The sequence below is a fragment of the Carassius carassius genome, chromosome 41 (assembly GCF_963082965.1).
Source record: "Carassius carassius chromosome 41, fCarCar2.1, whole genome shotgun sequence".
Lineage (NCBI taxonomy): Eukaryota > Metazoa > Chordata > Actinopteri > Cypriniformes > Cyprinidae > Carassius > Carassius carassius.
In genome coordinates this window covers 16,959,258-17,031,346 of record NC_081795.1, presented here as the reverse complement: position 1 = coordinate 17,031,346, position 72,089 = coordinate 16,959,258, and the positions used below count along the sequence as shown (strand labels likewise).

The window sequence follows — 72,089 nt, the reverse complement described above, 5'->3', positions numbered from 1 at the left end:
GCCAAATCATACATTTAAACATATATTCAACATTTATTTAGCTTATTGATCTTATAAAACACACTATTATTTTCTTTTAAAGAAGATAGTAGCAAATAAAACTGTAATTATATATAACAGGCTGTTTAAAATAAACATTTAATATACTTTTAGGTCACAATAAATATGAAAAATTATACCTTACATTTTTTAAGAGTCATAAGAGATTACTAAAATGACATTACGCAATGACGTTGAAAATATGGATGAGTGATTTATAAAATAAAAAAAGTTTAATTTGAATCATAACCAAAACCTGGCAGGTCGTCCCCGGGGTAGTCCCAATGTAAAACTGATGGGCCCACTCAGAGACGGCTTGGTGAGGAAGGAGTTAGACCAGATGATCTGAGATGTAGTCTGTTAACTCTTTTCCATATTGAATCTTAAGATCTTAAGAGTTTAAATAAGATCTTTCAAAATTAAAAGATTGTTTAGATGAAATCCTTAATGTTTTAAATAAAATATTTTACTTATTTACTTTCAATTTAACCTAAATTATGATTTTTTATTCAACAGTACCCATTTCAATTTAAGTTTAGAATTTTAAAGGAAACTTGTACTTAGTTGTATTTATTTTATTTTACTTTTTATGTTAAAAATGTTTCATAAGTTCAATAAACTTAATAAATGTTCTAAATTATTTGCTTTAGGCGGGGGGGGGGCTGGGGGGGGGGGGAGTTGTCACAGTGTCTGGTCTGTGTATCCCTAGGTGTTCACTAGAGGTCTCACTTCCCCATATCGTCACCCCACTTCAGTACTGCATGATCTCCCTGTTTGTGTGTGCGTTTCGTGACATAAGTCTCTTTTTGTAGTGTTTACATATGTGTGTGCTAGTTTATATGATTTATCAGAGCAACAATTTGTATAATGACACGAGTTTAACACTGATATAACAAAGGTAAATGTAGTTTATGAAATTTATTGAGTTCTCATAATTCAGATCACTTAAAAACAATGTTTTATTAAAAATGTTTGTATGCAGAATTTATGTGATGGATAGGTGTACAGTTTGTATAGTAAAAAATCATTATGTCTAATGGAATGTAGTAATACTCCAAATGTTTGTCACCATGAGTATGCTTTTCTAAATTAGAAATTATCAAACATGATGTTTCTGAAAATTAGAAAGTTTACTGTGATAGGTAGCTTTAGGGGATGATAGTGTATAAAATTCATTAATATAATGTAAATATAAATATGTAAGGGAAACAGGTCAATTTAGCTCAAAGAGAATCATTTAAGATTTTAAAGGGAATTTGAACAGAATCACTGTTTCACGGCTGATCACTGAGATGCCCTGCAATTCAATGAACGAGCCGTTTAACATCAAATCTGCTCTATATATTAATATCCAAAGTATAGTGAAAACACTATCAATTAGCACAGTAACAAGATCGGCAGTTGAAGACATTAACTTGTAATCACAAAACACAAGATACTTCTCTTTTCAATTTGAATAAGGCTTTATTAGATAAATCTAAGACATATAAACTAATCTAACACATAAGCACACGCGTTCGGAAGAATGAGTTTAAGAGAATGAAAATGTGAAATCCCAAGTTTACAGCAATACGTGAAATTGTATAGACATGAGCAGCCATCAATCACTTAATGCATTGAGTTCCTCAATGAGGTTAAAATTATATTAGATACACCAGTACAAATGTCTGGAGGTACTACTTGCTCTCCTGTGTAAAGTTGTCGTTGAAAGGGGGTTTCCCGATGTCGCTGATTGGCTGGAAGTTCAGTAGTCGCTGAAGTGACGTCTTGGGAAGCCCATGGTTGGGCGTTGGCTGACGATGCAGAGTTGTGTGGGCTGGTTGAAGTTGAACGGGCACTCGAGGTCAGACTCGGAGACACGGCGTTACAAAACTTAACTCACAACACGAAACTCTCAAACGAAAAGAAAAGAAGTAAAGTTTGACGAGACTAGGTGGTGTTTCTTCTCATCGTGGCTAAGTAGAAGCAAGCGTGCAGGCCGAAGCACGCTAGAACCGCGCTCAAAGCATGGCTAAAAGCTAAAGCTAGGAAGCAAAGCTACAAGCTAAAAGCTGAAAGCATACATGACTAATAGCAGAAGCAAAGCTAAAAGCTAAATTTTATGGTGTCCTGAGTATTTAAACTGGCCCGTTGGCCACACCTCAAATGTTGTCTTGACCAATCAGATATCATCTTTGCTCGGGGTATCATAAATCATATCCTATCAATTACGTGGTCCGAATTTTCCCGCTCTTGCAGGGTATTGAATTGAAACAGTCACACATTTGTACAAACATCATATGTCAACCCCAGAGGTCAAAGATTGACATCGGAATTTCACATATGCCGGTTTTCACATCTGGATATCATTAACAGGTCACTGGGTCAACACAACTTGGGTGGACGCCATGTGGGTGGGCTACGTGGGGGAGGGGAAGGTCACAAAGGTCAAACTCATCAATCATTTTGACATAAGGTGCATCAAAGGGACTACTGAGGTCTTATAAATTTAGGCAGGGGGGTTTAATGTAAGAAAAGAAAACCATGTTTTAAAATGTTTTAAGAAAACCATTGGCTCAGCCCCTGATGTTGTGAGAATCTAGTAACGCCCCTGCATGACATTAAAGCACCCACCCACTTATCTCTGATCAAACCCTTTAAAATCACTTGTGACATTGTTCAAAACAGGGTTTGGGAGTGACTGTTTATCTAAACTCTGCATCAATGGACTCAAGAACAATGTTTGTCTTATTATGGATGTTGCTGTCATCTCCCTCCTCTGGAATCAAACTAGATGGAAATGGCTATGTTGACATTATCATTGCAATCAGTTCAAGAGTACCACAGGATAACACGCTCATTGATAAAATCAAGGTGAATATGTAATCTTTTTTGTTTTGTTTTTGGTCTATTTAACACACTTTATGTGCATTAATGGTTTTAATGCCATTTGTTAAAAATGATATTTTGTTACAGATAAAAAAAATGAATGAACTGTATTTGTGAATGAGCAAATTAAAGTATAATTACTTTTTTTATAAATACATACACATTTCATTCTGACAGGACATGGTCACTGAAGGGTCGCTTTATCTTTATGAAGCATTGGATAAGAAGGTCTATTTCAAAGAAGCTACAATTCTTGTCCCACCTCAGTGGAATAGTAAGGCTTTTACCAAGGCAAGAACAGAGTCCTATGGAAAGGTACAGAGAATTATGCCATTTTATATTACCTAAAAAATATTTACCTGTTTGATCGTTTCCATCACATTTGATATTGCTGACACAATTTCTGTCAAACACAGGCCAAAATAATAATTGATAATGCTAATCCAGCATACCGCGATGAACCCTACACTAATCAGTATGGAGAATGTGGAGCTGAGGGTCAGTACATTCATTTCACCCCAAACTTCTTCCGAGACACCACACTCATTAAGCCATATGGGTCAAAAGGTGAACATCTTTTGTTGTTTAAATTAACATTTAAGGTTAATTCAGTAATCTGTTTTATTAGCAAGAATGTTTGTTTGTTTGCAGGAAGGGTCTTTGTGCATGAATGGGCTCATCTGAGATGGGGTGTGTATGATGAATACAGTGAAGAAAAGCCATTCTACTACTCTAAAGGCAATATTGAAGCTACAAGGTTATAAACCTTCAACAAAAAGAAAGCATTTGATCAAAATTTCAATGGAAATTCTCTCATCCACTGATTTCCTGCTTATCTTTAGGTGTAGCAAAAATATTGATGGTCAGCTTTCTGATATTACTACTGGATCTCCATGCCGCACTGATCCACAAACCTCACTACCGACTAAGAGTTGCAAGTTTTTTCCTAACAAAAATCAAAACACACAAAGTTCCATAATGTTCACACCTAGCCTGGATTCTGTAAGTATAGATTTTACATGTTCTAGAAAATGTCACAGTTGGTAAACCGTGATCTCTGGGTTTTGCACTTTGTGGTGAAGTCTGTGTGTTTCGCGTCTGCACTGATTACTTTGTGGGCGTCTCCATTAATTGTCATCAGCAGCAGCTGTCAATCATTACACACTCCCTATATATTGGCTTGTCTCACGTCTTGTGTTTGTGAGAACGTTGTTTCATGTCTGATCTCTGTCTCTTGCTTCTGTGTTGTTTGCGTTGGATGTCCGTGTCTTCCCCCGGAACCTCATCCACTCTCCGCACTTCCACAAAGCATCACGACTTACCTTCGGCTTGATTCCCCATCCTCTCCTGCTGCCTTCTCACCGTCACCATCCGGATTCCTCACCGCCTCACCACCGTCTTGGATTGTCCTCTTCCCAGCATCGTGTTGTACCCTTGTGTGTCTGTTTCATATTCATTAAACTGTTTAACTCGCACTTGTTTCCAGCTCCTCCTTCACCCAGTCGTCACAACTTTATAAAATAAACATTTACTATAGGTTAATTCGTCAATAAAAATGCTTTACATTATTAATCCAGTGACGTTCATACCCTCGAGTAAAATGTTTTACAAAATGTACATAAGTTGGAAAATTAAATCCTGCTTTGTAGGCGGCTGCATATATGAAAAACCCACCTAGCTGTTTTCTGTAGTATTAGGTGTCCTTAATAACATACTAAAAGTTTACCAAAGTTTGTCCACTAGAAAGGTGTAATTTTCAAGATGGGCATTGAGCCCTTAAAATATCCTTACTCCTTTATTATTTGACTTAGTCAAGTAATCTTGGTGTCTAACTTTATGTTTTCTGGGTCTGTGAATCCATTGGACTTGTCTAAATTGCACTGACATGATTACATACTTATGGAATACATGATTTTGTGAGAATACTGTAAGGTTTTATCATTGTTTGGGGTGAACCAGAGATGTAAACAATTTAGCCTATGTCATGTAACTCCTACTCAAGTACGTGTTTTTTTGCTAAAACACAGACTTTACATTCAATGTAAAAGTTATTGCACCCAAAAGTAACTTAAATTGGAGTTGTATAACTTTGATCATAAACAACCCTGAATTAGCCCGAACAGAGGCCTGTGTGTGAAACCTCTAAAATGGTCACTCATTTCAATTTTAATAAGGTAATACATATGTAATGCATCTAGATGTTTTTGAGTATAAAGGTGGCATTATACTAAACCCAACAAAACTAAATTCACAATTTTCAGTAATTCAGAAGATGGTGGGAGAGATTACTGAAATTTGATATTGCTTGACTCATTGTAATGTTGTTGGCAGCACAGTGTATACCATTTTGCTCAAACAAAAATCATCCTTGACTACTTAAAAAAAAGGTATTTATTTTTAAATTATATATATTTAAAAGTTATTTTTTTGTAATTTAATTAAAAAAAGTAAACTTTTGTATATTCTAGATTCATTGAACACAAACAGAAATATTTCAAGAGTTTTTTTTTTTTATTCTGTTTGTTACGACTTACAGCTTAGGAAAATAAAAAATCAGTATCTCAAAAAATTAGAATATTCCATTTTGAGCTTGATTAGTTTTATTAATTATGAGTATTGTCGCGGGAGGAGCACAAGACAGACACAGTGGGCGTGGCGTCAGGCTCGTCCAGCACCCCTCCTCTCACACACCCACTCCAGTCGGGAGCCTGGTGAAGGGCGGCGATTTAGGACGGGGTGCCGGTGACAATCAGGGAGGAGGCAGCTGACTCGTCACATTCCCCCTCCCAAGCGACATCCCCGTCATCAGGGCGCCGCCCACACGGGAGTGCTACCATCCTCAACCAGGCTCCAAACGGTCGGAGTGGGCGGGGATTCCTCTCCGGGCGGTCCTCCCTCTCGCAGCGCGCCGGAACAGGGACAGAGAAACCAGGTTTTAGTGACAGCCTCAACCAACCACAGGGTAAAATGACAATAACAGAAGTCACTTACCCCTTTTGTGGTTGGGAGGCTGTCCCTGGTCCCAGTCCGGGTTCTCACGAACATTTGCAAGCGAGAGGGAGTGACGTCACCAGATGTTTCCCGAATGCTCTGTCTAGGCTCCGCCTTGCCCGCATTCTCCACCACTGTCGCGGGAGGAGCACAAGACAGACACAGTGGGCGTGGCGTCAGGCCTCGAAGAGGCTTTTATTAACAGAAAATCAAATGAAACAAGGGATAAAAGGTGACCAAAGGGGAAGTGTCCAAAACAACAGGGAATCTGGTGTCCTCGTCGTGCTGCGGGGTACGTGTGGGTCAGGCAGTGTTCATGCAGGAAGGGTCCAGGTAAGGGGCGGAGTCCGGCGGCCGCACGCGCTCCCCTCCTCGGTCCGGGGCGGCGGCTTCCTCTAGCGGCCGCATCTCTCTCGTTGGCCGCAGCGCTGGTAGGGGATGGACGGCCCGGCATCCTGGCCCTTCGGCCGTGCAAACAGGTGCGGTTCCCATCCGGATCGCGGGTCCGGCAGCTCACATCTCCAGTGGCGCGGGAGTCCCTCAACGCACCCTTCCTGGACCCACGAGGACACCAGTGTGCATGCACGGGGAAGAGACCGGTCTCTCGAGGAAAGGCGCGTTGGGCTTTTAAACAGCGGCGGTGATGAGGCTCCATTTCCTTCAGGTGTGCCCCATCACACGCCGCCAGCCCTGACTCGTCCAGCGCCCCTCCTCTCACACACCCACTCCAGTCGGGAGCCTGGTGAAGGGCGGCGATTTAGGACGGGGTGCCGGTGACAATCAGGGAGGAGGCAGCTGACTCGTCACAGTATATATACTGGATACCTCCTGGACTAGTTCAGAACATGCAACCACAATTATGGGAAAGACTACTGACTTGACAGTTGTCCAGAAAACAATCATCAACACCCTCCACAAGGAGGGTAAGCCCAACCAAGTTTTGAGTGCCTAATTAAACCTACTTTGGAGATCTTGAACATTTCTGTTATGTAAATCTTTTTTTTTTTTTTGATTGATCTTTGAGAAAATATTTAATTTTTTTTAGATACTGAAGCTGTAAGTAGTAACCATCAGAACTCAAACAAAAAACTCTTTAAATATTTCAGTTTGTGTGCAATGAATCTACAATATAAAAAAGTTTGCTTTATTAGATTAAATTACAAAAAAAATAAAGAACTTTTCCATTATATTCAAATTTATTTACATGCACCTGTACTTCAGGGAAATTGTACTTATTTTTCCCATAAATATGCTTGTAACCAATTGCTTTAATATATAATTGGACTTGTAATCACTTATCTATCATGCAAATATGTTAATTAGAATATTACATGGCCAAAACATGTATCGGGCACCAATATTTCTGGTCTAGGAGGAAAACAAAGGAGTAATGGTCGTTTTAAGGACCTGGCGGCTGCCATTTTGAAAACGGGGCCTTTCTTGCAGTCAAACTTTGGTAAACTTTTAGTATGTTTTTAAGTACATTTGATACTACTGTAAACCACTGAGAAACCTTTTGTTAGAATTTCTTTGGGGTCAAGACATATTTGCAGCTGACTATTGAGCTCTTCTCACTAACAGAAGTGAATTGCCAGTCTGAGGCGGTCATGCTGACAAGTGCGTGCACACACACACACCTTTGTTTTTGTTTCCTGGGGACGTTCCATAGGCGTAATGATTTTGTACTGTAGAAACACCTACCATCACACAAAAAATTCTGCATATGTTTACATTTTCAACGTAATATTGTTGTTAAGCAATCTTAATTATGAGGACTCAAAATTTTTTAATTTCATCATAAACCAAATTTACGTTATTATATCAGTGTAATAGCCATTTCATTATACAAATTTGTGTCCTGATAAGTCATTATGAACAAGCACGCACATAAACGTTTCGAGTTATAGAGAGGCGAATCTCTATTTTAAATAATATAATATATTTGACATCATAGTAACATGTTACTGAAGCCAAATCATACATTTAAACATATATTCAACATTTATTTAGCTTATTGATCTTATAAAACACACTATTATTTTCTTTTAAAGAAGATAGTAGCAAATAAAACTGTAATTATATATAACAGGCTGTTTAAAATAAACATTTAATATACTTTTAGGTCACAATAAATATGAAAAATTATACCTTACATTTTTTAAGAGTCATAAGAGATTACTAAAATGACATTACGCAATGACGTTGAAAATATGGATGAGTGATTTATAAAATAAAAAAAGTTTAATTTGAATCATAACCAAAACCTGGCAGGTCGTCCCCGGGGTAGTCCCAATGTAAAACTGATGGGCCCACTCAGAGACGGCTTGGTGAGGAAGGAGTTAGACCAGATGATCTGAGATGTAGTCTGTTAACTCTTTTCCATATTGAATCTTAAGATCTTAAGAGTTTAAATAAGATCTTTCAAAATTAAAAGATTGTTTAGATGAAATCCTTAATGTTTTAAATAAAATATTTTACTTATTTACTTTCAATTTAACCTAAATTATGATTTTTTATTCAACAGTACCCATTTCAATTTAAGTTTAGAATTTTAAAGGAAACTTGTACTTAGTTGTATTTATTTTATTTTACTTTTTATGTTAAAAATGTTTCATAAGTTCAATAAACTTAATAAATGTTCTAAATTATTTGCTTTAGGCGGGGGGGGGGCTGGGGGGGGGGGGAGTTGTCACAGTGTCTGGTCTGTGTATCCCTAGGTGTTCACTAGAGGTCTCACTTCCCCATATCGTCACCCCACTTCAGTACTGCATGATCTCCCTGTTTGTGTGTGCGTTTCGTGACATAAGTCTCTTTTTGTAGTGTTTACATATGTGTGTGCTAGTTTATATGATTTATCAGAGCAACAATTTGTATAATGACACGAGTTTAACACTGATATAACAAAGGTAAATGTAGTTTATGAAATTTATTGAGTTCTCATAATTCAGATCACTTAAAAACAATGTTTTATTAAAAATGTTTGTATGCAGAATTTATGTGATGGATAGGTGTACAGTTTGTATAGTAAAAAATCATTATGTCTAATGGAATGTAGTAATACTCCAAATGTTTGTCACCATGAGTATGCTTTTCTAAATTAGAAATTATCAAACATGATGTTTCTGAAAATTAGAAAGTTTACTGTGATAGGTAGCTTTAGGGGATGATAGTGTATAAAATTCATTAATATAATGTAAATATAAATATGTAAGGGAAACAGGTCAATTTAGCTCAAAGAGAATCATTTAAGATTTTAAAGGGAATTTGAACAGAATCACTGTTTCACGGCTGATCACTGAGATGCCCTGCAATTCAATGAACGAGCCGTTTAACATCAAATCTGCTCTATATATTAATATCCAAAGTATAGTGAAAACACTATCAATTAGCACAGTAACAAGATCGGCAGTTGAAGACATTAACTTGTAATCACAAAACACAAGATACTTCTCTTTTCAATTTGAATAAGGCTTTATTAGATAAATCTAAGACATATAAACTAATCTAACACATAAGCACACGCGTTCGGAAGAATGAGTTTAAGAGAATGAAAATGTGAAATCCCAAGTTTACAGCAATACGTGAAATTGTATAGACATGAGCAGCCATCAATCACTTAATGCATTGAGTTCCTCAATGAGGTTAAAATTATATTAGATACACCAGTACAAATGTCTGGAGGTACTACTTGCTCTCCTGTGTAAAGTTGTCGTTGAAAGGGGGTTTCCCGATGTCGCTGATTGGCTGGAAGTTCAGTAGTCGCTGAAGTGACGTCTTGGGAAGCCCATGGTTGGGCGTTGGCTGACGATGCAGAGTTGTGTGGGCTGGTTGAAGTTGAACGGGCACTCGAGGTCAGACTCGGAGACACGGCGTTACAAAACTTAACTCACAACACGAAACTCTCAAACGAAAAGAAAAGAAGTAAAGTTTGACGAGACTAGGTGGTGTTTCTTCTCATCGTGGCTAAGTAGAAGCAAGCGTGCAGGCCGAAGCACGCTAGAACCGCGCTCAAAGCATGGCTAAAAGCTAAAGCTAGGAAGCAAAGCTACAAGCTAAAAGCTGAAAGCATACATGACTAATAGCAGAAGCAAAGCTAAAAGCTAAATTTTATGGTGTCCTGAGTATTTAAACTGGCCCGTTGGCCACACCTCAAATGTTGTCTTGACCAATCAGATATCATCTTTGCTCGGGGTATCATAAATCATATCCTATCAATTACGTGGTCCGAATTTTCCCGCTCTTGCAGGGTATTGAATTGAAACAGTCACACATTTGTACAAACATCATATGTCAACCCCAGAGGTCAAAGATTGACATCGGAATTTCACATATGCCGGTTTTCACATCTGGATATCATTAACAGGTCACTGGGTCAACACAACTTGGGTGGACGCCATGTGGGTGGGCTACGTGGGGGAGGGGAAGGTCACAAAGGTCAAACTCATCAATCATTTTGACATAAGGTGCATCAAAGGGACTACTGAGGTCTTATAAATTTAGGCAGGGGGGTTTAATGTAAGAAAAGAAAACCATGTTTTAAAATGTTTTAAGAAAACCATTGGCTCAGCCCCTGATGTTGTGAGAATCTAGTAACGCCCCTGCATGACATTAAAGCACCCACCCACTTATCTCTGATCAAACCCTTTAAAATCACTTGTGACATTGTTCAAAACAGGGTTTGGGAGTGACTGTTTATCTAAACTCTGCATCAATGGACTCAAGAACAATGTTTGTCTTATTATGGATGTTGCTGTCATCTCCCTCCTCTGGAATCAAACTAGATGGAAATGGCTATGTTGACATTATCATTGCAATCAGTTCAAGAGTACCACAGGATAACACGCTCATTGATAAAATCAAGGTGAATATGTAATCTTTTTTGTTTTGTTTTTGGTCTATTTAACACACTTTATGTGCATTAATGGTTTTAATGCCATTTGTTAAAAATGATATTTTGTTACAGATAAAAAAAATGAATGAACTGTATTTGTGAATGAGCAAATTAAAGTATAATTACTTTTTTTATAAATACATACACATTTCATTCTGACAGGACATGGTCACTGAAGGGTCGCTTTATCTTTATGAAGCATTGGATAAGAAGGTCTATTTCAAAGAAGCTACAATTCTTGTCCCACCTCAGTGGAATAGTAAGGCTTTTACCAAGGCAAGAACAGAGTCCTATGGAAAGGTACAGAGAATTATGCCATTTTATATTACCTAAAAAATATTTACCTGTTTGATCGTTTCCATCACATTTGATATTGCTGACACAATTTCTGTCAAACACAGGCCAAAATAATAATTGATAATGCTAATCCAGCATACCGCGATGAACCCTACACTAATCAGTATGGAGAATGTGGAGCTGAGGGTCAGTACATTCATTTCACCCCAAACTTCTTCCGAGACACCACACTCATTAAGCCATATGGGTCAAAAGGTGAACATCTTTTGTTGTTTAAATTAACATTTAAGGTTAATTCAGTAATCTGTTTTATTAGCAAGAATGTTTGTTTGTTTGCAGGAAGGGTCTTTGTGCATGAATGGGCTCATCTGAGATGGGGTGTGTATGATGAATACAGTGAAGAAAAGCCATTCTACTACTCTAAAGGCAATATTGAAGCTACAAGGTTATAAACCTTCAACAAAAAGAAAGCATTTGATCAAAATTTCAATGGAAATTCTCTCATCCACTGATTTCCTGCTTATCTTTAGGTGTAGCAAAAATATTGATGGTCAGCTTTCTGATATTACTACTGGATCTCCATGCCGCACTGATCCACAAACCTCACTACCGACTAAGAGTTGCAAGTTTTTTCCTAACAAAAATCAAAACACACAAAGTTCCATAATGTTCACACCTAGCCTGGATTCTGTAAGTATAGATTTTACATGTTCTAGAAAATGCAAAATTTTACTTTGATAACTCACAGTCTGTATGCAATATATAGAACTAATCCTTCAAAATAATTGGTTTTAGGTAAGCACATTTTGTCGTGAAAACGAGCACAATTATGAAGCCCCAAACCTGCAAAATAAAAAATGTGGCAACAAAGCAACATGGACTGTGATATTTGAGGATTCTGTGGATAAAGATGCACTTCGTTCTCTCAAACCACTGCAGTCTTCTCCACCAGCACCAGCTTTCAAAGTTGTGCAGCGAATGCATCGGGTCGTTTGTCTCATACTTGATGTCTCAGGAAGCATGCAAGTATGCAAAAACGTCAACTAAACTTAAAATTGAAATGCTTAATAATATAACATTCAGTGTTCTGATATGAGATTAATCATTTTGAAACCCAAGGAAGCATAAAATTGATATCACATCCATGTTCATTATTATTATTGTTGCACCCAATACTAGGGCTCTAGAATTCTTCGACTGCAACAGGCTGCCACACATTTCCTGCAGAATATTATTGAGGATCAAGCCAGTGTTGCAATGGTAACCTTTAGCACTGAAGCTTCTACTCTGAGCAGCTTGACGACTATTGACAGTGACATCACAAGAGAACGTCTCGTCACTTTGTTGCCAAAAATAGCAAGTGGATCAACAAATATATGTAAAGGCCTCAATCTAGGATTACAGGTGCCATATTATTTGCATAATATATATATATATATAATGTGTGAAATATATGCTGTTTGATACATGGCAATGTTCTGTATTTCTGTTAAATTTAAAGGTACTTAAAAAGGACAATGGGGATGTGGTAGGAGATGAAATAATTTTTCTGACAGATGGTGAAGCCACAGATGACCCTAATAGTTGTGTTCCAAATGCAATTAATAGTGGCGCCATAATACACACAATTGCTTTAGGTAATAAAGCAGATAAAGCCCTGAGGGAAATGGCATACAAAACTGGTAAGTAACAGTCACATACTGACTAATAGTGTCCCAAAAAGTAATGTAGGCCTAAGTGGACATTTAGGTCACAATTAAAATGTATTAAAATGGAGGAGGGATGAAAAACTGTCATAAGACAGAAATGAATTGGCTGTATATTTACTATCATGCTCATTAAGTTGATTATCTGAACATGCTCACCCATTGTTTTTTTTAATAATACATAATGTAAATATTTCATAAATTACAAAATTCAGTTAAAACATTTAATGGCGGACATGCATTTACATATTTCTGACGTGACGCACAAGCATTTTGCAAATCCTCACATACTTCACAGTGCACAAAATAAAATAAATTACAACCTGCAGAGATTGATTGACCAACAAACGACTCTTATGAACGTGGTTTGAACAAGCTTGCTAAATCCTTCCCTAAATGAACTTACAAAATCCAACATAGCAGCTAATGAATCAAAATGACATTTTTTGTTAGGCCTATTATACTTCTAGATGGAACTAACAAATGTGAAAGTTACAATAATAAAAAAATTATGCTAGTAAAAATTACAGAACTAACTTAAGCCATAAGGTATTAGTAACTTTTAACCAATTGATTGGATATCATTACATTTTTGAAAGTGAAAGTGACGTGACATTTAGCCAAGTATGGTGGCCCATACTCAGAATTTGTGCTCTGCATTTGACCCATCCAAACTGCACACAAACAAAGCAGTGAACACACACCCAGAGCAGTGGGCAGCCATTTATGCTGCAGCACCCGAGGAGCAGTTTGGGGTTCGATGCCTTGCTCAAGGGCACCTAAGTCTTGTTATTGCCAGCCTGAGATTTGAACCCACAGCCCTAGGGTTAGGAGTCAAACTCTCTAACCACTAGGCCATGACTTCCCCCTAAATTCCCCCTTTTTTTGGTATAAAATATATACATTTCATAAACAAGTATACAGTGTTCAAATACCTTTTGCACAAAAAATTTAGGCTATCTGAGTATGTTTAATATCCATTGTAAATTTCTCATATGTTCTATGTTGGATTTAGAGGGGAAATTTATCACAGCCAGTGATGACATTCTGTCTAATCAGCTACTGAATGGATTTTCCTCATTAACAGTACCAACAGGAGATCAAACAAAAGAACCAGTTCAGGTTTGTAAGCATTTGTTCCTTGCCCATGGTAAATTACTTTAAGAATATTATTAATATTCTAATGTTTCATTTTTTATCACACCCTTAGTTAGACAGCTTGGGAGCAAAAACATCTGATTGGTTCAATGGGACAGTACCAGTAGATCAGACTGTTGGTACCAGAACCAGCTTTACAATAACCTATGAAACAAACCTACCTAACATTTACATAATGTCACCAAGTGGGTCAATCTACACTCAAATGCATATGCGTCATGATGAATCAACAAAAACAGTTACTTTAAAAGTTCCAGGAACTGCAGAGGTATGACAACCTGCTCAAGATTTCATAAACTTTCTTAAAACGATTCATTAATTATTCATATAATATCTGTTTGGTAGACTGGGGACTGGAAATACAGTATCAAAAGTCCAAAACTTCAGTCTCTGACTGTAACAGCAACGAGTCAAGCGGCACGTGCTGATGTTCCTCCTATTATGGTCAAAGCCCGCATGGACCAGAAGTTCAATGATGGCACTAAACCCATGACAGTGTTTGCTGAGGTTAGTCAGAATTACAGGCCTGTAATAAATGCTGAAGTGTGGGCTACACTGGAGCCAGATTCAGGACCTGCTCAAACATTACAACTCCTGGACAATGGAGCAGGTAAAATTACCCAACACTCCACTTCAGATTTACACTATATACTCAAAAATGCTCAAATAAATCCATTGTTATTTTACAGGAGCAGATGCTTTCAAAGATGATGGTGTCTATTCCCGATATTTCACAAAGATGACAAATGGGAGAAGCAGCTTGAAAGTAAGAGTGAAGAATCAAGGTGGACAAGCTAGGTTTACACTCCAAAAACGGGGTGGTGCTCCATATGTACCTGGATATGTGGTAAACGGTAACTATGAGACGCTGAAGGCAAACTACTCAAACATTTACATAACCAGTTTCTGCAGATGTATTGATGTGGCTCCTCTAATTTCAGGTGTGGTGGAGCTGAACCCTTTGAAACCTCCAGTTCCGGCGGAATCATTTGTAATCGGAAGCTTCACCAGAACAGCCACCGGAGAGAGTTTTGAGGTTGTTCTTAAAAGCACAACTCCACCAAACTTCCCTCCTAACAGAATCACAGATCTGAGTTCTGAGATCCAGGAGGACACTGTGCTTCTCAGCTGGACGGCACCTGGAGAGGACCTCGACCAAGGCACAGGTAAAATATACAATTAATACAAAATAGAAGTTATTTCAAAGCTAGCTCACAAAATTATATATCTTTCATAGGCTTTATAAGGTGTTTCTTTTCTTTTAAGCTAAATCCTACAAGATCATGTGGAGCTTTGACCTTAAAACGCTTCGATTCAACTTCAGCAATGCTCATGAAGTCAACATACCTGGCATCTCACCACAGGAGGCGGGATCGGTTGAACAGCATTCATTCAATCTCAGTTTCCCAATCCAAAATGGCACCACAATCTTCTTTGCAGTTCAGTCCGTGGACAAAGAACTTGTCAAATCTGAAATCTCCAACATTGCTCAAGCTTCAAAGATCCTCCCTCACTCAGAACCAACAGAACTGTTTGAGATAGACCCGAAAATTGTGCTCATTGCTGTTGCTGTTTGTTTGGCTGCTGTGGCGATTATTGCCATTGTTGGGATAACAACATGGGCGTTGAAACCAAAAAAAACTTAAGACCACAAACCCACATTAATATCTGATTCAAAGAAGATCTTTACATTTAAAGTTACTTTACTGAGCTGACTTTATTTGTATACCTTATGCTTAGCAAAAATATAAAATGCAAAATACAGTTTGGTAAAACTAAATTTGTATTGGAATTGCTTGTATTTTCTAATGGGATATAATTAAACTTCCACTGAGTTGATGGCAGCTGTTTAGTGGTTTTATTTATTTTTATTTTTAATTTAAGCTATCATCATGTGTACTGGTAATTAATTAATTAATAAATAGAAGCTTATATAACTTGATTAAAATGTTATAATATATAAATTCTGACCGTACTTACTAAAATCTATGCACACTCTTGCATGATAAATTAATTGAATAATTGTCCTGTCCTATCCTATTTGATGAAGTAAAAATAAATAAATAAATAACAGAATGATGTGAAAGCATACATTTGCTTATCCAAACACAGTTGCTTTGCATTATACAAACTGAAAATATATAAAGTAATTAATTAATTCATGCCCACAGACATGTTAGCATATATATTATTATGATATTATTATGATATTCCCTTCTGGATTTATAGATTGTATATTATATAGAAGTTTGTACTTTAGTTCCTTTACTGTGTGTGTCTGACATAATAGTTATAAGGCGTGTATGCATTCTTATCTGTTTTTGAACTTTTCTCAACCATGAAAAGTTTCACCATCTTCCACTTGACAAGTCATGTTTGTTGTCGTTAAGAGTTGCTCAATGAATTTGTAAGATTCCGTTAGATGGTTCAACCGTGTAATGCAGGTTTAAACATATCACTTGCTTTGTCAATGCCATGTTTGAGGATCATTATGGAAATTTCTGTGCATGTCTTTATGGGTGGGCTGACTCTGGCATTTTGTTATTTCAGGGCCATTTGGGTTCAGTCATTGCATGATAGTATGAGGACTTTAGATTAGATTAGATAAGATTCAACTTTATTGTCATTGCACATGTAAGGTACAAGGCAACGGAATGCAGTTAGCATCTAACTAGAAGTGCAATAAGCAGTAAGTATAGGATATACAGTGGCTACAATATGTAAAAAATGTACAATAAATATACAGATAAGGCAGTACTATAGGCATAATTTACAGATTTTTAAATACTATCAGCATGATATACAGATATGTGTACATCTGTATACAGATAGATTGTGTAAAATGTGTGTACACTATAAGCAGAAACTATCAACATAATTTATGGTGTCATTAGATCTCATTATATGATCATTCACTTTTATTGCGCTTTCTGCCAGTAATTATATTATATGGCAACTGTTCCGTCATGTCTAGATTTCAACCATAAAGTTATTAGACACAATAAACCCCACAGTAAGTAGTATAACACAAGTTATGCAATGAAAACATGATGTGGACAATGTGTGCCATTTGCATTAAGTGCATAATACTGAAAAGGATAGCATAAATAACTATTATTTTATCGGTTCCAAATGTTGAAATAAATTCAATGAAACTGTAAAAACATGTTCAATGAATATTACATTTTAAATTACATTTATTTTATGTATTGTTTTAAAATGCAAAAGTGACTTTTAGGGCATTGCTTAAAACTCAAATACAAGTTGTACTGCAATATGGATAAGTATTGTCAAGATACAGCCTTTAACATTAAACATTAAAAATCTTACCACGCTAAATTAAATGAAATATTATAACAATTAAAAATTCCTGTTTTCAATTTCAATGCACTTTCAAATGTATTTTATTTCTGTGATACAAAGCTAAATTTTCAACATCATATCTCCAGTCTTCAGTGCCACATGATCATGATCAGAAATCATTCTAATACGCAGAGTAACATTTCATAGTATTATCAATGCTGTAAAGAGTTGTGGCGCTTAATATTTTTGTGGAAATAGTGATAGACTTTCAGAATTCTAAAAAGGAATTCAAAACTCAGGATTCTTTGATAAATAGAAAGTTCAAAAGAAGATCAATCAAAAAAAAAAGTATTTTTGTAATATAATACTTAATAACTACTTAATAATAACTTTTGGTCAATTTCTTGTGTCACTGCAAAATAAAAGAATTAAGCTTTTAAATCTTACAAAAACTGAGTTGCTTTTGTCGGTTGATGAATTGCAGTATATTACACCACAGTTAATACAAACTCATGCCTGATGATGTTGAGCCATAATTACTCAATAATTTGTGAGAAACTTTGCAACAGGGAAAATATGATAAGGACCTCAATTGCCACACTTCAGTCTTTTTTTGTATGTGTCAATCACTAAAGTAAGAAAAAAAGTAAGAAAGAAAGAAAGAAAGAAAAGAAACAAAGAAAGAAAGAAAGAAAGCATTAAGCTGGGACTCCAGAAATAAAGCACACAAACACAGCATTCAGAATATGAGCCTTTGACTTTCACGGTCGCCGTGATTTTGCCAAGACATTCCTGGATCAACATCTTTTGTAAATATAAACTAAGCCCAATACTTACCACTAAACCTAACCCTTCTCATAATTTATTTCTAAAATCTGTGGGAAATGATAGCTGATTAACAAGAGTGTAGAAGAACCTAACCCTGCTTGTAAGCCTAAAACAGATATTTACGGAAAAGTTACATCTCTATTCTGATTGATTGATTGATTGATTGGTTGATTGATTGGTTGATTGATTGATTGATTGATTGGAATGTTGTTCCAGGATCAACAAGGATATTCATCCAGGAACATGTTGTACTTTTTTAAATGATATCCAAATACTGGAAAATAATACAGCACATTGTTAATTCTATTTAATCAGTAAGACACAAAACTGACACAAGCAATTGTTTCCTCAATTTATAAAACCTTTTTAACAAAAGTCTTCACAACAGCAGGTACATTTTAGCAGCTATGAATAAGTTTCCCTCACAACAATTTTAAAAAGTAACAAAGTAAAGACGTGCAAAATTAAGTGGAGGAGACAGTTTAACACAATATTTAATTTAGTGTTGTATTGTCAATTGGTCTAGAATTCTTCAGATTTCCACTTATTGCAAGGCAAATAGACTACATGACTATGCGCATAGCCCTCAGAAAACTGCCTAAAGAGGAACTCTGATCTTCTGTCACTGAAACTATGCACAAAATGAATCTGCAGGATTTCAGAAAAGCCCTCAGACAAACTGGGAGCCACAAACAATTTCCTATAGATAAGAAAGACCAAAAGAAACCAAACAACTTATGTGAATTAGCCAATAAAGATGGTGATTTCAGAGAAAACTATCTGGTTCATCAAAAAAGCTTAGCTTGTTGTGTTGACTCGCCTGTAGCTGTGAATCACCATATCATTCACAGGAACATGCTTGGTGGCAGAAGGGTCCATCTCACTAAACTAAAACCAGCAAAAACTAGATCAGATCAATCAGTAACTGTGTATTTTTGGTGTTAAAAATAACCCAGAATACAGGTTTTCCATTCCATTTTCCAGCCTTTCATCATGATATCATTACATAGTGTTTCATATTTCATTTAAATAGTTCATACTGTAAAATAACTGCAGTAAAAACCCAAATACCCTGTTGTTATGCTTTGCTTGTTCCAGACTTGCTGTGAAGTTGAAACACCTGCAGGGAACTCGTTTACTAGCGTTTTACTAACTAACTTTACGAACTAACTGCGCCTTACTGTTAATTTTAGGAAATATATGTTAAATAACACCTAATTTTTGTTATTTTACACCTCATCATTAAATAACACCTAATTTTAGTTTTTTGTTAAGTTGGTTTTAGATAGGACAGTTGACATTAGTGTTGTATGAAGTGAATTCAATGGTATCAAACTAAACTGTATTGAACTGTATTCAAAATTAAAACTAAAACAGAAATTTGACAGTTAAAATATTTCTGTTTCAGGAGAAATGGGAAGCCGCTTCCGGCGCTGGATGCTCAGCCTTGAGGGCCAAATCGGGGATCCAGTCCACCTTTGTGACAGGGCTGGCGTCTTTAACTTTCAGTACCAAGAGGAGGCAGCCTGCATGCTTGAATTCATCCAGAGGTAAGATATTGTCTGCTAACACCTGCATTTTTTTCTGGCCTAGCTGTGGCTCAAGCATGGTTTCAACAGGTCTGGTGATGGGATTTAGCAATTAACTTTGATTTAGAAAGTTTTAGTGCATCTTACAATATTCACAGAGGCAAGAAGATGCATGTTGAGGACAGTTCATGTACATTTGTTTTCTTTGTTGTGCTGTGTGAATAACTAGATTTTTAACCAGTGTATAATTTTTCAGACGCTTTGTGGGTATAAACCCAGAAAATGGGACAAAGGCTGCAAAGTGGGAAAAAAGAAGAACTGTCAATTAACATGTAGCCAGCCTCTTGTGCAAGCTCATGGACTTTCAGAGGGATTTCATTTGAAAATGGTGAGTAGGATGTATACAGGTGCTGGTCATATAATTAGAATATCATTAAAAAGTAGATTTATTTCACTAATTCCATTCAAAACTTGTAAATTATATTCATTCATCACACACAGACTGATATATTTCAAATTGTATTTATTTTAATTTTGATGATTATAACTGGCAACTAAGGAAAATCCCGAATACAGTATCTCAGAAAATTTGAATATTACTTAAGACCAACACAAAGAAAGGATTTTTAGAAATCTTGCCCAACTGAAAAGTATGAACATTAAAAGTATGACCATGTACAGCACTCAGTACTTAGTCGGGACTCCTTTTGCCTGAATTACTGCAGCAATGTGGCGTGGCAGGGAGTCGATCAGTCTGTGGCACTGCTCAGGTGTTATGAGAGCCCAGGTTGCTCTGATAGTGGCCTTCAGCTCTTCTGCATTCTTGGGTCTGACATATCGCATCTTCCTCTTCACAATACCCCATAGATTTTCTATGGGGTTAAGGTCAGGTGAGTTTGCTGGCCAATTAAGAACAGGGATACCATGGCCCTTAAATAAACCACGTACTGGTAGCTTTGGCACTGTGTGCTGGGGCCAAGTCCTGTTGGAAAATGAAATCTGTATATCCATAAAGTTGGTCAGCAGCAGGAAGCATGAAGTGCTCTAAAACTTCCTGTTATACGACTGCATTGACCTTGGACCTCAGAAAAAACAGTGGACCAACACCAGCAGATGACATGGCACCCCAAACCATCACTGACTGTGGAAACTTTACACTGGACCTCGAGCAACGTGGATTGTGTGCCTCTCCTCTCATCCTCCAGACTCTGGGACCCTGATATCCAAAGGAAATGCAAAATTTACTTTCATCAGAGAACATAACTTTGGACCACTCAGCAGCAGTCCAGTCCTTTTTTTGTTTTAGCCCAGGCAAGACGCTACTGAAGCCGTCTGTTGTTAAGAGTGTCTTGACACAAGGAATGTGACAGCTGAAACCCATGTCTTATATACGTCTGTGTGTATTGGTTCTTGAAGCACTGACTCCAGCTGCAGTCCACTCTTTGTGAATCTCCCCCACATTTTTGAATGGGTTTTGTTTCACAATCCTATCCAGGGTCCGGTTATCCCTATTGCTTGCACACTTTTTTTCTACCACATCTTTTCCTTCCCTTCGCCTCTCTATTAATGTGCTTGGACACAGAGCTCTGTGAACAGCCAGCCTCTTTTGCAATGACCTTTTGTGTTTTATCCTCGTTGTGCAAGGTGTCAATGGTCGTCTTTTGGACAACTGTCAAGTCAGCAGTCTTCCCCATGATTGTGTAGCCTACGGAAGTAGACTGAGAAACCATTTAAAGGCCTTTGCAGGTGTTTTGAGTTAATTAACTGATTACAGCGTGGCACCAGGTGTCTGATATATTGAACCTTTTCACAATATTCTAATTTTCTGAGATACTGGATTTGGAATTTTCCTTAGTTGTTAGTCATAATCATCAAAATTAAAATAAATAAACATTTGAAATATACCAGTCTGTGTGTAAAGAATGTATATAATATACAAGTTTCACTTTTTGTATGGAATTAGTGAAATCAACTTTTTGATGATATTCTAATTATATGACCATTGTTCAAACAGCAATGACTCAGGAGAATTTATTCTCAACTGCCTTTCAAAGTAAGAATGCTGAACTCCTCTTTCATGCTCTTTTGCCATTCTTATTTTGTTCTTTCAATGAATTGTACTCATCACACTTTCTATTATTTTATGTTATTCTGTCTGTTTTGTGCTCTGTTTCTAAAATTAGCTTTTGTTAGGTCAAGCCATGTGATATAATTTTGGATTAAAAATGTGAAATTATTGAACTCATCTCGCGCTCTCTCTCTCTCTCTCTCTCTCTCTCTCTCTCTCTCTCTCTCTCTCATATACAGACCCAAGACTTTGCAAAGGATCCTCATTGTGTGCTTTGAGAAAATGGTTAGTTGTCTAAGCAGTGACAGTGTTTTTGTTTATTGCTCTTTATTGATGAATAGTTCCATTAAGTGTTATGTATTGGTTTGAATGTATTCATACATGTTGAATTTTAGTGTTTAAGGTAACACTAAGTGTTGAGGTTCAGCATTTTGTTATAATGAACAATTTATTTGGGTTTAAAAATGTATTTGCTACTTTTTAAGCCATGAACATGAGAAAATGAGATTTGTTTGTAATTAATTTGAGCCTATGTCTAACAATGTGTAGCTCTCATGAAATCCAAAATGAGCCAATATTGGGCATGACATTTCAAAATGTCTCACTTTCAACATTTTATATGTTATCTATATTCTATTGTGAATAAAATATAAGTTTATGAGATTTGCAAATTATTCCATTCCTTTTTTACTCACAATTTTTTACAGTGTCCCAACTTCGGGTTTGTAAATCAATATTGAAAACGGTTGCGCTGCTTAATATTTTTGCTGAGACCATTACATTTTTTTTTGGATTCTTTGTGGAACCGGTTTTCAAATGAACAGCATATCTTTGAAACAGTACAGACCAAAAGTTTGGAAATATTACTATTTTTAATGTTTTTGAAAGAAGTTTCTTCTGTTCATCAAGCCTGCATTTATTTGATCAAAAATACAGAAAAACAGTAATATTGTGAAATATTATTTAAACTTAAAATAATAGTTTTCTTTTTGAATATACTTTAACAAAATAATTTATTCCTGTGATGCAAAGCTGAATTTTCAGCATCATTACTCCAGCCTTCAGTGTCACATGTAACATCAGTCTATCACATGATCATTTAGAAATCATTCTAATATTCTGATTTATTATGAGTGTTGGAAACAGTTCTGCTGTCTAATTTGACTGATAATTTGATGAATAAAAGGTTAAAAAGAACTGCATTTATTCAAAATGAAAAAAAAAAATTATAATAATATATATTCTAATAATATATTTTTTTACTATCACTTTTTATCAATTTAACACATCCTTGCTGAATAAAAGTATTGATTTTATTTAAAAAAAAAGAAAGAAAAAAATTACTGACCAGTAGTGTATATTGTTATTTCAAAATATTTATATTTTAAAAACATTGCTTAAAAACATTTTCTTTTTTTTTTTTTTTTACTTTTTATTCATCAAAGTATCCTAAAAAAGTATCACATGTTCTGAAAAAATATTAAGCAGCAGAACTGTTTCCAACTTTGATAATGAATAATCATATTAGAATAATTTCTAAAGGATCATGTGATAATGATCCTAAAAATTCAGCTTTGCATCACAGAAATAAATGATAATTTAAAGTATAATAAATTTAAAAACAATTATTTTAAATTGTAATAATATATCACAACATTACATTTTTTTCTGTATTTTTGATCAAATAAGTGCAGGCTTGATGAGCAAAAGAAACTTCTTTCAAAAACATTAAAAATAGTAATGTTTCCAAACTTTTGGTCTGTACTGTATATGAAAAAAGAAATAAAATCCCAAAAGATACATTTTTTACAGGGTCAAATTCTGGCAGTGAGTTTCCATCCCAAGAAGTATTCCTGTGGTGTATGAAACTTAAGACCAATTTTGAGGGCAAACTGGAGAAAGGAAGAAGAACCCTGTAAAACTTTATACTAAAATAGCAAGAAAACACTGTCCCGCCCCCTTGTGGCCAAAACAGAGCAAAGCTATTGCACTTTATTCACACAAACACAAATTAATATAAAACAAGTACGTTTTAAATCACAGCAAGTCATTCTGGATAATGTGTAATGAAGACTGCAGTTAATTTCATTACCAGTCCATCACTGCAGGAGAAATCTTTATTTTTTATTTTTTTTTTTTCTGGTGCCCAGTTCGCAGGACGTCCTGTTAGTACATGCAAGGAAAAACATGACTGGGCATAGAAACCTGGTATGCGCTGTAAACAAATAGTACAATTGTTATCAAAACAAAGTGTTTAACTAAATCTTCTTTTAATTTCAAGTAATGTAGAACATATATTTTAAGTTTATCTTTTGATGTCAGATCAAAAATATTCTTCTGTTATATTAATATATTATTATTTATAAACAATTATTATTTATATATATATATATATCTAGCTTGAAGATTCAGAGCTACTCAACAGATCATGAATCTTTAAAAAGATAAATAAAACTGCCAAAATAATACTTTTCAGTATCAAAACATTCATGTATCAAGAATGCTAATCACAAACACTGAGCCTTGAAAGAACTTGATAGAGCTCACCTCCTACATATAAAGCTCTGTGACACATCTACAGTCACTCCACCATTTGCCTGCAAAAACACTCCAGTGTCTTTATATATACAGGTTTCTCTAACCAAACCAGACGCTTTTTCTACATAATGTAAACAAATCATACGACTCAAAATGCAAAGACACAAATATGACCAAGACTTGTGCTACAAAAGCAAAAATAACTACTAACATTTCAACTAGAAAAACAGTAAAATGTATTGATGCTGCAAATTCAGTTCAACATAAAACAAAGGAATAGTGGATTAAACAGCACCATGTATAATTTCTTCAACAGACTGGCTTGTCTTGGCTGAATCTCTGAGAAGAGAATCCTAAGCAAAAGTGAAACATCACATGAGACACAACAAATAGCTGCACTGTATAACAAGTCTTGCCACAGTGAACAACAGAAGGCTACCGATTTGGTGTCATCGTCTGGGCTGTGAGGTCGTTTGGTCGCTTAAGAGTCAAGCAATGTTATTTTAGTAGTTATTTTTTGAATGCTATATTGTTATACATTTTTTAAGTATTTATAAACATTTTGAATTCAATCTTTTCATTTTTTAGGTTTCGGGTGAAGTAAACATCAGACATGCTTTGCCATAAGCTGCAACTGTAGGAACTATACTAACTATGGTGATGTAGATCTTCTTCTGAGATGGTATTTCTTGAAGCATCCACTTTGTAGGAACCCTTCGGCATCGTCAGCAGGGATCTCAGGGTTTCAAGTGTTTCGACCCCTAACCTGAACACCTCGCCTGAGTGGAGCAGTAAAGACTGACTAGCCTTCACCTGCAGAAGGGTTCCAACTGTGGTTTCTCTTCAGCCACAGCCATCTTGAGCTGGACTCGGCTGCTGCAGCTATATCCCTGTTGGCTTTCTTCAGCTGTTTAGACTCCAGGCCCTTTTTTCAGTTGGTAGGACGTGGCTAACCTATCTTCCCAGGGCAGGAAATAGTTTTCGTGCTACTGGATAGCAGGACCATATCTGGTCGAAAGTAGGTCGCTGCCACGTTCTTTGGGAAGACAAGCTTCCTCTTCAGGTCCACTCTCCACTCCCAGTCGGAGGCTCGTTGCAAGGAAGGGGGTGGGTTCTTGGCCATCGTGCCACTCTTATGAGCCTTGTCTCCTTCCCTCACAAAGGTCATGGTTTCGGGCGGATGGGCCTGCTTGTTATTGGCTTTGACTCACTGCTGTTTCACCCATTTGGCGATTTACGTGAGGACCTTGTCGTGCCTCCATCTGTACCGCCCTTCTGCCAATGCCTTTTGACAACCAGTCAGGATGTGGTCCAGTGCACAGGAGCCTGCTCCACATTGGTTGCATGATGGGACTTCCTCTCCGCTTCAGATCTTTATGTTTCTTGGTGCTGGCAACAGATCAGTCACGGAGCGCAGGAGAAAGCTCAACTTCCCTTGGTCGATCTTCCACAGTTCCTTCCACAATAGGTGGTCGCTCCTTTGCCTGGTCCCACTGCGTCCATCAACCCTGAGAGGCAAGTCTGATTGTTTTCACCTGATGCTCATCCTCTGCTGCCTCACGGACTCTTTGCACCACAAGACCTCCTCTGGCTCTGGCATCAGCCTTGCTCCACCTCTTCCTCCTATATTTTCCAAGGCACAGACATCCCTGGCATACCACACCCATGATTTCCTGGTGTTTCCAGTGGGATTATGCTTCCTTCACGGCTTGCTGGGGCTTCCACTTTCTACCGCATTTGATGGTCTTGCTTGCGTATCTTACTTTCCCATCTTTAAATGAGAGGAGCGTACTGACTGCCCTTGCCTTGGTGGCTTTAAACTCCTCAACCAGCGATGAAACTGGCAGGGGAAGCTTGGAGGTCTTGCTGTACAGGTTGATTGTGCTAAATGATGGGGGCACTCCCAGCCATTTCTGCCAAAAGAGTCTTTCCATTCCTTCCACCTGAGACACGGGAAAGTCATAAAGTTGGAAGGGCCATTGGAGCCGGGGTGTGATATTGAAAGCACCAGACTTTGAACCTCCTGAGCAGCTGGCTGTGCTTGATTGTCTTGAGGCAGGTGTTCAGCTGGGCCTTGATATTATTGAGATTGCCGCTGTCCTTTAGGAAGCTGTCATACTGCTTTCCGAGGCATCAGATCCTTTGATCTTGGATTGTTGGGATCTTAGAACCTTGGATGTTGATGTATCAAATAACTATTACTTTTTCCCCTTTATTTCAATAAAACATGCTGCTCCTCATTATTTTAAAGGAAAGACTCAACAAGAAACTTTTATTTATTACCAGCCAGTGATGATTCTGAAAGGACATACCTGTAATGTGTTGCTACAGTAACAAACACAATTTCATTTTATTGCAGTTATTAAGATTGTGGTTATTTCAGCAAACAGTTTCATAAATTTTAACAGTGTCAAGTTAAACATTTATATATCATTCAATTGTTCTATTTAGAGATCAGTGATGCGTATACGCATTTTAGACACTTTTTTATGTTTTTACTCATTCCATGTAATAAATGCATATCCTTGAGTAAGTCACGTTTTAAGCATTTTCCTCACATAGAAAACCATTGGCCTAAAAGGAAAATGCTTAATTGGCGTTATGTATTAAAAAGTGTTTTAAAAAGACCAAACTTAGTAAACATTTTTATTAAAGCATTCTATTTAAAGACAAGCAGGTGATACGAGGAAAATGATTAGCACGTAATTAAACGCAATGCATTCATATTCTGGGCTCATATCTGCTTGTCTATGACTAGAATGCTTTATTAACAATTTGTTTACTGTTTGGTCTTTTTTAAAACACAGTTTTAATGCATATAGTCACATACTTTCACGTTAAGCATTTTAGAATGTCCCAATGTCTCATTTGTAAATTTGACTGGTCCAGAAGATTAAACTTGCAGCAGCTAACATCTTGTGATTCAATAAAACAGACATAGTGAGTCAAGTTAACAATAAACAACTGTGCATTATAATGAAGGCTTTGCAAAACTGGACAGCATTTTTAGCTTTTTAAGCAACATACTCCGTCCTACATCAACAATGCACACATTTCCTATCATGTATGCCTATGAAAGACGATCGAACCAATCAGAGTAGGAATGATGTAGGTAATCAGATGCGGGCCCACCTCGATCTGCAGGCTGCAGCTGGGTGTACTTAGGTACAGTGTGCCACCAGTTATCAGACATCCAGAGGCACCACATCCCAAACACTGACCGTCCAGGTAAGAAGGGTTGTGCCCGAGCTGTGGAAACAAAAGACGGTTTGTACTCACTTATGCTTTTGTATATTAATGTATTAGAAAATAATTTCAAAATGTTGTTGTTAATAAAATTTCATCTCCCAGTAAACTGTACAGTTTACTAAGAGATTCAATTTTATTAACTATGTTTTGCAATTCTTTTCTGAAACTTTTGTTGTTTTTCGGTACACATACAGTTTGAGCTAATTATGAATATTAAATATTATTAATATGCCGAATTATGAATAGCTGAACTCAGTGGGTAACTTTGCTTTGAATGGTTGTGGGGCCACTGCAATTCGTATTTTTTTTTTTATAACATAATTTACATGGGGACTGGGTTAAGAGTTGGAAAAACATAATTTTCGCATTTCAAAAATACATACAGCTGGGAATTCAGAACTTCAGACGCATTCTTCCCACTGGTCACTCTCTTGAGGCTAACTTTCTCAGTTGGTCGCATGAGTTTTTTTTTTTTTTTTTTTTCTACAACACGTGATTAAATGCATGCTGATGAACTTCTATCATTGTTTATAGTTATATGGAAAAGAAATTGGTTAACATTCAACAGGTTCTTTTTCATCAGTAGTATTATTTGGGATATTATAAGACCGGCTTCGGATGCTTTCACTTTCGATTTCGCGATCCTTATAGGTTATACAATGAAAGATAATTGTCTGTTTTGTTTACATTTGTACACCTTTCACATTTTAAGACTAAAAAAGGATGGATTCATTGTTATTTTTACAAACTATTTGACAAACTAGCTTACAAGACGTGTATTAACAAAAACGATAAGATGAGGCATGGCATATATGCCTACACTACAGGCTACGTAGCCCAATGACTAATAAATGACAGAACGTTTAGCAAGCAAACACTGAGGAATCAAATAAAAAAATAGATAAATAAATAAATAAAAGAGAGCAAAACAAATAGAAAAGTAAAACTAAACTTGCTGCCGGTGACAGCTCTTGCATGCATTTTAATAAAATGCTATAATGACATTACGAAAAGTGCGACAGCTGAAAATAACGTCGTTATTGCACTGCACGAGTTATGCACGCAGAAGGAGTCAAATGTTTTGTTGTTGTTGTTGTAGTAGTTTTTACCACCCTAATTATGAAGAATGATTTGTTGATCTTGTTTTCCATGTGATACATTATGGGGCGCCGTTTGTAAAGCGGCTCATGCTGAAAATAACAGCAACATTTTGTCACATTTAGCTTCAAACAATGTTTAAAAAACGTGAATTTTTGACGGTCACTTTTTTAAAAAAAAATTTAGCTGGATTTTTCGTAATTTTGTTTATGGGTATAAAATGAGATTATGCTTTAATATTTGTTGTTGAATGTGTGGGTGGCGCTGAAACGCCCCTTTCAACTCTTCTGTATTCTGCGAGCTCAGTTCATCTTCAACAGCAGAGAAGTGGCTGACAGCAGAGATTATCCTGCCGATTCTTTGCTAGTGGTGCTTGCAAGATAAAATAATAATAATAATAATAAATAATATTATATTTTCAGGCTGCTGCATGTTATTGCATGCTAAAAGCCTTAGTCCCGCTCCACGCTTGGTGGTTGAAGAAATTTCCATTCAGGGTGGACCACCTCTGTATCAAAACTGTGGCCCCCTGGAAGACCACTCACCTGCTTCATACAGGAGTGAGGATGGGCGTGGCCTCCAGAAGGAAAGTGATCGCAACAGGCGCGTCCAACTCCAGGTGAGGCATAATGTTGGAGGGCAGTCCGGCATTAGTCTCCCGGACAGAGCCCTGGGCCAGTCATGAGCCAGGGCATTTCAATGTATTGAGAAAAATTTGGGGCAATGAGAGCTGTCTTCTGAGGCAAAGAGGTTGACTTCTGCCTTCCCAAAGACCGCCCAAATTCGGTTTACCATCAGAGGATACTTTGAGGTACTTTATATTTGGACAGCATGCCTGCTCCAAGGTTCAGCTTGCCAGGCACAAGAACTGCCCTTAGTGAGAGGAGTTCCTTCTGTGCCCAAAGAAGTAGGTGACAAACCAAGCTGTATAAGGTGTAAGACATGAAGCCGCCGTGGTGATTGATATATGACACCACTGTATGTGTTTCCTCCAATGCCCCGATTCCTCAAGTCTTCAGGCGAGTCAGGGATACCAAATGCTTCCTCCTCTTAGTAGCTCTGCTCTGCAGGAACCAGGTTTGATTTCCAGAGTAGGGCTGGGACAACGCGTCGAGGTCATCGATGACGTCGACGCAAAAAATACGTTGACGCAAAATATGCGCATCGATTCGTCGACCTGTTTTTATTTCTCTAAAAAACGTTTGCAAAACGTTTACCTTATGTGCGCTGAATATACGCGATGGCCGGATCAACATTCTGGCCAACGTTATATAACCAATCCAGGGGTTTTTCTGCATTGATCTTTCTTTTTTTGGTGGCTGTCAAAGCCTTATTTGATCGGTGAGTGACAGTGACAGGGCGCGTACGAGAGAGAGCCCCGGCTGCGCGCGCACGCACAGTCTTCAAACAACACGAGCGCTTCTTGCTCTCTCCCTCCCTTGTGCATATTAACCAAAATCATTAGACACGATAGAAAAAGGGCGGAACGCCAAAGTTTCACGTGGAGCATTTGGATTTTTTTTTCTTCTCCATGACAGGCGCAGCTGGCTCCCACTGTTAATTTTTTTTTTTTTTGTAAAAGCACTCTCTGTATTAGCTTAAAGCCCTCAAGTTTACATTTACATACTGTATTCTTTCAATTGCTCTAAACAAGTATTTTGGGTGACCTTTTTTATTGAATAGCCTACTAGACATCAAGTTGTTGTTATTTTCATCTGAAAGAACTTCTTTTTTCAGTAAGCTAGGCCCTATGTGTTCAGTAAGCTTTTTTCAGTAAGCTATGTGTTTTCAAGGTTTCAAGGTTTTATTGAATGCTATCTCTATACAAGTGCAAAGTAATGCATTCTTAGTCAGTCTTTTATTTTGTAATTTTAAGAGCAATAAACATATATTGCAATGTTAAGGAATTGATGTTTTTTTCATTCAGATATGTAAATCAACATGTATAAATTGTTAGTAGTCAATTAATGGGGAGTTAATCGAAATCAAATCGGTCTGAAAAATTAATCGTTAGATTAATCGATGCATCGAAAAAATAATCGCTAGATTAATCGTTTAAAAAATAATTGTTTATCCCAGCCCTATTCCAGAGCTGATGCAGCTCATAACGATGGCCCCGTGGCCCATCCCGTTGAGGAGGGACCTTTAACGGGTGAAAGGCATCAGAAATTTGGCATCCCTGCCCAGAGCTGTGGAGCCTTCAAGTCTGGTGCCTTGACGGGAGTCTGATAGGCTCCCAGCAAGAGTAAGTAACGCCATTATGATTCATGAGAGAAATCATTGAAAGTCAAATAATAATGTTAATTTAAAAATATATTTTATTTCAGAGTTTCAAATAACTGTACAGAACTATGCATTAAAAATTTTAAAATGTATTTTGTAAAATGTGAAACCATTTTTTTATGATAACTATAACTGGATATTCACACATAATCAAGCATGTACATCAAGCAGTCTGTACTGCAAAGAGAACTATATAATTTAATTTAGTTAATTTAATTTAATTAGAATAATTTAATTAAAACATTTTGAATGCTGTAGAGGGAGGGGTCAACTGTGGTTTTTGGATGAGCAAACAAAATGAAAAAGGTGTATTTATGGTCATGCTCGTTGGGTGTGCTCCTTCTAGGTGAGCCATACTCAGTGGTGGGAAGGTTACTTTGGAAATGTAATATGTTACAGATTACAAGTTACCCTATTTAAAATGTAATAGTAGTGTAACTTTTTTAACTTTATTAAAGTAATGTAACTAATTACTTTTGATTACTTTTTGATTACTTTTTTCAAAATTTCTAATTAATGTTTATTTTCAACTGTTAATCATTTTCAAACATTTACATCATGCAGGTGCTCTTCTCTGTCAGACTTTCAAAATCCTCCATCACTTGAATTAAGATTATCAAATCTGAACACATCACCACAAAATCAGACTTTAGTACTGCCTTTTACATTGAGATTGATCTGAAGTTCAACACAGGTTTAAAATCATAAGAAATTGTTAACTGCATAACTACATGAAACACTGCATCTAACAATGTTTTGGGAAAAAAATGTTAATTAAAAAATAATAATAAATAAAAGCATATACATAAACTTAAATACGGTTGTCTTAAAAGCATGGGTCCTATTCTGTGTACTAAACTCCTGAAACATTGGTGTAGATTTGAAACATTGGTGTCTCTTTGTATATGATATGAAGATAGTTTTCTCAAAACAAGTAAAATGCTCATGAAGTGACTCAGAGCAGTTCTAGAGATTATGTTTATGTGTTCATGTACTCATATATTAAGGCGGCAAAGGGCTGAAAACACTGCGAGCTTCAGTAGGCCTATGTGTAGTAAATGAAACGGAATGTCTTTGTCATCAATTTTAAATAGGGGCGGACTGGGAAAAAAAATTCAGACGAGGAAATCTCAAACTCATAAAAATTCCGAAACATGTACAGTACAACCCTATTTTTTGTTACACACGTAGTCATAATTTGCAAAGGATATGAAGTTGAAATTGAGATGTGAATTGTTTCAGGCTTTTGTATACCGTGTTAAATGGTATAATTAATGAAAAATTAATTTATTTATTTTTCTTTCATTTTCTTTTTTTGTGTAGGACTGAAAACCATATAATCTAAATAAATTTATAATTTTACTTCATACACTCTAGACTTAATAATCAACCATGGCACGTAAACAGGACTACTGTACTATCATGAATGGACTGCAGGAGCTTGATTTCCAAGGGAACGCAGTGCCCAGTGATCTTGTACTAATAGGTGAAAGTGCCTTTCCACTTGTCATAAATCCAAGAGGTCAGGTCCTGATGGCTGCATCTCATTATGGTCAGGGACGTGTGGTGGTGTTGGGACATGAGGGATACCTAACACGCTTCCCTGCCCTGATAAAGAATGCCATAATGTGGTTAATGCCAGGTACTGGTGATGCTGGCATTGTAGGGATTCAGAAGAAATTACGTTCAGTAGCTGAAAACTTGAACAATTCCCCTATCAAGACAGAGCTAGGTGACTTTCGGAATGGATTAGCTATATATATCACAGATGCATACAGTGTTGAGAGCTGTGCAAAGGATCTGATTGCTTTCATCAAAGCTGGGGGTGGCTTGATCATTGCTGGTCAGGCCTGGCATTGGGCTGCAACCCACCTGCAAGAAAACACTATAAAGAACTTCCCAGGAAACAAGGTTTGCAGTGTTGCAGGAATTTACTTCTCTGAACACTGTGGAGAAGTTGGCATCTGTCCTGTTCCAAGAAACATCCCTTCTAATTGGATTGCTGTATCGTAAGTTCAGAAGACATTCTTAATTTTTACCCATTCTTTAAGAAACATACATTTCAACAACTGTTTTAAATTTTTACTTTTCAGTATGCGCAAGGACTTTAAAGATGACCTAAAGATCCTGCTAGAAGGTGTGTCTGAGTTCGACGTCCAAGGTGGGGCTCAAGCATCTGAGGTGTTGGTGCACGGACCATTAGCATTTCCCATTGCAGTCACTCCAGATGGAAAAACATTAATTGCTGGTGCCTATTATGGGCAAGGTCGAGTAATTCTGGTTTCACATGAAGGCTACATGGGCCGGGACTCTTTGTCCTCTTTCCTGATCAATGCTATCAAGTGGCTTGACGAGGGTCGCAAGGGTGTTATTGGCATCCTACCCAGTCTGCAGGCAGCCCATACAGTACTGAGCAAATCTGGTTTAGATTGTCAGTTGACTGGTTTCAGAGAAGATCTAAGCGTCTATGTTTGCACTTCATACAGTGATGCCCAGTGTGCAGAGATCCAAGATTTTGTTGCTGAAGGCGGAGGTCTTATGATTGGGGGTCATGCCTGGTATTGGGCTCAGACCAACTGTGGCTGCAATGTGATGACCGATTATGCAGGAAATCGCATTCTTAATAAGATGGGTCTTTGTCTCTTGGACAGTACTTTGGGCGGGGGGTTATATAAAGCCCCAGAAATAGAGAATAGGTGTAAAGAGGTGTACCACTTTCGTAGCATGCTACATCGCTTTGCTGAGCATGTAAGACGGGGGCATGAACTGACGAATCATGAACAGAGCTGTTTGAAACATCTGGGCAATGACTGTGCCAGTTACCTTCGCATGAGATCTCATGACAGTGCTGCCTATACTTCAATGGTAGCACTTCTTAGTGACATAGTGAAGAAGGTAGGTGTTCCACAAGTGTGTAGTAACTGCCCTGTTCAGAGTGAAAAAGACCGCCTGATGCTCCACGTTGGGACTGAGGTATACAAAGTGTCTCCCGATCCTGATGCCCTTATTCCATACATCATTAAGGACAGACCTAACTTGCCAACTGTGTCTAATGCAAGAATTCGGATCAGTGCCAACACTGCAGGTATAAAGGTTTTCCCGCCAAATGTTATTTCTTGTTTAAGTTTTAAAAAACTTAAATACAATAAAAATGCATTTGTTTGTTTCAGCTCATGAAGAATGGATAAGCACAGGCTTATATCTTTCTCCTGGTATGAAGACTTGCATAGCAGTACCTCCAGAGATTGTTGGGAAAAATTGGCAGGTGATGAATAAAGTCTATACATGTATCCAATCAAGGAATAGTTGCTGCATGAACTATACTTCTCATGATAGACACAGCCTTGTTGTTCATAGCCTTGGAGACCATGTTATTAACATGAGGGCGTAACACTATGCAGGTGCAGCTTGGTTGCCAAACGGATAACATTGATAGATTAGATGTTCTTTGGACACAAAGATGGTCCAAGTCTGCAATCTATGGGGAGGGCTCATCTACCTAATAGCACCTCCTCAAAGCAAAGTGGATGGGGTGGAAATTGTTGTGCATGTCTCAGTACAGGCTCCATATTTTAAGTCTGGTAAGAATTCTGTATGAGCATCACAGTGAGGTTTCACATTTAATGTGTATGGTAAAACGTTGCAGTGCTAACATGTTTTGTCCCTCAGGAGAGACCAGTGTAGCTGACTGGGTGAACAGGATCCGTCAGGCACCTGCCCCCTGGGCGGAGCTTGAATTTGAGAACATCATCATAACTTTAGAATCAGAATATATAAGGAATCTGGACTGCCCTGATAAAGTGGCTAAACTTTGGGATACCATAATGAGAAGCATTGCTGACCTGGCAGCAAAGCCTGGCAAGTTTCCCCGTAAGGAGCGGTTTGTTGCAGATGTTCAGATCTCAAACGGTTGGTGGTACTATTAAACACTCACAGTATCTTTGTTAGTAGATATAAAGAACCATCACAATTACAACAGAATCATGCTATTAATATTAATTACACTCACACTGTGCTGGTGATAACACTGTTCCCCTTTTCCCCTTGCAGGTTTCATGCATGCTGGATATCCCATCATGATGCACTCTACCTCTGCCCCAGAACTAGTAAATGTACAGGAAGCTTATAAAAGTGGATTGTGGGGACCCATTCACGAGCTGGGTCATAACCAGCAGTGTGGAGTTTGGGAGTTCCCTCCACACACCACTGAGTGCACTTGTAACCTATGGTCAGTGTACGTACACGAGGAAGTGCTGGCTTTGAATAGGTCTAATGCTCATCCAGCCATGACTCTAGAAAACCGCCAGGCTCGTACCACAATGTATTGCAGTGGCGGTAAGGATTTAAACAGCTGGAGTATGTGGACGGCACTTGAGACTTACATGCAGGTGCGAACAGACTGCATATAATTTAATGGATAGTTTAATCAATTAAATGCATTATTTGTAAGCCTTGGGGATAATAATTATATATATATATATATATATATATATATATATATATATATATATACATTTTTTTTATCTCATCTTCCATCATCACATCTAATGTTTTTCAGCTTCAGGAAAAATTTGGCTGGGATGCTTTCAAGAAAGTTTTTACTGCCTACCATGATATGAATGGAGTGCCAAGCGATAATGCAGGCAAGATGAATCTATATGCTGAGACCTTCTCCAAAGTAGTCAACCTGAATCTTTGCCCCTTCTTCAAAGCGTGGGGTTGGCCCATCCAGACCAGCACACAAGAGAAAATCTCTCATCTCCCTGAGTGGAGTGACCATCCTATGGTCCAGTATGCATAATAACATCTCACCTGTTAAAATGTTTTCATGTTACTAATGAGTAAGATTATATATGCTTATGTCATTTGAAATTTCTTTTGTTCTCATTTTGCTTAAGTAGTTGAGCAATTGATTCTTAGCAATGTAATGCATAGAATGTGGCTTAAATTTTTAAATATTCAGATTTAAAGCGCTTGTGCTGCATAGATCATTTTATAGTGTTTGTGTAGCAGCTGTCCGACTTAAAGGATTTGTTATTGTTGGGTATAGTCTAAGTGGACTAAGGTGAAGCACAACCAGAAAATGCATGTTTAAATCACAGCATATACTCTACATAAATACTAAACACTACATGTATTACTGTATGAAGTGCACTTCAAAAAGTCAGTTTAACTGTATGGCATGGTGTTTTATGGTTTTATGGTGTTGGTGTATCTACTTTTCTTATCCAAGAGAATAAATCACACTTACGACTTACATTGCATTCAGTCTAACAATTTCTCCTAGCATGTGTTCCCTGGGATTCGAACCCCAAACCTTGCACTTGCTAATGCAATGCTCTACCACAAAGGTGCATAATGTTGATGTACTTTGAAAATACGGACCTGTAAAATAAGACTGTAACGATATCAACCTTCATATTCATCCGGAAGAAGGAGGCGGGAACCGGCGGACAATCAAAAACATTTTAATAACAAAATAAACACAAAACAGAAAATAAAAACCAAAACACAACTAAAAGCCCAGGCCTGGTCCTCTCTCGTCCTTCACTGTCGTCGCTCCAGTTTTATATCCTTCCATCTCCTCCATGGGCCTCGAGACCGGTGGGACGAACAGGTGTAGTTCATCTCCAATCACTCCCCCGGCCTCGCTCCCATGTCCCTCGGCCCCGCCCCACTCGTCACATACCCCCATCGCCCCTCGCAGGCCGGGGGGTACTCCCGAGACTGCGCTCTACTCCCCCCCCCCCCCTCCCTCCGGGGGGGCCGCTCACGGGGACCTGCGGGAACCTGGGGGTAGGACAGGCGAGGCGAGAGAAAAGGAGATGGAAGGAGGAGCGACAGAGACGAGAGAGGGGAGAGAGGAAAAAAAAAAAAAAAATTCCGGTTCCTAGACGCACCGCTGCTCGGCCCTCCACCAGCTGGGTGATCTCCTCCGCGGTGCCTGGCGGTGGCACTGGACGGCCCTCGGCGGACGGCACGACACTCCTCCGCCGCCCGGTGGACGGCGACGGCTCCTCCGGTTTTGGGCAGCCGGCAGGAGTCCCCCGTTCCCTGCTCCTCCCCGTTCCGGCGGAGGCAGCAGGCTCCGGCCACCTGGCGAACGGCGCCGACTCCTCCGCTCCCTCACGGACGGCAGCCGTCTCTCCACATCGTGGGCGGCCGGTAGCGAGCTCGCCCGTCCCCGGCAACTCGCTCCAGTCCACCGCCTCGAGCGTCCATGGCGGCACACTCCTCGCCAGCTCGATGGCACCGCGGATTCACCACAGCGGCGAGGGATCTTCAGCAGCGCGTCCCTCCTTCTCCCGGGCTTCGGCACCACTGTAACGATAAAACCTTCATATTCATCCGGAAGAAGGAGGCGGGAACCGGCGGACAATCAAAAACATTTTAATAACGAAATAAACACAACACAGCGCACCAGCCCCTCACGGACGACTGGTGCGCATAAAATAAAAACCAAAACACAACTAAAAGCCCAGGCCTGGTCCTCTCTCGTCCTTCACTGTCGTCGCTCCAGTTTTATATCCTTCCATCTCCTCCATGGGCCTCGAGACCGGTGGGACGAACAGGTGTAGTTCATCTCCAATCACTCCCCCGGCCTCGCTCCCATGTCCCTCGGCCCCGCCCCACTCGTCACAAAGACATGTTGCTGATGCTCAACACATTTTTTTATAAATTCAAGGGAAACACTTCATAATAACTTTCATTAATAAATCATTAACAAACATTTTATCATTTTTTATGTATCATTATTTAATATATATTCACATAGCTAGAAACATGAGATAATGTGCGTGTTAATGTTTACTAAACTTATTAAACATTACATAATGATCAACAGTTTAATTCATGTAAATAAAATTTTTTATGATCATGCACGTCTTGAAATTAAAAATGGTTTTAACAGATGTAATACAATAATTAAAAGCTTTTGTTAATGTACAACACTTTTGCTGTTATCGTGGTGTGATGGGGTAAGGTTAGGGTTGTGTGGTATGGGTAAGTTTAAGGGTTGGTTAAGGGGTCAAAAGTGTTTTTTTTTTTTTTTTTTTTTTGGAAAATGTATTTGTTTTCTCCTACTTATGTATACTAATATAAGAGTCGAGGCAATAAAAACAGGTTTTGCACCCAACTTGCAATGTGTGTTACGTCTTTAAAGGGTTAGCTCACACAAATATTAAAATTATGTCATTAATAACTCACCCTCATGTAGTTCCAAACCCGTGAGACCTCCGTTTATCTTTGGAACAAAGTTTAAGATATTTTAGATTTAGTCCGGGAGCTTTCTCTCGACTCGAGAATGAGTCAGTCTTTCGTTCGTTATTTGGCTCGGCTCGGTGTTCATCTTCAGTTCTCTCTTCACATCAGTTCAGTCAGTGTACTGTTTGAGTAAATGAATTACCCCAGGATATTGGTTTATTTTAACTCAGAGGGAGTGTCAGCCACATTAAAAAAGTTGACAGCTTAAGTCATTTGTGGATTAATGCTTATTGGAGATGCGAACCGTTTCAAATGATTCAGTTCGATTTGGTGAATTGGTTCAAAAAGATCCAGTTACATCGAATGATACGTAGGATGGACACGGAGAAGAAAATAATGCTGAATAAAGTGTCGTTTTTGCTATTTTTGGACCAAAATGTATTTTTGATGCTTCAAAAAATTCTAACTGACCCTCTGATGTCACATGGAGTGACAGAAAGCTCTCGGACTAAATCTAAAATATCTTAAACTGTGTTCCGAAGAGGAGGTCTTACGGGTTTGGAATGAAATTAGGGTGAGTCATTAATGACATAATTTTCATTTTTTCGGTGAACAAACCCTTTAAATTTGAAACATTCAGATTAAGACTTAAAACACAAGTTAAGCACAACCAGAAAATGCATGTTTAAATCACAGCACATACTATACATAAATACTAAAAACTACTTATATTACTGTATGAAGTGCACTTCAAAAAGTCAATTTAACTGTGTGGCATGGTGTTTTATATTGGTGTATCTCCTTTTCTTATCCAAGAGAATAAATCATATATATCATATTATTTTCTAAGACTCTGGATGGTGCATAATGTTGATGTGCTTTGGAAATGTGGAATTAAGACCTGTTGCTGATGCTCAACAAATTTATTAAATTCAAGGGTAACACTTCATAAAAACTCACATTAAGAAAGCATTAACAAACATTATATTATTTTTATGTATCATTAGTTAACATGTATTCACTTAGCTAGCAACATGAGATAATGTGCTTGTTAACGTTTACTAAACTTATTAAACATTACCTAATGATCAACAGATAATTAATGTAAATTAAAAATGTTATGATCTACACTTTTTTGACAAATGTAATACAATAATTAAAAGCTTTTATTAATCTGCAACACTTTTGCTGTTATCGTGGTGTGATACAAGGTTAGGGTTGTGTGGTATGTATAGGTTTAAGGGTTAGTTAAGAATCATTTACACAAACTTAACTAAAAATAACATTTACACAGATGTTGTTACAGCAGCAAAAAGTCCAGTGCCATAAAAGTACTGCATGATTAGTAATCATTTATAAACAATTTACAGATGATGAATAGTTGCCACTTTAGATTGGCTATTGCAAAAACATGAACAAATAATTAATAAATGATTTAAAATCTACATGTAATTTCAAAAGAAATTAAACAATTATTACAAGCTTATTTGTTAATGTAGCCTACTTTTGAATGCTGGCACAAATGTAGTAAAAACATTTGCTTAATCGGTCATTTTAAGCTCTTTACTGTTCACTGAACTATTCATGTTAACATTTTTCGTTAACTCATAATCAAAACATATAAAGGTAATATATTTGGTCTTCGTTTGTTGTGTAGACTTCTACTGTTTTCACATCTAAACAAATCATTATTAATTATTTGTTCTTGTATGTTTTTCAGTTCCCAATCTAAAGTGGAAACTATTCATCTTTTGTAAAAGTTTTCTAATCTTTAGTACATTTATAAGGAGTCATCTCGATGGCAAAAAGCTTCCCAGATGTCCTAAATTCACCCTATTTACACATCATATTTATTACTCATTTGTTCATATTCTTGCAGTACTCAATCTAAAGTGTTAACTATTCATATTTTGTAAATGTTTATAAAAGTTTATTAATCATTAATCACCTAAAAGCAGTCATCTCAATGGCAAAGTGTGTCCCAAATGTCCTGAATTCACCCCATTTATATGAACTGAAAGTTAAATAACATTTGTAAGCATTTTAACTTACATTAAATGATCTTTTTAGCATTACATATTATGAAAGTTAATATAAAGTGTTACCAGTTGAAGTGAATGTGTTGGCCTAACCTTTGCATTGGCCGCTAAACAGTTCATTCACCGGTGCATCAGAGAATTGCTGAAAGAAGTCAACCATCTCATCTAAGGTGTGTTCAATTACCACATTCTACTAGGAAGCAGTTATGAAAAGAAAGTAAACATTAGAAATAATTTCACTCTTGAGGAAATTAATTTTCAATGTTTATTATCACTAAGTGTCCACAACTTTAAACTCTGGCAACAAAAGTAATAATGTGGAATGTTATCTGATCTTTCTGAAACTAAGACCTCAGTCACTAAAAAGTTCAACAGGACCGAAGGCATAATAAAATGCTTAATTTTACCTGCATGATGTCCATTGGGGTTCAAGTGTCCCCGGTCAAATCCTGAGTATGTGTAGTCTTCTTTCAGAGCCTGTTTTTCTCCTAAATAGATATCTGGGTTCTGCTGCAACAGCTTATAACCATCTTCCATTTCTTCAGACCATGAGGGATTCACCAACTAGCAAAACGTCACCATTAAGGTTTAATCCAGAGGCATCAGCATTACAATAACATAACTAAGAGTAATTAACAAACACAAGCCCTTTCATTTGAACAATATTGGAACGAGAGGCCTTTTTTGACTCCAGTGAGTGTTTCAGGGTAAAATGTATTATATATTATTGTCTTATATATATATATATATATATATATATATATATATATATATATATATATATATATATATTCACTAGTTTCCAACAGTCTTTTGTCAGTTTTCAGCCAAATTTACATTAAAACACAAATAAAATAGCTAAAAAAAGATCATATAAAAATATTGCTTTCTACATAAATATCCATCATTTATGAAAACGAAGTTATCAGTTCAAATACAATAGCAGAAACAGAAAATAGAAATGTTTTTTTTTTTTTTTTATTCATAGTCAATTTATGGTTTTATTGCGGTGAGAAACCAAATGGATGTTTAACAGGAACTAAAAGCTTTCATCATGATATCATGGGTTTCATATTTCATTTACATATAGCATACTGTAAAATAACTGCAGTACAAACCCAAATACCCTGTTGTTATGCTTTGCTTGTTCCAGACTTGCTGTGAAGTTGAAACACCTGCAGGGAACTCCAGCGCTTTGACTGACATCTATATATCTGTGGAAAAAATCATTAATGCTGCCATTGCAGATTTGAAATAAGCATTTGTTTTGGAAATAAAGATAGGCACCTTTTCCTAGACTCTGGGTCAGTCAGCCTTCCTTTAGAGCGCGTTCACAGGCTGAAACACACTGCTGCCAGGAGCCAAGTATGTCCTAGAGTTCATATTGTTGTTTTTTTTCTTTTTAAATATATATTAAACTGTAATTTATTCCAGTGACAGCAAAGCTGAATTTCAGCATCATTACTACAGTTTTCAGTGATCCATCAGAAATCGTTCTAATATGCTGATCTCCTGCTCAAGAAACACCTTATAAATAAATTAATATTGAAAACGGTTGCACTGGTTAATATTTTTGTGGAGACCATGACATTTTTTTTTGCATTCTTTGTGGAACAGGTAGTTCAAAAGAACAGCATTTCTTTGAAAAATATATTTTTGGTCATATTATAAAAGTGACATGACATACTGTACAGCCAATTATGGTGACCCATACTCAGAATTCGTGCTCTGCATTTTAACCCATCCAAAGTGCACACACACAGCAATGAACACACACACACACCGTTAACACACACCCGGAACAGTGGGCAGCCATTTATACTGCGGCACTGACATGTTCATTGACACAGATATTTATTTTTGAGAGATGAACTAAGGATTTTGAGCAAGAGATTGGCTTTTGCAGGTAATCCATTGTGTTTTGCTCTTTGTACGAGTTGTTTTGAGAAATGCACTTACTGTTTTGCAAATCTCAAGGATGATTCGAGAACTGTACCAAAGCGACTGAGAAAAACTGTAAAAGTATTATATATATATCGCGCTCCTTGTGGACAAAACAGAGTAAAGCTATTGCACTTTATTCACACAAATACAAATTAATATAAAACAAGTAACTCTTAACTCACAGAAAGTCATTCTGTATAATGTGTAATGAAGACTGAAGTTAATTTCATTACCAGTCCATCACTGCAGGAGAAATCTTTCTTCTTTTTTCCTGGTGCCCAGTTCCTGGTGTAAACAAATAGTACAATTGTTATCAAAATAAAGTGTTTGATGTGTATATTTTTTATTATTTCATGTGATATAGAACATATATTTTAAGTTTATCTTTTGATGTCAACAGATCAATAATATTCTTCTGTTATATTATTATTTATAAATAATCATTTAATTCCTTTATATTTAGCTTGAAGATTTAGAACTACTCAACAGATCATGAATCTTTAAAAAGATAAATAAAACACTGCCAAAATAATACTTTTCAGTATCAAAACAATCATGTCTCAAGAATGCTAATCACATACACTATGCCTTGAAAGAATTTGACTGAGCTCACGGAAGCTCTGTGTGGAGACGAACCCCGTGGCACCCTCACCTGAATATTGACACACGCATCCACCCACTCATTTATACTGACTACACTACATTACCCATAAGCCCCGTCCTTGGACTCTGATCACCGTCACAGGTCCAATCCATCAGGACTGGTGAATATAAACGGGACTATCACATCAGTTCAACGCGAAGTCTTGATTTGCTGTGTCTGTCATTTCTGAGCGTTATTACCCGGTTTTGTTTTCCTGTTGCTGATCTTGCCTGTTATCCATTACGTACCTCTGCGTCCTACCTACCTACCCTTGCTTGTTTATTGGACATTGATTCTCTGCCTGTGATCCTGACATTCTGTCTGTTCCATCTCTACGTCTCTGCTCTTCCTGCATTGTTGAAACTGCTGTTACTGACCATTGCCTGTACGACTATGAGTTTCTGAATAAAGCCTCCACATGGATCCCATGTCAAGTTCTGGGTCATTACAGAAGACTTTGCCGACATAAGATCCAGCAGCTTATGAAAGTCTTCATACTACCATGGCGGCCCAAGCAAGTTAGATCGCTGCCAACCAATTTCAGCTGAATTGACTGACGTCTATCACAGAGGAACTCGTCAAAGCAGTTCAAAGCCTTCACACAGCTCCCACTGCCACACCAACGCCCACTGGGTCCGCCATTACCCGCCGTCGCATGTTAATCCCCGTCTCGCTTTCCCGGAGAAATTCAACGGTGACGCCAGCAAATGTAAGGGGTTTCTACTACAATGCTCTTTGGTTGTTGAACAGCAGCCCACGCTGTATACTACTGATACTGGGAAGATCGCTTTTGTTTGTTCTCTTCTGACTGAGAAAGCACTGGAATGGATTACTGCTGTATGACGCTCCGATGGATCTGCATTTTCTTCCTTTCATGATTTCCTACAACAGTTCAGAACCGTATTCGATCATCCTAATGAGGGAAAAGGAGCAGGAGATCGTTTACTGGAATTATCTCAAGGCAGAATGACGGCGGGTGATTATGCTCTACAATTTCGTATGCTGGCAGCACAGACCAACTGGGTGAATGACACGTTAAAGGTACTCTTTCGCAAGGGTCTGAATTATGATCTTCAAACTGAGCTGGCCTGCAGAGACGAGGGCAGAGATCTTAATAGCTTCATTGAGCTCACCATTTCCATTGACAATCTGCAATGTGCCCGACGACCCAGGTCAATTCTAAATTCTCCCCACATCTCACACTCCCGTGATTCTGGGTTTACCCTGGTTACGTCTGCATGATCCACAAATTTCCTGGAGAGAGGGCCAAATTGTGAAATGGAGCAATCGTTGTCAACAGAACTGTCTTTCTCTGGTCAATCCCATTCCTGTCTGTTCCGTGTCACTCTCTCCAGCACGAGAATCCATTTCTGACCTTCCAGAGGAGTATGCTGATCTTACAGAGGCATTCAGTAAGGAACAGGCCAACACCTTACCTCCCCACCGTAAATATGACTGTGCCATGGATCTTCTGCCAGGGCATTCTCCTCCAAAGGGCTGCATCTTCCCATTGTCTCAACCTGAATCCGAAGCCATGAAGGATTACATCAATGAAGAACTCCAGAAGGGTTTCATTAGACCGTCTACATCCCCTGCTTCATCTGGGTTCTTTTTTGTGAAGAAGAAGGATGGTGGTCTCCGCCCTTGCATTGACTATCGTGGATTAAACGAGATAACTGTTAAGTTCAGATATCGACTCCCGTTGGTTCCTTCAGCTTTTGAACAGCTTCGCACTGCCCAGTACTACACCAAGCTGGATTTGAGGTGTGCATACAATCTCATTCGCATTAGAGAAGGAGATGAATGGAAGACGGCCTTCTCCACAACCACTGGGCACTACGAATATCTCGTTATGCCGTACGGACTGGTCAATAGTCCATCTGTGTTCCAGTCATTTATAAACAAGGTCTTCAGGGACATGCTGAACAAATCTGTGATTGTTTATATTGATGATATTCTGATCTACTCCAACACACTTCTAGAACATGTACAACACGTCAGATCAGTTCTTCAACGTCTCATCAAGTACCAATTATACGCCAAGGCTGAGAAATGCGAGTTCCACACGACCTCCACCACATTTTTGGGGTACATAATCAGTCCCGGAGGGGTGGCCATGGACGAGAGGAAGGTCAACGCCGTTCTTAACTGGCCTGAACCCATAACCCTCAAAGAATTACAACGATTTCTAGGATTCGCTAACTTCTACAGAAGATTCATCAGAAACTTCAGTATTGTTGTCGCCCCACTTACTTCAATGGTCAAAAGAGGAACTCATCGACTACAATGGTCCGAACCCACTCATGAAGCATTTCAAACATTGAAACAACGATTCAGCAACGCACCCATCCTCTGCCACCTTGACCCCTCATTACCTTTTGTTGTAGAGGTTGACGCTTCCAACACTGGTATCGGAGCTATCCTGTCCCAACGTCCAGACCCAGCCGCTAAGCTTCATCCCTGTGCCTTTTATTCAAGAAAGCTCAACTCAGTGGAGCGCAATTACATTGTAGGGGAACCGGGAACTCCTTGCCATGAAGGCAGCCTTCGAGGAGTGGAGGCACTGGCTAGAGGAATCCACTCATCCGTTTACAGTACTGACAGACCATAAGAACTTGGAATATTTATGCACCGCCAAACGCCTTAACCCTCGCCAAGCTAGATGGTCCTTGTTCTTTACCCGATTCGACTTCTCGGTGACTTATCGACCCGGTTCCAAGAACACCAAGGCAGATGCCCTTTCACGTCAGTTCGAGGAGGAAGATATCTCTATAGATCCAGAACCCATTCTACCTTTTCATGTAGTCGTTGCCCCCATTCAATGGGACATTATGACCCTGCTTCAGCAGTACAGGGAGCAAAACAAAACCCCAGTAGCCTGTCCAGCCAACAGAATCTTCGTCCCTGAACATCTTCGTGATCAAGTCATCAGTCAAGTCAAGTTTATATGACTTACCCGAGGACATCGTGTCAGACCGAGGACCTCAATTCACCTCTCAATTATGGTCAGCCTTCTTCAAAGCCCTGAACGTCAATGTCAGCCTCACCTCTGGTTATCATCCCCAAGCCAACGGACAAGTGGAGAGACTTAACCAAGAATTGAACTGCTTCCTCAGAACCTACTGTAATCAGAATCAGAACGATTGCGCTCGATACTTATTATGGGCAGAATATGCTCAGAACTCCCTTCTCAAACCCTCAACTGGTCTAACTCCTTTTAAATGTGTCCTGGGGTTCCAACCGCCAATGTTCCCATGGTCAGGGGATCCAACGGACGTTCCGGCCGTGAACGATTGGATGACTCGCAGTGAGGAGGTTTGGAATCGGGCTTATGTTCACCTTCAACATGCTGTGCGAAGGCAAAAGGAGCAAACGGAACGCAGAAGGCGCCCAGGTCCCAACTACCAGCCGGGTCAATGGGTGTGGCTGTCGACACGGGATCTCCGTCTCCGACTTCCATGCCGCAAACTGAGTCCAAGGTACATGGGTCCATTCCCAATCACCAGACAATTAACCCTAGTTTCCTTCCGTTTAGCACTTCCTAACACATACCGTATTTCTCCTACTTTTCATGTGTCCTTGCTCAAGTCCGCTGCTGGTCCCAGAGACGAGGGGGAGGGGAGGTCCCGTGAACAGGCCCCTCAACCCATCACCATTGAGGGAGAGGAGGCTTACCAAGTCCAGGAATTACTCGATTCCAGACGTCGGGGAAGAATCCTGCAGTATCTGGTCGACTGGGAGGGGTACGGTCCAGAGGAACGCTCTTGGGTAAATTCTGAGGATATTCTAGATCCCAATCTCATCGATGGGTTAGGGTACACATCCCGGGTACACATTTACATCCCGAAAGACCGGCCCCTCGACCCTGTGGTAGACCCCGACGCCGTTTGCCTCCTCGCGCCAGGAGTCGCTCGTGGGGGGGGGGGGGGTGGTGGAGGGATGGGTTCTGTCACGGAGACGAACCCAGTGATTCCCTCTGCTGGGGAATTCCCTCTGCAGAGGGCACCCTCACCTGAATATTGACACACACGCATCCACCCACTCATTTATACTGACTACACTACATTACCCATAAGCCCCGTCCTTGGACTCTGATCACTGTCACAGGTGCAATCCATCAGGGCTGGTGAATATAAACGGGACTATCACATCAGTTCAACGCGAAGTCTTGATTTGCTGTGTCTGTCATTTCTGAGCGTTATTACCCGGTTTTGTTTTCCTGTTGCTGATCTTGCCTGTTATCCATTACGTACCTCTGCGTCCTACCTACCGACCCTTGCTTGTTTATTGGACATTGATTCTCTGCCTGTGATCCTGACATTCTGTCTGTTCCATCTCTACGTCTCTGCTCTTCCTGCATTGTTGAAACTGCTGTTACTGACCATTGCCTGTACGACTACGAGTTTCTGAATAAAGCCTGCACATGGATCCCATGTCAAGTTCTGGGTCATTACACTGTGACACATCTACAGTCACTCCACCATTCACCTGCAAAAACACTCCAGTGTCTTAATATACACAGGCTACTTGTCAGGGACCAGGCAATCCACAACAATCATGCTCCCCTGAGTATTAATCACCCTCACCTGGTCATCATCAGCGATCTCATCAAGGCACTATAAAACACTCACCTCAGCCCCAGTTCACCGTCAATCCACCAACAGGAATATACCTCATGTTTCCGTCCCCTGCTTGCCTCGCATCCCGTGGATTCCAAGACGTAACGTATACGTACTTTTGAAACACTAACCTTTGTGTCATTGTTCTGCTGCCTCCAGGATTCCCGAGCCATCCCTGTTACCTGATTTCCCAATGATCTCCTGTGTTCCCGTCAAGCTCGCTGGACAGTTGCCTCTCTTTCTTAGTGAACCGTGATTGTGTGGCATTGACCTCTCTTCTATGGACATACTCGCCTGCATTCAGCCCCTCACTGAGTGATCTGCACAGTATCCGCACCTGAAATCACCTTCTACTCACCGTGCACTTGATCTTGTGAAAAACAAATGTTGTTGAATTCACTTACCTCTGCCTCCAGTGACTATCCTGACACTACTCTAACAGAACCGGACGTTTTTTCTACATAATGTAAACAAATCATATGACTCAATGCAATCCCTTTAATAGCCAAATCCTAGCACAATAGTGATTCACCTTCTCACATAGATGTTCCCACATCCCAATAACAGGCTTTCTGTAAATACCAGGGTCTGTGGAAGCAAACACCTAGAAAAAAAAAAGACATATTCATATATGTTTGAGAAATTATGTCTACACACAATTGCATTGCTGTTTTAAAGTTTTAGGTCTGTAAAACGTTTACTACATTCAAATATAAAATAAATGCATCCTTGGTCATCATAAAATACTTCCTTCAAAAGAGTTTTAAAAATATATATATATTTTTTTAACCCCAAACTTGGCCTAAATGGCACTGTATGTAAAAAAGCCAATGTGTCATTTACCTGGATGGGCAACTGCAGTGTCTGTAGAATATCCTCAACTTTTGACTTGAACACTTCCGGTCTTGAGTTTGCCTGAAGAAATACCCATCTGATTAGTGAAAAACACCAACTAAAAAGACACAAATATGACCAAGACTTGTGCTACAAAAGCAAAAAAAAAAAAAACTACCAACATTTAAAACGAAAAACAGTAATATGTATTGATGCTGCTAATTAAGTTCAACATAAAACAAAGGTATAGTGGAATAAGCAGCACCTTGTATCATTACTTCAACAGACTGGCTTGTTTTGGCTGAATTTCTGGAAAGAGAATCCTAAGCAAAAGTGAAACATCACATGAGACACAACAAATAGCTGCACTGTATAACAAGTTCTTCAACCAGACTCACTTCCAGTCATCTGGACTAGTGGGAAATACTTTCCCAGACTGTAGTGATAATGCAGCCATCAACGTCAAACCCATTGATCTGAATAAGACATTGAAACACAAAACATCTTAGAAGCATAATGGTTTTCCTGAATAATCACTAAAAACATGCAATAAGAAAGTCCATGTCTTACTTTGGAGCTATCTGGAAGCCCTGCCGCAGTGAACAGCAGAAGACTGCTGATTTGTTGCCAGTGACTCTGAGAGCAAGTGGAAGACGGAGCAGTGGTTTTGACTAACGGTGAGTGCATCTTATCACTCTTTTTCTGTGTGAGTGTTTGTAACTGCTTAAGCTTTTCCTCAGCTGAGGACATCATCATCACCTCCATGCCCTCGTTTTGAGGGCTGTAAATCTTTGTGAATTAATGAATCTTTTAATTTTTTAGGTTCTGAGTGAAATATACATCAGAGATGCTTTGCCACAAGCTGCAACTGTAGGAACTATACTAACTATGGTGATGTAGATCTTCTTCCGAGATGTTATTTCTTGGAGCATCTACGTTGTTGGAACCCTTCTGCATCGTCAGCAGGGATCTCAGGCTCTCTAGTGTTTCGCCCCTTAACCTGAACACCTCACCTGAGTGGGGCAGTGAAGACTGACTAGCCTTTACCTGTAGAAGAGTTCCAACTGTGGGTTCTCTTTAGCCACATCCATCTTGAGCTGGACTCAGCTGCTGCTATATCCCTGGTGGCTTTCTTCAGCTGTTTAGACTTCAGGCCCACCCTCTGGAGGAAATAGCGCACTTATTCTGCTGGGAACCCACAGCAGCAAACTTAGATAGGGTAGATGGTTGCATGCCATCACTTCATAAAAGCTTCGTAGACCAGGTCCTGATATTTAGCTTTTTTCAGTTGGTAGGACGTGGCTCTTCCCAGGGCACTGGGAGCTCAGCAACTATGATGGTTTTCATGCTCCTGGATAGCAGGAGCATATCTGGTGGAGGGATGTCTTGTGGTAGTGACCAAGCTTCCTCGTCAGTTCTGTATAGGATGATTATTTTTATTTTACCTTAAAAATACATTGACTTAATTTGATTTAAAAATCACCTTCTGTAGCACAATGAAAAAAAGTGTTTCATTCATCAAATTAAACAAATTGTAGGGTAATGATTCACATCTATATTTTTTAACTTGAGACAAAAGTTATTTATTTTTCATTGGCTTAAGTAAATAAATATGTGAATCATTACCCTATTTTTTTTTTAAATTGCATGAATGAAACACTTTGCATCTTTGTTTTATTCTCACCAACATTTTGATTTTAACATTTTGGAATAATGTATTTATATAGCATACTTATTTAGTTTTACTGGTAAATAGGGGTGCTCCAATAACGATCAGCCGATCGCTATGCGCATCGCGTCAGTAAAGCCGGTTCTCTGATCAGCGGTAAATTCCAAGCTGCACAAATCCACGTTCATTTTCAGCGTTTATTTGCGCATATTCTCAGTTAACAACGGCTCTGTGTAGTAACAGCTGCTCTATGTGAAATCACGCACCTGAGGGAATTTACCGCTGATTAGAGAACCGGCTTTACTGACGAGATGCGCATTAACGATCGGCCGATCATGATCGGAGCACCCCTACTAGTAAAGACCTTTTGTTTTTTGTTTTTAAGCCAAATTTTAAAACTAAAATACTGAATGCTGATTAAGAAACATCTTATGGAATGTGTGTTGATTGTGGTGTTTGGATTGTAGAACTATGCAGTTGTTGCCTTTAATTTCACATGGTTACAGTTAATCTGTAAAAGCCAACAGAGTAGTTAAGCATTATTTTGATTATAGCTACGCTATAAGGTTTTATTATTACGATATCGGGCTTTTATTTTGATAACCAAAGAAACCGGAAGTATGGTGACGGAAATGAACCTGGCAAACGGCGAAAAGACGAAAGGAAAGTCAGAAAAAGTTCACAGTTAGAAACAGTTAAAACTACAAGGTTTAGCTTCAGTCAATTGGGTAACAAGGTTTGTAGAGAAATATATTTGAGCTATTTGAAATGTTTATCATAAAATGTATAACTTGGTAATGCTATCGGATTAAAACTAATGTAATGAGCTGTGTAACGTTCGAAATGTGATGGTAATGCATGGTTTATTTGTTTTTACTTGACTCTTACGTTGGTTAATGGCAAGGACGGCAATAAAAGTCACTTAACCATCAGTTCTGGCCTACTCAATATTGATTGGATGCTACAGTAAAAGCTTGACTGCCGCCACACGCTGCACAACGGGGCAACAAGATCCATCGGCAATTTCCGCGAAGTCCAGCAGAGGGCAGAAGTTGGTCAGAAAATAAAACAGTTCAACGAAAGGTGTTCAAAATGGAAGAATCACAGGCTGCTTCAGTAAGTCAAATGGACATAAATGAACAGATCACAAATTTACAACAAGAAATTCAAGATTTAAAAGACTCACTTATAGACGAAAGTGAGGATAGACAAAACATGAAAGATTCAATTCGATTCCAAGATGTTCTGAAAGAGTTAAAGTGCCAACAGAAAGGATGATAACATTCCAAAAGGAAGAAATGAGTAAAAGGGAAAAAAGACTAACAACTCTTTATGAAAAATGGAAAATACAGGTACGCGAAACAAGAGAAAGGTTAAAGTTAGATATCACAGACAAGGAGATGTCAGAACTCGCAGACATAATAGAGAAAGGGAGAGATGATGTATTGAAGTTATATTCAGAAATAAGAAACCAAATGGCATCATCAACTGACATAAAGAGAAAGATTGATGCATGCGATGCAATAACAATAACATGCGATGCAATAACAATACATTATTGCAATAACCAATAATTCTGGAAAGATTAAGTGGTATTGATGAGGATTTTGATGCAGAGCGCGAAAGAACTCGTTTACGTGGACTTTTAGAGCATGAGTATGCCCAGTCCATATACGGCTCAACCGCAGCTTCAAATCGCAGCCAACGGTCCTCAGCTTCACAGCTCACAACAAAACGGGCCGACGCATCAGCAGAGCTAGCTGCAAAAGAAGCTGAATATGAGATCGTACTAGAGGAACAAAGTCAACAGGAAAGAATAAAAGCTCTAGATGAGGAGCACAAGAAACAAATGGCAGCTCAAACATCAGAGTTGGAACGTTTGAAAGCACAGAGGGCAGTGAAAGCAGCTCGAGCCAGGTTTGAAGCATATGACAGAGAGTTATCACAGGTGGATGATGTACAGTCAATTAAAAGTGAACAGGTGAGCCCATATTTCACACCCACACCAGCGCTCTCTTTCATTCCTGTGCAAACAGCTTCCCCTAGTGTCACTCAACTAGCTCAAGCAGTGCAGGATAGCATTAAACTGAACAGACTTCCCACGCCAGAACCAACAGTGTTTAGTGGCGACCCTATAAGCTTCATTGAATGGAAGTCCACGTTCATATCACTGATTGAAAAAATGGCATCTCAGCAGCAGACAAATTGTACTATTTGAAAAGATACGTAACAGGCCCAGCTCGAAAATGCCTTGAAGGGACTTTCTTTAAAAATGATGAGGAAGCATACAAGGACGCTTGGGACAAACTAATCCTAAGGTACGGCCAGCCTTTCGTGATTCAGAAGGCATTTAGAGAAAGGCTATCAAATTGGCCTAAAGTGCAGTCTAGAGATGCTGATGACTGGATAAAAGCGAGATGGAACAGACAGGTAATGAAGACTTTAATGGAGGGCGGTGAGTTTCCAAGTTTTATTGCTTTTGCCTCCTTCCTCTCATTAGAAGTTGAAGTCCCCTGCAACCCAGTCACCTCCATTCAGGCACTTCGCTGCACTGAAACAAACAGCGACAGAAGGAACACAAAGGAAATCAAAAGAAACAAGGCAAGTGTATATAACACAAACACCACTGAACAAAGTGATAAAAGGACAATAACAAAAACACTCAATGGCTCTCCATGCACAATGTGCCAAGGCACCCATCAACTTCACAAGTGCCCTGACCTCTTGAAAATGTCTCTAGAATACAGAAAGAAGCATGTGAAAGACAATAGACTTTGTTATGGCTGTCTAAAACCAGGACACAGTGCTAAGGACTGCAAACGCCGCCTCACTTGTGAGACTTGCGCAAAGCGACACCCGACATGTCTTCACGATGAAAACTACAGGAATGGTCTGCAAAGAGAAACACATGTGAGCACAAACAATGCAGCTCAAGGTAGCTCACCTGAAACAGCAACAGCCATGTCACTCAATGTTGCCAGATCTGAACAGTCAGTCAGCACCTCGATGATAGTTCCAGTGTGGCTGTCCACTACCACTAACCCACTCAAGGAAAAACTGGTCTATGCCTTATTAGACACACAGAGCGACACTGTATTCATTGATCAGGATGTCACACATGAGCTTCAGGCAGATGTTTGTCCAGTAAAGTTGAAACTAACTACTATGATGGGTAGAAATGCAGTTGTAAGCAGTGGAAAGGTGTCTGATCTCTAAGTGAGAGGTTATAACTCAGCCACAGTCATAAAGCTCCCCACCGCATACACAAAGGATTACATACCTGCTAACAGAGAACACATACCTACATGTGAAACAGCCAAACAATGGAGTCACTTGCTACCAATTGTAGACGATGTCCCTCCACTCCTCAGTTGTGAAGTAAGTCTCCTCATAGGTTATACATGTCCTAGAGCTCTCGCACCCAAACAAGTAATCTTAGGCAAAGAAAATGAGCCCTATGCCATTCACACTGATTTGGAATTGAGCATAGTTGGCAACTCGACACCATACAACGAAACCGATTCAGCGAGCAGTCTCTGTCACCGAATCATTGTTAAAGAAATCCCTCCCTCCTGTTTGCCAATCTCATGCACTCTTTTTCAAAACTCTATTTCACACTGTGATGCGCTTTCAAAATGCTAAACACAGGTGGGTGAAAGTTAAACACAACTACAACACCGTTATAATGGTTTATACACAACGACTCAAAAGTGTTCACACTTATTTCAAATATAGCCTAATACATAGGCCCTAATACAAGTCAGTTCAGAGTGTGTGTATGCAGTGGCGGCTCCAGAGATTTTCTGTTGCAGGTGCTATGGGGATGCTCAACACTTAAGAGAAGGTGCTTTGAATTTTGGGGCGTTTCATTACGGAGGTTGCATCTGACCACCTTTTGGATATATATACACATGCGTATACGCCAGGATTAACTTTGTTCCGAGTATAGTTTATATAGGCTATATATATTATATATAAACTTATATATATACTTATATATATATATATATATATATATATATATATATATATATATATAAAAAAATAACAGATATTTCTTGGGGGTGCTGGGCAGGTGCTATGGTTATTATAGGGGAGCTACAGCACCACCTAGCCCCCCCTGGTGCCGCCACTGTGTGTATGATCTGAAAGAATTGCTTGATTAAAAATAGTTTGGAGGCAATTGTTTGATTTTTACAAAAGGTTCAGTGAATGTGGTTAGAAAATGTGGTTTTGTGTTTCAGGTTTTTAGAAAGTGACTGATGGATTCATTGAATTGGTTTTGATTCATGTGGTGGCTGAATTGTTTCAGATTCTAACTCTCGTTATTAAGTCCAAAAGTCAAACTGTATTGAAAAAAATATTCATGTAATATTTAAATATTCAGTGGCAGTCTATAGCTCTTCCAAATTATTTTAAAAGGGGAAGGTAATATGTAATATTAATAATAGTTTTACACAAAATAATTCAATTACAATTTCGATATTTGATTATTTTATTTATTGCAATATTGTGCAGCACTTACAATATATTGATCGATAAGGATGATTGGATGAGGGATGGACGTATGGATATCTATCTATGCACAAACAATATCAAACTATACAGACAAAAATTACTGAATTATGTGTGTTACACACAAGTGTTACAAGTAACCCGCATATGGGTTAAGTTGTAACATTTGCACTTCTGTCACTTTCCGTGCAACTGTAGGCTATGCTAATGGTTAGGTCCTAGAAAAAACTTTAAGTATTCATTTGTTGCAGAGGTTTGTATGTTGCTTGTGTAAAAAAAGAAAATTAATCGAGCTAAAAAACCAATAATTGTTCGGTTGTGCCCCGCTCTCCCTAAACAAAATCTAATGACATTGAATAAGCTTGGTTGGGATAGCCAACAACAACTAGGCTATGAGGAAAATAATTCGTAAAGCATGACAAAACAAACATAACACAGTCTGTAACACAAACACAAAAAACATAACTTAAAAATGCTGCTTCTCTGTGTAGAACACAGTCTGTCTGTCTCTCGTTTCTTCTCCTCATTGCCACAGTCAAGCTATGAGAAAGAGAGCTGCGCGAGCGACTCCAGAGTAAACAAGAGAAACAGAAAGAAACATAAGACAAGGACTATAACCACCGGCCACAATATATCATAGCCTATTACAAGAATATCATTGTATGGGTCTAAAGACAAAACCTCAATAGCTTAATATATGACATAACAAAAATGACATTTGGTACAGTCTACATGAATGATCAGATGCCCACTCATACAATTCCGGTAGTTCTAGTGTTAAAGTGCACTGTAAACCCTAATGTTGTCTTGACTTAAAAAATCAAGTAATGTTGACTAAACATTACTTAAAATTTTGCGTTTTTGCTCTGCCACTTAAAAATATGAGTTAATTTAACTAATTTACCTTCAAAATGCATAAACTTAAGATTTCAAGTGTTGTGAGCTCAAAATCATGAGTAATCCTTTGGAAAAACTCAACGTCACTCTGTTCTTCCTTTAATGTGATTGGCCATGGGAGGAATTCTGCCTAGCAACAAGAGAACAAAAGCACTGATTGGTGGATTACAAAATTCGTCCTTTTGGTCTGTTTGGTTTGCTGAACTACATTTCAAGATGACGTTTTTTTTTTAGTGTATTATGTTAGGTGAGTAAAGTTATGTAGATATAAAGTTGTTTTGCATGATTTCTACTAGTGAAATATGTTATCCTTGTGGTACGTGATTTTGATATGGTATGATTATTGAAACGACAACTTATAGTATTTGATGAAGTGGCCCAATCGTTTTCCTTTGAGAGAAAGAACATGGCAGCTAACGTTACTGCTTAACTCGTTAAACCAATACACTGGAAACCCTAATAAGTTGACTGAACTAAATTGATTGAGTAAACTCGTTGCCTCAATTTAATTGAGTAATGGAGTCTCCCAAAACTTACATATTTAAGTTTATTTAACTTGACGCTTTTGTAGAAAACCCTAATAAGTTGACTGAACTAAATTGATTGAGTAAACTCGTTGCCTCAATTTAATTGAGTAATGGAGTTTCCCAAAACTTACATATTTAAGTTTATTTAACTTGACGGTTTTGTAGATTGTACTTAAATCACTCAGTTCACCAAACTTGGTGCTTATTTAATGTACTTAAACGAATATGTTCACTTAACTTGGTATTCATTTCAAGTGTACTTATATATTTAAGTTAACTCAACATGTAAATTTAACAGAAAATTATGTTCTTATTTTTGACCGCACACTTTTTGCACACTGAAGTAAAACAAATAACAGCATATTTAAACTTTGACCTTTTGACAAAATGTCACAATATTTATGAAAATACAGTAAACCCTATACTGCACTGTAAAAAAAAAAGTTGTGTCAACTTAAAAAAATAAGGCAACTTATCGCTAGCGCTTTTTTGAGTAAACTTAACAAAAAATTACTATGTTTGCGTATTTTAACATCAACCTAATCCATTGGGCAAAGTTACGTCCAGTGGACATCTTTTTATGTCTTTGCAGACGTTGAAAAGATGTCCACTGAGGAGGCAGAATGTTTTATGATGTCTTTTTTAAAATGTTTTTTATGTCTTCTGTACGTCCGATATAGACGTTCACAGATCCTCCTTACAAGGTTTTCTGTGACTTTATTTCTGTCAGACATCTAGAGAAGCTCTTATTGAGAATTAACAGAGGTTTAAATGTTGATACTTTATACATTTGAAGTCACCATTGTGGTGGAAAGTGTTTGGTTTAGTTGGGATCTTGGTCCAGTTACTTCTTGTGTAAGCTTGTCTTTTGCTGCTGTAACAGTGTATTTTAAAACACTGTTTTTGTGGCGAAGAAAGACAAACTTAAATGAGCTCAGGTGTCATCAGCTCTTTATTGGTGTTAGCTTGTCTCTTGCTGCTGTAACTTGTGTGTTGTAAAACACTGTTATTGTCGCAATGAGAGTTAAGATCAGACATGCACATCTTGCTTGTAATGGTGACAAGTTAAAATAAAATGTATTGCTGCAACTGTGGATTCACTTTTATGGATAGTAACCTAGTAGATAAAATAATGTACTTACTTTTTGAAAACAGATGACATCGTCACAAACAGACATCAAGATTTTGGATCTGCATCACATCAATGGTAACAATCAGAACAAAAAAGGCTGTAAAATAAGGATGAGTTTGTGCTATGGAGCTCTTTTGTTTGTCACCGTTGTTGTGATGCATATGCTAAATCTAGAAGTCTGTGTGTGTGAGTACTTGATTCTTTTACTCAAAATATTTCAAATGCATTCATTTTGTCCATCTTCAAAATAAGTATTTTGCTCTTGGTGCCTGTTAAAAATATCAAACAAAACTTATTTTATGATCTCAAATACGTATTATGTGATGACTTTCTCATCAACAAAAAACATCTGATAACACCTGAGCTCATTTAAATTTGTCTTTTTTCACCACAAAAACAGCGTTTTAAAATACACCAACCCAGCAGCAACTGGACCAAGATCCCAACTAAACCAAACACTTTCCACCACAATGGTGACTTCAAATGAATCAAGTATCAACATTTAAAACCTCTGAGTGATTTAGGTAGAGTCTACAAAAGCGTCAAGTTAAATAAACTTAAATATGTAAGTTTTGGGAGACTCCATTACTCAATTAAATTGAGGCAACGAGTTTACTCAATCAATTTAGTTCAGTCAACTTAGTAGGGTTTTCAGTGTGGCAAGTTCTATAAATTTCCAAACATCTTTTCATACATATTTTAAATATATTTATATATTCCCAGGGAGCACATGTTAGGTAAAAAATGTACTGTAAGTCGCTTCGGATAAAAGCGTCTGCTAAATGCATAATTATTAATTAAGTATATATATCTTGTGATGTAGAAAAAATTCTAGGCAGCAGATGTATATAAGTGGTCAATTAAGTTCAGAAATTGGTATATACAAAAGTAAATATTTGCTGCATGTATGTATTGGCTATGTAATTCTTTGGGGTGATCGTGAAAATGGTCATGACTTTCATGGCTTGAACTGTCTAACTGTCTAAATAGGCCCATTTAAAATATGCTGTAATTATTATATGTAGGCCTAGTTGTAGCCTATATTCTGAAAAATTATAACTAAAATTATCTTGTCCTGTGTAGTAGCCTATTAATAATATATTAATATTAATTAATATATTATTACTTTTGGTCCCATATTCATGATTTCAAATTTTAATATCCATTGTAAAATGACATAGGCTGAAGTTCTGTCTCATTTCAATCATTAAAAATTCAAGTCACTTGTTTTATATTATTATTATTATTAAGCATGTGTGTATGTGAGTTTTGTTATATAACTTTGTAATATATGTATCTTCGAAAAACACTTCAAAACAATGCATCTCAAATCTCAGATTCTTCTCAAGTTCTCAGATTCTCTCTAACAAATAATGCATAGTGAATTATAAACATATTCTTTAGAATTATGCTACAGTATAAGTGTACATGTAAATACTGTTTAGAGAAATTAGTAAATATATTACACAATTTCTATTGTGATTGTGAAAATAGTCATGACTTTTAGGGCTTTGAACAGTTATTTAACTGTCTAAATAGGCCAATTTAAAAATGCTATTTACAAGCTAATGTAGGTTCTCTCTGTTTGAGCAAGAGCAGCACCAAACCAGTAGGCGGTGCTAATGTCCCAAAAATGAAGGTACGTGTTAACCATAGACTGTATAAAAACATGGACGTAGTGTCCGTGACGTTACCCGTAGTCTCCTGAAGTGTGTTTTTGAAGCCTAAAGTGTGTAGAGCGGGCCGTCGCCATCTTGGCAGCGCGTCACCACGCAACTCTGCCGGACAATCAAAAATGGGCAAAAAGGCAGGAGCTAGTTGCTAAAGCCACACCCACCTAGCAAGACGGCAGTGTCAGCAGCGGCAATCCACCTGTCACTCAAGTGGCTATGCCCTTAATTATGCAGAACTTTAAGTCTTAATATAATTTAAACGGATGAGTTATAAAAAAATTCACCCCCCTCACAGTTGTCATGAAGGGCAAAATTAGCTATTTAGACCAAAATCATTTTTTGAACCAGGCTGTAAACATGTTTTTTCCTGCTGTAAAGTTGGGCATTTTAACATGGGGAGTCTATGGGACTTACTCCCTTTTGCAGCCAGCCTCAAGCGGCCAGTCGATGAATTGCAGTTTTAGTCACTTCCTTATTGGCCTCACGAGAGAGAGCGGGAGGTTGGCGCTTGGTGTTAACACGCAAATTACGTGTTAATAGGCAAATTACGTGTTAACGCGTAAATGACGTGTTAATGCTTAACCCTCTCAGGCTCAAATTAAGTTTTAGTAACTTAGTAACTTTAGTAACCTTTAGTAAAGTTTTTAGTACTCCAGATACATAAAATATGTATCTGGAGTAATAAGGTTTTTAGTTTTTAACTGTTGCAAATCAGCAACGCCTGCCTTGAAAGGGTTAAATTGCGTCTTAACACATAAATACGTGTTAACACGACAGTTTCACATGTTTTGGCCCTTTTGGCCTTCCATAGGTGTTCGCTGTGTTTTCCCCCACGCCAACTCTGCCAAACTATGACTAGATGCCGACTGTATGTACGTGTGCCTATGAAAGACGATCGAACCAATCAAAGTACCGGGTATGTGTCGCCCCGCCCCAGATGCGGCCACCTCGATCTGCAGGCTTCAGTCGGATGTACTTGGTACAGTGTGAGTGTGCAACCAGTTATCAGACATCCAGAGGCACCACGTCCCAAACACTGACCGTCCAGGTAAGAAGGGTTGTGCACGAGCTGTGGAAACACAGGACGCTTTGTACTCACTTGCTTTTGTATACTTATGTAGCCTATTTAAGGGAAGTCGTGGCCTAATGGTTAGAGAGTCAGACTCCCAATCGAAAGGTTGTGAGTTCGAGTCCCGGGCCGGCAGGAATTGTGGGTGGGGGATGCATGTACAGCTCTCTCTCCACCTTCAATACCACGATTTAGGTGCCCTTGAGCAAGGCATCGAACCCCCAACTGCTCCCTGGGCGCTGCAGCATAAATGGCTGCCCACTGCTCCGGGTGTGTGCTCACAGTGTGTGTGTGTGTATTCACTGCTCTGTGTGTGTGCATTTCGGATGGGTTAAATGCAGAGCACAAATTCTGAGTATGGGTCACCATACTTGGCTGAATGTCACTTCACTTTCTTTTCTTTCTTTTCACTATTAGAAGATAACTTCAAAACGTTGTTGTTAAGAATTGTTTCTCACAGTAAACTGTAATTTTAATTGTAAAATAAACTGTAAATTTGTTTCAGTTCACCGAGAGAGACAATTTTGTTAATCTTATTGGTTATCACTAAACCCGTTCTTTTTCATCAGTGGTATTATTTGGGATTTTAATTTTGTGAACGGGAAGTCCTCTTTTTCTATATTATAATCCCGACTTCGGATGCTTTCACTTTCGATTTCGCGATCTTTTTATGTTTTACAATAAAAGATAATTGTCTGTTTTTCATACATACAGCTTTCACATTTTAAGACTAAAAAATGCACAACAATAAAATGGTAAGATTCAATGACAAAATAGCTTACAAAACGTTTATTAACAAAAACGGTAAGATAGCGTTGGCACGCTGTATATACGCTATATAGCCTAATGACTAATAAATTACAGAACGTTTAGCAAGCAAACACTGACGAATCAAAAAATAAATAAAAATAGAGCCTCCATAGTATAACGTGATGTAAACAGCAAAGATTTCAAAATGAAATCAAAACAAAAAGTAAAGTAAAAAATAAACTTGCTGTCGGTGACAAATCTTATGCCCTCCCTCCCCACCCACGATAATACCAACATGTTCACCACTCTGGTTTAAGAAATGGTGTTTTACTTTACTTTAGCATGAAAACCTTCAATATTCGCGTCATTTTTGCTGAGCGCATCTTCGCGTCCTTTGCTGAAGCCGCAAGTTCAAACCAGGCTCTACATTCGAAGCCCTGCGCAGTTCAAACGAGTTGTGCTTTGATGTTTCACATATACAACAGAAATGGCAGCTTTCATGCATTGAACAACGCGGAGGTCGCGATAGTGTGACCGCTCACACACTTAATAGTAGCCATGGTGCGATTTGCCGGGGGGTGCGTGGGATTTCCCCCTTTCTGGTCAATGTATCCCTGCCTCTGCTGAATTATTTTTATCCCCGGTGGGGATAAATTTATCCCCCCCTCAAAGTGATGAGTGCCACTAGACGGGTCACAAAACTTATCACGGATCCGTGGTTTGATTAAAGTCAATTTTATTTTAAAATGCGCTACTTTGGCTGGCTCTGATATAGCTGCTGCGCGCAGCCTCTCTGTATTCACCACTGCAGACTTGCTCAATGACCCGCCCACAGCGCTATCTGATTCGTTACGCCTCACCAGTAATGACTCAACCAATAAAAACTTCAGAATCAGCTGTGGGGCGGAGTTGTCATTGAAGTACAAATAATAATTATCAAAAGGTAAATATTTATTAAAAACAAGAGAAAAGTCAAAAAGTAACATGCATGTAAGAAATGCTGAAAAGTATGGTTCATAAATAAAGCATTGAACATTTGTTGAATATAACTTTTAAGATCAAATTGGACTTTGTTAAATTGTGTATATTGTATAAAAATATACGAAAACAGTATTATACAATAAATGTACAATTAGTTAAGTTCTTTACCAACTATTCTATCATGACAGTGCACAAATAAACCACAACATTAACATTGATATTATAACATTTAACATACATGTGTGTGTGAAAGAATGTGAGCAATGAGCATGTGTATGAATGACAGCGTGCAAACTCCATTTCTACTAAACAACACAGAACAAGTATTTAACATTGTTTTTACAAATTAAACACTTACAGTTTGTTTCATATTCCATGAATACAGATCATGCATCAATGTTAACTTTCATGATCTCTTTAGCATATTTGATGTAGTCATGAAGAAGCCCCATCAGCACATGTGACTTTTCCATCATCCAGGGCAGCGTCCTCCTTTAAAACCACTGCTGCATCAGTTTAGGGGAAAGACGATTCTCCTCTCTGACCAGCATTCATCCCAGTCACCGACTGTTCTTCATCAGTGGCCTATAAAGAGAAACACATTTGAAAAAAGAAAACATTTACTTAAACTATCCATTTTCAGGTAGAGGTGTATTCACATCCGTAAGGATAGGTAAATAATCTGTTTTAAAGTTTCAACACTTTGTGAGGTTGTTTAATGTCTCTGTCTACCACAGTGCTCTAGAAGGCTATACTGGCAGCACTAGTGTGAGGGCACGTAATATTGTTTGAATAAATATATTGCTTTCTGAAAGCTACATTACTGAAACATTAAAACAGACATGACATTCACATACCTCACAAATGTTCATTGTACGTGGAGGGCTGCTCTTCAAACGGTTAGTTCACCAAATAATGAAAATGGTCGTAATTTACTCTCCCTCATGTTGTTCCAGACTCATACAAACTCTGCTCATTTTTGAAACACAAATAAATATATTTAATATTCTCTTAATTTTTGTCCTCCATTGCTAGTCTGGGACACCAATATTTTATTTTGAACATACATGTTTGCTATCATATAATTTAAGATTTATTCATATATTGATAAAATGTAAAATGTATTTGTGTTGTAAAGACAGACATAAGTCTTATAGGTTTGGAATGACAAGAGGGCAAGTAAATGATTTTTTTTTGTGTGAACTATTCCTTTAAGAGGGAAGATCAAGAATGAGGACTCTCCAAAACAGACAGCTCCAAAGCTGATTTGAGTTCTGCAATGAAAAACACAGACATCGATGGTTTTAATGAAATGAGCACGTAATCACATTGTTGTTGCATCAAAATGTGAAGCAAACAGGCAGGAGACAGGCTGAACAGAAACATTTATTTTCTAAAAATAACTTACATAAATCTCAAAAGAATGATGCTCTCCCATGTCTCTGGCTTTCAACATCTACAAAAACAGAAAAACAAACATTATTTTACTCTTAGGTAAAAAACAACAACTGATAACCGATAACATGAAATTATGAAGTTTACTTGCCTTAAACTATCTTTTCTTGTTTTCTGAAGAAGCTGAGAAAACCACCTCCTCCTCACACAAATAGACTTCTGTGTCCTGAACTCCAAAGTTAGTTTGATTTCTGCAAAGAAAAAAGGGACATCAATGGTTTTAATAAAATATGAACATATTGTTACGACCCCTCTAAGATTTGTCTAGGAGCAAGAGGAGTAACACTAAAGAAAATATAGCAAAATCTGTAAGAATGATCGGAGGCGGCAAGAAACCATGCAAAAGACAAGAACTGCCAATGAAAAAATGATTTATTGTACAAAAAGGAAAAGAGACCATTAAACTATAAAGTAGATTTACAAAAGGATTAATTATTAAAGCCACAACCAATATATACAAATTTACAATAAATAAATAAAAAGAAAAATGACCACGAGGAGAAAAAAAAACCTACTAAACAAATCAACCCGAAAGAAAGGGGACTCTAGTGACGCCAAAAGAAAGAAAGAAACAAAACAAAACCAATCCTACCTGGTTTAACCCTCTAACCTAACTAAAGGAAAGAAAAGAAAACAATCAAATTTTCAGCGCCAAGCGCCGTATACTTCCCTCCTCTCGACTAACAAAACAAAACATACAGTGGGTGGCGTTCACCTCTTACCTGGGGTTTCTATACACGGAGTTACCTAAATGTTGCACAATGGAAGTCGTACGACATCTTCCCTATCCTCCTTCCTCTTGGTAAAGAGTAAACATCAGAGAGCGTAAGCTCAGCAAAGATCAAAACCCAACGCCATCCAAGTGAAAGAAAATAAACGAACCAAAATAGTAAATCAACATTATGACCAAAACAACAGATGTTGGCATAAACAAATGACAGACAAAGCGAGGCAAAACAAAACAAAACAAACCGAGTAACAATGACAGCAAAAATCAAAACAACCGAGCCTCCTTTCATTCCTTTCCAGCTTCCTTTTATCTGCCAGCGGGAACATCACTGGCAGCGGATAGGTCGACGTCACATCTCTTGATGATGATTGACAGCCTCGTGAGCCAATCGGCAGTCAAGGAATGACGGCCTAAGAAATCGACAGAGAGAGAGAGAGAGAGAGAGAGAGAGAGAGAGAGAGAGAAAAAGCGCAGGAGAGAAAACAAACACAGGCACTCCCACAAAACACCTATGAATGTAACACTCCCACCCTTAAGAACAAACTCGTTTTGAAAAAAAAAACAACTAGACCCTCGAGAGAGCATCAGCTAAAACATTCTCCGAACCCTTCTTATGTCGGATATCGAGGTTGTAGTTCTGGACAACAAGAGCCCAACGCATCAACCGCTGATTGTGATTATACATTCGGGTTAAAAACACGAGAGGATTGTGATCTGTATATACCACAATCGGAAGACTACTAGAACCAAGATAAACCTCAAAGTGTTGTAATGAGAGTAACAAAGCAAGAGCTTCTTTTTCAATAGTTGAATAATTTAGCTGATGTTTGTTAAACTTGTGAGAGTAATAACTAATAGGATGTTCTATTCCATTGGCATCCTCTTGAATAAGAACACCCCCAGCACCCACGGCGCTTGCATCAACCTCCAATTTAAAATTCTGAGCAAAGTCAGGTGCCCTTAAAACAGGTGCATTGCACATCAGAGTTTTGACTGAATCAAAAGCATGTTGACTCTCAGCTGACCACCCATAAGACTTAGCTGGACTCAGCAGTGAAGTAAGGGGACTCACAACGGTCGAGAAATTCTTACAAAAGCTACGATAATAGCCTGCCATTCCCAAGAACCTCCTCAACTCTCTGCGGGTGGTAGGAATTGGGAATTCGGCTATGGCAGTTACCTTGGCCTCTACTGGTCGTACTTGGCCTTGACCCACCTCCTTACCAAGGTAAGTGACAGTTCCTTTGCCAAATTCACATTTTGCTAAATTAAGTGTCAAATTTGCTTTAGCAAGTCGCTCAAACACTGTTCCCAACAGGCTAATGTGTTCTGTCCAACTCAACGAATACAACACCAGATAATCGAGATACGCGTTGCAATTTGGTACATCATGTAAAACGATATTAACGAGGCGCTGGAAAGTTGCTGGGGCATTTCTAAGCCCGAAAGCCATTGCCCTATATTGGAGGAAATTATCTGAATTTACAAAGGCTGAAATCTCTGAAGCTCTTGAGGTGAGTGGAACTTGCCAATATCCTTTTAGCATATCCAGCTTTGTAACAAAACGTGCAGAACCGATGTTATCTATACAATCCTCCATCCGAGGTAACGGGTAACTGTCTGGCACAGTCACAGCATTTACCTTACGGTAATCTGTGCAAAATCTAAATGAGCCATCGGGTTTGGGAACAAGTAGGCATGGAGAACTCCACGGACTACAACTGGACTTGGCCAAACCATTTTCCAACAGATACTCCACCTCTTGACTCATAAAAGATCTCTTCATTGAGTTTACATGGTAAGCATGTTGCTTGATAGGACGAGCTCCGTTCACATCAATATCATGTTTCAGTACATTGGTTTGTGTAGGAACATCACCAAACAGACATTTAAAATCAAAAAGTGTCTTTACAACGTCTATTCTCTGATCCACCGTCAAATGATTAAGATACGAGTGAAGATCTTCTAAAATCTCAGAATTTGCCAACCTTACACCCTGCTGCAAAGCATGGCGAAGCACCACACCATCCGTGTCCACCTCCAAGATACCAGGAGATGACTTCAGATCCACGGCTATCGCAACAGAAGAGACAGCGGGCCCTGCCGTCTGTTCCACAACACTCGCCGTTGACGACTCTCTAGTATGATAAGCTTTTAACATGTTTAGATGGCAAACACAGGTTTTTTCGTTTTCGATCAGGTGTACACAACATATAATCAGTTTCACTCATTCTCTTTTTCACAACATAGAGACCAAAGAAACGAGCAGATAAAGATGATCCGGGGACAGGTAACAACACAAGCACTTCATCATCAGGTTGGAAAGATCGCGCTACGGATTGTTTATCATATGTACACTTCATATCTTTCTGAGCATTTGCAAGCCCTTCTCTAGCTAGTGACCAAGCAGTATGAAGGCAACCTCGAAACTGGCTCACATAATCCAGTACATTAGTGTCTGTATTCGAATTAGATGCTAAAATTCGTTCTTTAAGAACTTTCAACGGGCCTCTAACTTGGTGTCCGAACACAAGTTCGGCTGGACTAAAACCAAGAGATTCTTGAATGGTCTCTCTAACAGCAAACAGAACTAAGGGAACTCCCTCATCCCAATCGTTAGCAGTGTGATAGCAATATTTCTTAAGCATCGACTTAAGGGTTTGGTGAAACCGCTCAAGTGCGCCCTGGCTCTGCGGATGGTACGCACTTGAGACTCGATGGGAAATTGCTAGTGATTCAAGTACTTGTTTAAAAAGTTTAGATAAAAAATTCGTACCTTGATCGGTTTGCACTACTTTTGGAAGTCCAAACGTGGAGAAGAATTTCACCAATGCCTTGCTGACTACAGGCGCAGTGATTTTTTCTTAAGGGAATCGCCTCTGGAAATCTGGTGGCCACACACATGATAGTTAATAAAAACTGGTTACCAGATTTAGTCTTAGGTAATGGACCGACACAGTCAACCAGCACGTGTTCGAACGGGTCTCCAATCGCGGGTATAGGAATCAAAGGAGCAGGTGGAATGCTCTGATTTGGCTTCCCAACAATCTGACAGGTATGGCAAGTATGACAGTAATGAGCAACATCTTTCTTTAAACCTGGCCAAAAGAAATGACTCAAAATCCTGTTGTATGTCTTGGTAACACCTAAATGACCAGCAAGTTGGTGATCATGAGCTAAAAACAAGACATGTTGACGATAGGAAAACGGGACCACAATTTGATAAACCACATTCCAATCTAAATTCTCGTCAGCCTGAGAACACCACTTCCTCATCAGTAAGTCTTTGTTAATGAAGTAAGCAAATTTCTTATCCTTAACGACATCAGAAGAAACAGCAGAATTAAAAGCAGTGGCAAGTGTTTTATCCTCTTTCTGTGCAGCAATAATTTTCTCACGTGACACAGGTAATGTAAGTAACTCTGCATCAGACTCAACTACACCTTTGTTTTCTATTTTTGAACTGTTTTTCTGTTCAAGATTCACATCCAATAATGCGTCACCAGACAACAGTGGGAACATAAATGAGTTAGACAGATCAACTACATCACCTACTCTGCGCGACTGGGCGCGTGTGACAGCGCAGGCTGGAAAAACATCAACGTAAGCTTCAGACAATCCTTCTAACTCACTGAACGCATTCGGTTCCTCAACGACTTCAATAACAGGCATTACCTTCCCACCTGCCAGGTCATTTCCAAGGATAAAATCAACACCCTTCACAGGGAGTGAAGGACACACTGCAACTCTAACAAAACCAGTACACAATTCACTCTGTAAGTGCACATGGTGCAGCGGAAATTTCACACAACCCATTTCGATTCCCTGCACGATCACACTAGAACCACAGAAGGTATTGTCAGACAACTGTATCTTACCTGCCAAAATAAAAGACTGCATGGCACCAGTATCCCTGAGTATTCTTATTTCTTCCTGGTCCTCCGTTTTTCCAGACAGAGATATTAACCCTTTTGACACAAAGGGCCGATAACTCTCATCAATTCTCTCCTCAGTATTCACAGTAGCCGCCGATTTAAAAGCCTTCACAAACCCCACGCCCTTTGGTTGTGGCTGCTGCTTGCGCTTCAACGCCAAACAATCAGCAATCACATGCCCTTTCTTGTGGCAGTAAAAACATTCACGCTCTTCTTTATTACGAGGTGGGCTAAATCTTGAACGTGACATTTGAGGTTGCGAGCTGTCAATCTGTAACTTTTCAGGACGTGCAGAGGCAAATACATTCTTGTGGGTTAAAACAAACTCATCTGAGAGTACAGCTGCGTGTGATAGGGTAGTTACCTTCTGTTCATTAAGATACACTACAATGCGGTCAGATAAACATCCTTTAAACTCCTCTAGCAACATCAACTCCCTTAAAGAGTCAAGATCACTCACTTTACTGGCGGTACACCATTTATCAAACAACACTCCTTTCTCCCTAGCAAATTCCACAAATGTTTGTGTAGGACTCTTTCTGTGTTTTCTGAACCGTTGCCTATAAGCCTCCGGAACCAACTCATATGCTCGCAGAATAGCAGACTTCACAGACTCATATTTCAGACTCTCTTCTAGTAATAACGTAGCACAAACCTCTTGCGCTTTCCCAAATAATCTACATTGCAAAAGCAAAGACCAAACCTCCCAAGGCCAATGAAGAGAAGTTGCGATGCGTTCAAACGCACTAAAGTAAGAATCTATTTCTGTTTCTCTAAATTGAGGAACGAGTGCAATGTGTTTACTCACGTCAAAGGCATATGGGGTTAAACCAACGTGCGGCGGCGGAGAAACTGGAGCGATGTTCAACTGTCCAGCTGAGCTAGCAGCAACTTTTGATGCACCCAGCTCAAGCTCCCTCAGTTTCACCTGCTTCTCTGCCTCGATTTCCAACTTACGCAACTCCAACTGCAAGTTCAGGTCAGCTTGGCGCGCCTGGGCTCTCTCTTGCGCTTCATAATGCAATCGGGCAAGGCGGACCTTCAGTCGCGTACCTTCCCGTGAACCAACAGAACTGGGTGAAAACGGCTCAAACGGTGGTAAGCCGGCCTTGGCTTCGGCCTCCGCCTCCGCGTCAGCAACAGCTCCGCCACTCCGCTTGTCCTTCTCCCCAGACCAGAATTGCGCCCGAGCCGCATCATCCACGTTAGCCTGCCTGCCTGTGTCAACACCCCCTATGTTTGACGTAGGCAACACCTGCAACTCATTCAAATGCAAGATCAAAATTCGTTTTATTTCTTTTTTTAGAGACTGTTTACTTACCACAATCTGAAAATGGTCTGCGATCTGCAACAAATCCTGCTTCCTACACAAATTAATCTGCTCTACAGATGGACTGACAACAAAATCTTGCAAATTAAACATTTCCATAATGAATAACAAACCGATAAGCATTACACTACCACACTGCATGAGTAAATCCTATACTGTCATAATACACCAAACAACGCAATTTCTTTCTTGCCACCAACACATCCACAAAATTGCCATATCCAATTTTTTTTTTTAAGGATCAATTTAATCCCGGACGAGCCCCCATTTAATGTTACGACCCCTCTAAGATTTGTCTAGGAGCAAGAGGAGTAACACTAAAGAAAATATAGCAAAATCTGTAAGAATGATCGGAGGCGGCAAGAAACCATGCAAAAGACAAGAACTGCCAATGAAAAAATTATTTATTGTACAAAAAAGAAAAGAGACCATTAAACTATAAAGTAGATTTACAAAAGGATTAATTATTAAAGCCACAACCAATATATACAAATTTACAAAAATAAATAAATAAATAAATAAAAAGAAAAATGACCACGAGGAGAAAAAAAAACTACTAAACAAATCAACCCGAAAGAAAGGGGACTCTAGTGACGCCAAAAGAAAGAAAGAAACAAAACAAAACCAATCCTACCTGGTTTAACCCTCTAACCTAACTAAAGGAAAGAAAAGAAAACAATCAAATTTTCAGCGCCCAGCGCCGTATACTTCCCTCCTCTCGACTAACAAAACAAAACATACAGTGGGTGGCGTTCACCTCTTACCTGGGGTTTCTATACACGGAGTTACCTAAATGTTGCACAATGGAAGTCGTACGACATCTTCCCTATCCTCCTTCCTCTTGGTAAAGAGTAAACATCAGAGAGCGTAAGCTCAGCAAAGATCAAAACCCAACGCCATCCAAGTGAAAGAAAATAAACGAACCAAAATAGTAAATCAACATTATGACCAAAACAACAGATGTTGGCATAAACAAATGACAGACAAAGCGAGGCAAAACAAAACGAAACAAACCGAGTAACAATGACAGCAAAAATCAAAACAACCGAGCCTCCTTTCATTCCTTTCCAGCTTCCTTTTATCTGCCAGCGGGAACATCACTGGCAGCGGATAGGTCGACGTCACATCTCTTGATGATGATTGACAGCCTCGTGAGCCAATCGGCAGTCAAGGAATGACGGCCTAAGAAATCGACAGAGAAAGAGAGAGAGAGAGAGAGAGAGAGAGAGAGAGAGAGAAAAAGCGCAGGAGAGAAAACAAACACAGGCACTCCCACAAAACACCTATGAACGTAACAATATAATCACACTGTTGCATCAAAATGTGAAATAAACAGGCAGGACACAATAGAAACATTAATTTTCTAAAAGAGAAAAATAATTCACATCAGTCTCAAAAGAATGAAGTTATCTTGTCTCTGGATTTTTATCTTGTCTCTGGATTTTCATTTTTGTCTTGATGGAATTCTGAAGTTTACTCGCCTTAAACCCGTCTGTCCCTCTCTTCTGAAGAAGCTGAGAACACCTCCTCCTCCTCAGACAGTGTGTGACTCTCACACAAACAGCTTCTGTGTATTTAACTCGCTTGACAAGTCTGAAATATTACATGCAAAACATACTTTTAACAGTTACCACTTCAACAGCCTCAGAATAATTACACTAGTCTATATTACATAATGCGGTTTCCTTTAGGAAACTAACATTCAGTTAACCACAAAAAAATAAGACAACAAATTCACATGAGTGTAACCGTAACCATAACCATAACCATCTATTAACACCTCAAAAAGTGCAGATATTGTAAAATATTATGTAAATATGACATAAGACACTCAAGGACATTATATTAAAAGTACCTCTTCCGTTCAGTAATGTTAAAGGAGGCCGTTAAGACCTCCGTTTCTGAGGTGAAAACCGCGTCTGCGTATTTTTCTATATAATGTCAAGCTCTTTTGTTTCTGCCTTTCATAAAATAGGGTAAACAATAAACGATAACTTTACATTTTTTACTTACCATAATGTCTTTCACTCCTTCTCGCTTCTTTCACACTGAGAAAATGGCGGCTGCTCGCACTGGAGACGTACGATCTTAACGTGACGTGCGTGCTCTCCTTCATGTCCGCGTTCCGAACCCAGCACTGCTGGGTTATAATCGAGACCAATTTTCATCCCAAACTTGAGTTAAAACAACCCAAAGCCCTACCCGGTGGTCTCAAACCAGCATTTGGGTTGAAAAAACAACCCAGCGTTTTTTAGAGTGTAGCCTATTAAAATATATGATTATATTAATACATTTATTATAACGTGCAAATAGTTGACTAGAAAAATCTTTAGGGCAGGTCTATTTAGCAAAAGGAAGCACTCCATTTTTTAAAAAGAAAATGTTATAATGACATTACGCAAAGTGCGACAGCTGAAAATCGCGTTGTTATTGCACTGCACGAGTTATGCGTGCATAAGGAATCAGATGTTTTGTTGTAGTTGTAGTTTTTGTCACCCTAATTAGATTATGAAGAATGATTTGTTGATCTTGTTTTCACTTTAATACATAGCGTCCGCAAGATATTTTGAAAGTGAAAGTGATGTGACATACAGCCAAGTATGGTGACCCATACTCAGAATTCGTGCTCTGGATTTAACCCATCCAAAGTGCAGTGAACACACACACACAGCAGTGAACACACACAAACACCATGAACACACACCCGGAGTAGTGGGCAGCCATTTATGCTGCGGCACATGGGGAGTAGTTGGTGGTTCAGTGCCTTGCTCAAGGGCACCTCAGTCATGATATTGCCAGCCCGAGACTCAAACCCACGACCTTTGGATTAGGAGTCAAACTTTCTGACCACTAGGCCACGACTTTTTCAGTTACTTTCAAAAAGTGGCAGGGACAGTATTGACCCTGGCAAAAGTGGTGGGGACATGTCCCACCCGTCCCACCCACAAATTATGCCTATGGCTGAACTGCAACTCATTAGCTAACGTTACATACGTTAACTTTGTTTTAATACATCCTTTAATGTTTCTTTGTGTAAAGATAAGTGAAAAGTGAAAGTCGTGACATTTGCCAAGTATGGTAACCCATACTTGGAATTGGTGCTCTGCATTTAACCCATAAAGTGCACACACACACAGCAGTGAGAAGTGAACACACTATGAACACACACCCTTAGCAGTGGGTAGCTTTATATCCGGCGCCCGGGGAGCAACTGGGGATTCAGTGCCTTGCTCAAGGAAACTTCAGCCATTGGTATTGAGGGTGGAACAGAGCGCTGTTCATTCACTTCCCCCCACCT

At 38.5% G+C, this 72,089-nt stretch overlaps 2 protein-coding genes and 2 pseudogenes across 2 annotated transcripts; 3 read left to right on the top strand and 1 right to left on the bottom strand.

Annotated features, from left to right (window-relative positions):
• Window positions 1-2,687: 2,687 nt before the first annotated feature.
• On the top strand, window positions 2,688-3,954 carry LOC132123112 (calcium-activated chloride channel regulator 1-like). The gene is made up of 5 exons (XM_059533647.1): window positions 2,688-2,892; window positions 3,085-3,222; window positions 3,324-3,474; window positions 3,559-3,664; window positions 3,750-3,954. The coding sequence occupies exons 1-5, from the start codon at window positions 2,743-2,745 to the stop codon at window positions 3,952-3,954; spliced, it is 750 nt and encodes a 249-aa protein (XP_059389630.1). The 5' UTR covers window positions 2,688-2,742.
• A 6,602-nt stretch (window positions 3,955-10,556) lies between these two features.
• On the top strand, window positions 10,557-15,794 carry LOC132122907 (calcium-activated chloride channel regulator 4A-like). The gene is made up of 14 exons (XM_059533405.1): window positions 10,557-10,759; window positions 10,952-11,089; window positions 11,191-11,341; window positions 11,426-11,531; window positions 11,617-11,776; window positions 11,882-12,112; window positions 12,266-12,490; window positions 12,588-12,768; window positions 13,808-13,914; window positions 14,003-14,218; window positions 14,296-14,560; window positions 14,640-14,804; window positions 14,892-15,116; window positions 15,217-15,794. Exons 1-14 carry the CDS (start codon window positions 10,610-10,612, stop codon window positions 15,594-15,596), a joined length of 2,700 nt encoding a protein of 899 aa, XP_059389388.1. The 5' UTR covers window positions 10,557-10,609; the 3' UTR covers window positions 15,597-15,794.
• A 2,809-nt stretch (window positions 15,795-18,603) lies between these two features.
• LOC132123111 (bifunctional polynucleotide phosphatase/kinase-like) lies at window positions 18,604-48,893 on the bottom strand (annotated as a pseudogene).
• LOC132122894 (TRPM8 channel-associated factor homolog) lies at window positions 32,206-35,680 on the top strand (annotated as a pseudogene).
• Window positions 48,894-72,089: the final 23,196 nt, after the last annotated feature.

Excerpts from the sequence above, each read along its gene's own strand:
- LOC132123112 (XM_059533647.1), top strand. The coding sequence starts at position 2,743 with ATGGACTCAAGAACAATGTTTGTCTTATTATGGATGTTGCTGTCATCT. Across the intron at positions 2,893-3,084 it reads CGCTCATTGATAAAATCAAG|GACATGGTCACTGAAGGGTC; the intron begins GTGAATATGTAA and ends TCATTCTGACAG. Across the intron at positions 3,223-3,323 it reads GAACAGAGTCCTATGGAAAG|GCCAAAATAATAATTGATAA; the intron begins GTACAGAGAATT and ends TGTCAAACACAG.
- LOC132122907 (XM_059533405.1), top strand. The coding sequence starts at position 10,610 with ATGGACTCAAGAACAATGTTTGTCTTATTATGGATGTTGCTGTCATCT. Across the intron at positions 11,342-11,425 it reads TAAGCCATATGGGTCAAAAG|GAAGGGTCTTTGTGCATGAA; the intron begins GTGAACATCTTT and ends GTTTGTTTGCAG. Across the intron at positions 11,532-11,616 it reads GGCAATATTGAAGCTACAAG|GTGTAGCAAAAATATTGATG; the intron begins GTTATAAACCTT and ends GCTTATCTTTAG.